Source organism: Myotis daubentonii, chromosome 2, assembly GCF_963259705.1.
Source record: "Myotis daubentonii chromosome 2, mMyoDau2.1, whole genome shotgun sequence".
Classification (NCBI taxonomy): Eukaryota; Metazoa; Chordata; class Mammalia; order Chiroptera; family Vespertilionidae; genus Myotis; species Myotis daubentonii.
Genome location: NC_081841.1, coordinates 52,710,590 through 52,779,868, shown reverse-complemented (window position 1 = coordinate 52,779,868; position 69,279 = coordinate 52,710,590). Strand labels below are relative to the sequence as shown.

General features: G+C 49.7%; 4 protein-coding genes across 4 annotated transcripts; all 4 read left to right on the top strand.

Moving 5' to 3' along the window:
* The first annotated feature begins 6,547 nt into the window (after positions 1–6,547).
* Positions 6,548–17,218, top strand: LOC132227652 (keratin, type II cytoskeletal 75). Its single transcript, XM_059682991.1, has 9 exons — positions 6,548–7,071; positions 7,646–7,860; positions 9,250–9,310; positions 9,660–9,755; positions 10,426–10,590; positions 12,500–12,625; positions 12,767–12,987; positions 14,356–14,390; positions 16,520–17,218. Exons 1-9 carry the CDS (start codon positions 6,586–6,588, stop codon positions 16,756–16,758), a joined length of 1,644 nt encoding a protein of 547 aa, XP_059538974.1. The 5' UTR covers positions 6,548–6,585; the 3' UTR covers positions 16,759–17,218.
* A 1,205-nt stretch (positions 17,219–18,423) lies between these two features.
* Positions 18,424–30,465, top strand: LOC132227640 (keratin, type II cytoskeletal 5-like). The gene is made up of 9 exons (XM_059682978.1): positions 18,424–19,152; positions 20,998–21,206; positions 23,423–23,483; positions 24,264–24,359; positions 26,584–26,748; positions 27,533–27,658; positions 28,141–28,361; positions 28,961–28,995; positions 30,229–30,465. Exons 1-9 carry the CDS (start codon positions 18,682–18,684, stop codon positions 30,429–30,431), a joined length of 1,587 nt encoding a protein of 528 aa, XP_059538961.1. The 5' UTR covers positions 18,424–18,681; the 3' UTR covers positions 30,432–30,465.
* Positions 30,466–34,052: 3,587 nt separating this feature from the next.
* Positions 34,053–44,737, top strand: KRT82 (keratin 82). Its single transcript, XM_059682989.1, has 9 exons — positions 34,053–34,457; positions 36,237–36,445; positions 39,141–39,201; positions 39,879–39,974; positions 40,308–40,472; positions 42,589–42,714; positions 43,510–43,730; positions 43,958–43,989; positions 44,423–44,737. The coding sequence occupies exons 1-9, from the start codon at positions 34,053–34,055 to the stop codon at positions 44,638–44,640; spliced, it is 1,533 nt and encodes a 510-aa protein (XP_059538972.1). The 3' UTR covers positions 44,641–44,737.
* Positions 44,738–53,896: 9,159 nt separating this feature from the next.
* KRT84 (keratin 84) lies at positions 53,897–61,756 on the top strand. The gene is made up of 9 exons (XM_059682976.1): positions 53,897–54,460; positions 55,002–55,210; positions 55,827–55,887; positions 56,664–56,759; positions 57,707–57,871; positions 58,039–58,164; positions 58,668–58,888; positions 59,352–59,383; positions 60,642–61,756. The coding sequence occupies exons 1-9, from the start codon at positions 53,978–53,980 to the stop codon at positions 60,992–60,994; spliced, it is 1,746 nt and encodes a 581-aa protein (XP_059538959.1). The 5' UTR covers positions 53,897–53,977; the 3' UTR covers positions 60,995–61,756.
* The last annotated feature ends 7,523 nt before the right edge of the window (positions 61,757–69,279 follow it).

Sequence of the window (69,279 nt, the reverse complement as noted above, 5' to 3'; positions counted from 1 at the left end):
CTGAGGGCAAACACCAAGCCATGCTGCCCTTGAGCTTGAGAATTCCAGCCCACACTGGGCGGAAGAGGGATGATGCTTTTGCCCCAGCTGGCACAGTTACTGCTCTCTCCTCCTCCAGCTCTGGACTCGATCCAAGCTTTATTTTGTCTTTTCTCTTTCCGAGAGCCCTTTCTGGTCTCTGAAGCCCTATTTTCCCTACTCTGACTTGTTATTTATTCTTTGGAGTGGTGAGTAGAATGTGATTATCTTTAGCCTGTGTTATCCTTGTCTCAAAAACTGTCTTCCAAACTTCATTATTTGCTCATGTATACCCAATGTCACTCAGAAATCCAGCAAAGTCATTCAGCAATACAGTGTAAGATTACCTGTGGCATAGCTGGGTTCTGGACCTTACAGATAATTTACAGGAAGGTAGGTACATATTAGGTACATGTTGGATTCAACTGAATCATGTGCCTACCCCAGAAAAAAATCCCTCTCTCCTGGCAGAGCCAGAACTACACACACACATGCAAACACACACCATATAAACCAAAAGGCAAGGGAAATGTGTGAAAAGTATGAAAGCATGTGATCAATGGCAGGTCCAACTTCAGAGAGGTTAAGTGGATGTCAGTTCTTTCAAAGGGAAATTTTTAAAGAAATAGGAAAATCATATTTCAAAATCCACAAAATACCATGATGCCTAAACAACCTTATCAAAATAGAAAGTACAGGTTGCCTATCTCAGAGAGACATTAAATGCTCCAAGAAAATAAAACAAACAAATAAAAAATAATTCCATTCATTGCAGAATCACACCCTCTACATCATTCCAGAAAAAAAAATAGAAATGTCACAACTTCTCTGGAGAGAGGGTATCCCTGTTTACAATTAGACCACAGAAGCCCTTTGATACTGAATTGAATTTTTCGTGCCAAAGTTCAAGTGTATTCCCTGGTCACTACAACAACAATGAAGAAACAGGTTGGTCTCCTAACATAATGCCTTTCCCCTTTCCTCACACCTCCTATTTCCCAATTCACTCGTCATTTTCATTAGTCTCTGGGCTCACTCCAGGTTGACAAACTCTTGCCTAATAAACCAGTGCTTGAGGCAAATGAAAAGCACTTTGAAGTATTCCTTTAAAAGGACTGGTGTCTCTCATTGGCCTGATGGGAGCACATCCAGAATTTCCCCTGGGAGGGAGTCACGCAGAGGGTGCTGGGGCATCTCTGTCCATGGGGTCATATAGCACTTTATCCTCTTTCCAGAGAGGGAGTGAGAGCAGTGTTCTGGTCGCTCAGATGTAACCTGCATCACAGACATGGTGCTGGTCTGTTCAGTGGAAACTATTTCATCCCATCAGACTCCAGAAATGTGTCTGATTTTGCACCCGAGGAGCCTTCTGCAAAGTTGCACATCAATTGCATGTTGAGTGCAAACAAAAAGAGCAGCTCATGGAGTCCTCTGCTGAGTCCTTCAAAGAGACAAATTCTTTTGTAATAATGAGTCGTGGGTTGTAATTTTTCATCCCTCTGTGTCTGGACTTTTGATTGTTTACCCCTCTTAAATCGGGCAATTGAGAGGTACGCTTCTCCAGCGACCTTAAGTCAATCTCTCCCAGCTTAATGATTTGTGGTTTCTCAGCACCATTGTCACTTTCACCATCCTCATTATCAGTGTGTGCTCACTCGGTGCCTGCAGGTCAGCTGAGCATCAGACTGCCCAGAATGAGCAAGGGTTCCTAGGCCAAGGCTGGTTGTCCCGCGGGCCCAACCCTCTGGGAGATGGTGGAGAACACGACCCCATGTCCAGAAGCTTATGCCTGTGGAGACACCCAGGTGAATGATGCATCACCAAGATATCTCAGACAGCAACACAGCTTTACAGACAAGGTAGGTGTACGTCCAGCAGATAAACACAATCCCATCGTAAGTGTTCTTGGATGGCTTCGCTCTGTGATTTATCCATGAGAAATGTTAGACCAAGCCAGCTCCCCAGCCTCTCCTCCCATGCTCAGGAGGCTACGTCTTCTTGTGTGTGCCCGAAATGTGACCCTTGGAGCCAACAGGGAGAACAAGACTCATCTGAAGCCCTCAACTTCCATCCTATGATTGATCATGCCACTCCCTTTCAGAAAGAGCTGCAGGGGCACCCCATTTCACCCCCACTTTCCTCTCCAGCAGTGTCCCTAGATGGCAGCCCCTGGGCACCAACCAGAGAGACTTAGTGAAATGCTCCAGCCCTGGGAACAAATGAGGCCATTAGAGTGGTCAGAGGGGAATGGCCAAGATGCACCTGGAATCCTCTTGTCTAAATCCCTTCAGGTGTTTTCTGTGAGGTTACAATGTGAGGCCCTTGAGATGCTACCATTGCACCAATCTTCTCACTATAGGAGAGTCTCCAAGTGTGCTTCCAGGCTATGGGGAGCTTTTCTCCCCGAGCTCTATGATGTGAGGGAAGCTTGGGGTGAATATGGGCATCAGGAAGAATCAGGAGCCCTGCCTCGGCCACCAAATGGCTGTATGTTCTTATCCTTGGTGTCCCCATCTCTAAGGTCTCCTTCAGGTTCTAAAAGACTGACTCTGCACCTTCGCTTTACTTCTTTGTCCTATGCACCCAGTCGACAACATGTTCATGTGTGGATTATTGTTTTGTGCATGTTCCTAAGACACGTGAGTCCATGCTTTGCACGTGCACACCTGTTGGATGTGTCTGAAGGATTTGACCATGGAGGGAAGGGTTTGCTCCATCTTGTTTCTCCTCAACACATGTTTGAATGGAAAAAGCACCCAATTTTGCTGCTAAAATTGACTGAAGGGAACTTGAGGGTTGCCTGCTCACCTGCATGAAGCTCTGCACCCACCTGCCCATCAAATTTGTGCCCAAGTGAAATGCCTGGCTATATGGGTGGTAAAGGGAGAAGATCAGGTGAGGTCTGGCCATGTGCAAGTATATGTCCCAAGTCCTGAATCTTGGTGGTTTCTTGAGGTCAACTGGCACATTTAGTCCCTTTGGGGAACAATATTGCCACTGAATGCAGGAACAAAGGGGTCCATGAGGTGGAGGGTGTGACCCCCATAGAGAGGCTGGGTGCACCTTACAGATTCCAAATATTGAGGAAGTCTGCTGCCCTGACATGAATAGTCAAGGTGAAAAGTGTTTCTGATTGGGAGTCTCAAGTGTCACCACAATGGAACTATCTTCTCTACACTCTAGGAGCTGTAAACTGGGAGACCCCGGTTATGACTGCACCTCCAAATGGCCTCCGCTGCCCTTTCATTGTGAGCTCCGGGGGGGGCGCTTTGTCTGCCTTTTCACGGCTCTGTTGCCTGTGCTTAGAACATCAAACACCTGGCACTTCGTAGTTGCTAATAAACATTTATTAACTGCAGGCAGGACTCCCCAAGATAGTAGGAGAGTGCCGTCTGGGAGGGATCTAGCTTTTGAGGGACTGGGGGAGGGAGGTGGAAGGGGCCTGAGTCGTCAGCCTCCTCTAGGGGTTTACCTAATACCTGCTGTCCTTGTCCAGCCTACCCTCCTCTGGCCCTCCTCTTGGTGCACCCTCCACTCCCTCACCTGGACAGGCATACCTCCACTGACCTCCACAGCCCTAGTTGCCACCTGGCCCAGTCTCCTTGAAATCCACCACAATCAATGGCCTCAGGGTCCCTCTGAGGATGGGAGAGACAACCCTGAGAAGGACGGGCAGGGAACAAGGACATCAAAGAATTTGGCACTCCCAGCCTTGGGCACCAGAGCACATACCATCACTCTTGAATCCACCACTCCCCAAAACCTCAAGGAAACTCCTCCAAGAAAGACCCAATAATACAAAGTTAGAGACTCAGGAGACCTGGAGAACAGACAGGAATGCAAACCTGTGTCAACTGAACTTCTGCCACAATTCTATCTGTGAAACACCCTAAACCTCAGAGGTAAATTCACACCCAGACCACCAGAAAACTAATGCAGGTGGAAAAATACACTGATGTGCAAGCCACACACAGGTGTTCTCAGGGAGCAATGTAAAGGGGTTAGTGCCTGTGCACAGTTTATCTGAGAAAGCTTCTTGGAGGTGAAAATAAAACTGGAGGTTAAAATAAAAACAAAGAAACCTTCCTTGGCAGGAAGAAAAGAAGGTGTTCCTAGTCTCTAAGTTTTGAGGTTTTAAAGGAGGTAGTGACACTGGCTATAAGGTCTAGATGTTCAGGTAGACATTGTCTACCAGGGTAAAGGTGACAATGAAGGTCAAAGGTCACAGAAGAGGGAGTGAGGAAGAAAGGGAAGTAAAAGACCTATCTATTTCCATCTATATTACAGAAGTCAGTGAGTAAGACAATCCAGCTTTGGAAACACCAATCCAGGTGAAAAAATTAGAGAGAGGGGTCAAAGAAGGAAGGAAGTGGGCCACTCCAGACAAGAACTGATGACTGAGAGAAACAAGAATGGAAAGGGATGAGTGGCAGGCTGGGTGGACCTGGTACGGGGGGATTTCAGGAAATGAATGACCCAGGAAGAAAGGCAGATGGAGCCGGCTTCCGCTCAGGAGGCTTGATGGGAGAAAGCTGTGGCAGTTCCCACTCCCATAGGCATGCCCACTAAGGCACTCCCAGACCTTGACCCTTTGTTTCACAGGAAGCTCTGAAGGGTTTAGTCAGCACAGCTCAGAAAACAAGCATCCTTCCTCTGGGAGAAAGATGATCGTGCAAGGAGTACAGAAAACAAAGACAATTATTCTTTCCACCCTAGACGCATGCACCACCCCAGCTAGGACCTGGGAGCACTGGCCACCAGGTGAGAACTCCTGTGCTCCTCTTGGCCTATATCAACAAAAGCTATGATTCATAGGTTCCGGTGGAAACTGAGACTCTTAAACAATCTCTTGATGGAGGAGAGGCCCACCTCCTGGCCTCGGCTCCAAGGAGGAAATAACTCAGACAACAGAGATCCGCACCTCTAAGTGCCAAGCTGCCATTCCAGGTGCCAAGCGTCTGCCAGCCCATCAGTTACCGTGTGCTTTAAGAAGAGCACCTGTGTGGCAAGACCATGGGATCTTGCTCTACTTCTAGCTAGGCAATGTCCATCTTTTTAATTTTCCATTCAAGGATGCAGCTTCCTCATCCACAAAAAGGAGACTAAATCATTTCAGGTCCTCTCTCACTCTGCCACCCTCCAAAACCACTGCAAGGAGCATGAAGTCAGCAAGATGAAAGGGATCTAACAATGTCTCTGTCTGACTCCCCCAGGGTAGAGACAGGAGGATGAGAGGCAGATAAAAGGGGAACAAGGAGCCTTGTAGACTTTTCAGTTTTAGCCAACAGAGGAGAGCGGGAATAGTCAATAAGGAAAAAGGGGAAAAGGAAAAATCCTCTACTTGGTGCAACCACTGGAACTCTTTGAGGAAGGATTAAAGGGGGAGGACCCTGGCTTTCAGTAGGAGGAGTGGCCAATCTGGGAGACTTCTGGAATTAAGCAGCCTCAAACAGCAGGGAGGCAGTGCTTTGCTGTCTACCACCTTTTCATAAATTACCTAGTGGGCTTCACAGTCATCTTCCCAACAGGACCACGAGATTCCTATAAAAGAAAAAGAACATGTATTGTGTTTCTTTCGAACTCGCCATAGAATGGACTGGCACTTCATTTATACTCGCTTGATAGTGTCAGGAGAGAAGACTGAACATTTACTCACATGGTCAAGGCATTGCAAAAGTTGTTTTCACACATGAATACTCATCAGAAACCCGTCTTTAGAGACATCCAGACTGAGGCTCAGAGACATTTGTGATTGGCCAAAGGTCTCACAACGAGTACAGGGCAGACCTGGGATTCAACCCTGTCTGTCTACTCTCATGGCTTCTCTCCAGGGCAGACAGAGGGCCTGGTCTTTGGTCACGTTGCATTGGAATAGACAGGACATACATGCACGTGCACATTCGTGCTCCAGAATTTCCTGTGACCTGAACAATAGAGATGGAAGCTTGAGAGTAAAATAAAGGGGCAATCAAAACTCAGTGGATTCCTGAGAAAGATGAGGTTAGAGCAGGATTTTCAAGATCTGGAGAGACAGCTTGGTGGGAGGCGGGACACTGGGCAATAATAGCTGAGAAAATGCTCAGGGGTGGGAAGCACAGCTAAGGGATAAGAAGGAACAGGAAACAATAAATCGCAGTCACTTGTAATGACACAAGATGTTTGGACAGGAGAGAGTCGGTCCCAGGCCTAAGAAAGCGGTTTAGAAATGAGGCAGTGTTTTTTGAGTCCATTATCAGATGCATGATTAGGACATGACTGAAAGCAATTAATGTGCTTCTTATTCACTTGCTGATCAAGTTGCGACTGGAAAGGATTTTGCACATGGGGGAGGAGTGCCAGGGAACCAACCAGTGGCTCCTACACCATTTCCAGAGGGGAGCTGAGTGTGAGCTCAGGGCTGGAAATGCCTAAGAGATGCCATCAGAGGCCTTGATCAGCACTGCCCCGCCCCTCCCAGAGGCCCATAAAAGCCATGGGGCCTGGGGCTCCCCAGATACCCTGTCTTCTCTATCCCCCTTCATACACATCTGCGCCAGGAGCTCCTCTTGCCCCCCTTTCTCAGCAGCCATGTCCAGGCAGTCCACCATCACTTTTCAGACCGGCAGCCGCAGGGGCTTCAGCACCACCTCAGCCTCCGGGCGCCCTCGCTTCAGCTCAGCCTCTCTGGCCCGCACCACAGGGGGCAGTGGAGGGCTGGGAAGAATCAGTGGTCCAGGGGCCAGCTTTGGAAGCCGCAGCCTCTACAACCTAGGGGGGGCCAAGCGGGTCTCCATCAGTGGGAGTGGCAACAACTTCAGAAGTGGCTTTGGTGGTAGGGCAAGCAGTGGGTTTGGGGTCAGCAGTGGCTTTGGCTATGGGGGTGGAGTGGGCGGGGGCTATGGGAGTTCTGGCTTCCCTGTCTGCCCCCCTGGAGGCATCCAAGAAGTCACCGTCAACCACAGTCTCCTGACTCCCCTCAACCTGCAAATCGACCCCACCATCCAGCGAGTGCGGAAAGAGGAGCGCGAGCAGATCAAGACCCTCAACAACAAGTTTGCCTCCTTCATCGACAAGGTGAGCCAGGAGCTGCTTCTGCTCCATTGGGTTGGGCTGGCAGGACCTCTTGGAGTGGCCCCTGGATCAGAGGAGAAGCAGCAACGCAACAACCTCCCTGCTAAGCACATCTGATTAGCAGGTGCCTTCCAGTGGGGTGAGATATTTACAAGTGGGACCAGCTTGCTCCCAGGGACCTTGTGAAAATTTCTCTGTATCCTGCTTGGGAGCCATGTGGGCTGGTTCAGTCAACACCAGGAAAGTTAAGTTGTTCTTTGCAGGAGGAGTTTCCACTAAGCCAACTAACCTAACCCAGAGCAGGCTTTGTCGAGACTGTCAACCCAAGAATAGAGGCTCCCCATAGAGGCCTCCAAGCCCCACTATGCTAGTTCTATGGAAGCCCCTGAGCACTGTGGGGTAGCTTCAAGGGCTTTCTCATCTTGACTTGGAGTTGTCAATTAAATAGTTGGTGTATGGGTGTCTTGTGAGAGGTATACTTTTCTTCTTTCCCTCATTAATTGGAGTATCTGGCTCCAACTAATTTCTCAAGTCTCCCCAGTTTCTCAGGATTTCATTCTCTTCTTTCCCACTCTAGGTGCGCTTCCTGGAGCAGCAGAACAAGGTCCTGGAAACCAAGTGGAGCCTCCTGCAAGAGCAGGGCACTAAGACAGTGAGGCAGAACCTGGAGCCCTTCTTTGATGCCTACCTCAATGACCTCCGCCGGCAGCTGGACAGCGTCACCAGTGAGAGGGGCAGGCTGGACGCTGAGCTAAGGAACATGCAGGACGTCGTAGAAGATTTCAAAGTCAGGTAGGTGGGAGATGGGCTTCTGGTCACACGCAGTCATCTCTGGGTGCAAAAGAGCAAATGCTAGTATCAGCTGGGAGGTTTGGAACTTGCAGTCACTATCCCATAAGATGAAGACAGCATGGTGGGAGGTGGCAGAGGTACCCCCATCCCATGTATCACTATTTATAAGAAGCCTATTCTTCCCTGTCTACACAACTACAAAGGGGTATCTATATCACCTAACAGAATATTGTTACTCTGGAAAGCATAATATTATTTCAAGGTGAGCATGTGATTTAACTCCACTGGGCACGGGCTCTATTATTAAGATGGCTTGCATTTCCCAGGATGCACACTAGAGTAAAATGAAGTAATCTGGTCCACCTCGGGCAGCGGTTCTCAACCTGTGGGTCGCGACCCCTTTGGTGGTCGAATGACCCTTTCACAGGGCTCGCCTAAGACCACCCTGCATATCAGATATTTACATTACGATTCATAACAGTAGGAACATTACAGTTATGAAGTAGCAACGAAAATAATTTTATGATTGGGTCACAACATGAGGAACTGTATGTATTTAAAGGGCCAGAAAGTTGAGAACCACTGTCCTCAGAAGGCTAAATTTGACTGGCAATCACCCAGGCCACAGTTGGTGAGGTATCCAGGGGGAAGGGGTAGTCCTCACTGACCCTTTAGCTGCCTTACCCTTGGTTTCTGAGTTAGAGCTACACTTCTTGCTAAAAGCATACTGCTCAAACAGCTGCCCTGAGGCTCAGTGAAAATATACCCAAATGTACCAGGAACGCTGTCCTGAACAAAGTTTACAGCAGGCGCTTGGGGCAGCAAAAAATTTTTCTTAATATATTTTTATTGATTTCAGAGAGGACAGGAGAGGGAGAGAGAGATAGAAACATCAATGATGAGAGAGAATCACTGATTGGCTGACTCCTGCACACCCCACACTGAGGATCAAGTCCACAACCCAGGCATGTGCCCTGACCGGGAATCAAACTGTAACCTCTTCGTTCATAGGTTGATGCTCAACCACTGAGCCATGCCAGCCTGGCAGAGGCAACAAAATTTTTAAATTTCGAATTGTACATCTCTAAGAAGATAGAGTTGCATAAATACATATTTCTATTTCTGTAAGTTCCATGCTCACCTTCTAGTCTTAGAAAAGAAAGAAGAATGGGGGGGGGGGCAGGTAACCTTCTAGCAGAAGAAATTATTCTCCTTTTATAGGAGAAGTAGAGGTTAAGTAAATCACCCAAAGTCATGCACAGGCGAGCAGAAGAGCTGGAGGGGATTTGAGGTCTCTTAACTCTTGTTGCACCAGCACCCTCCTCCTCAGCCTGGGAAGAACTCCATCAAAGCCTTGCTCAATAACACACCCCCTTCCTCTACTCACAGGTATGAGGACGAAATTAACAAGCGCACTGCTGCTGAGAATGAGTTTGTGGCCCTGAAGAAGGTGGGTGGAAATGTCTTTCAAAGGAGAAGATTCAAAATTGAATCTTGGAGTGTGGGGCGACCCAACCCTTGGGCCACTCAAGAAATGTCACATGACCTGGAGAATATTTGGAGAGTTCAAACCTGCCAAAATGCCTCCTCTGTATTTATGCCCCACTGCCCCTGCTTAGGGTTTTGTTAGCCCAGGGAACTCAAACCTCTAGTTCTCGCCCCACCGCCACCCCCCAACCCCAGATGCAGAGTTTGCTAAAATCCAACCTAGAAGGGCCAGCGAGAAGTCTGCTCAGCTTCTCTGGGACTTGCTGCTTGTGGCGGGGGTCTCAGAGGAGCAACCTGTGCTGCTGTTCCAGGATGTGGATGCTGCCTACATGAACAAGGTGGAGCTGGAGGCCAAGGTCAGCTGTCTGACCGACGAGATCAACTTCTTACGGATGCTCTATGAGGAAGTAAGAGCCTGCAAATGTGTCCATCCCCCCTAGGTCTGGCCCCTGGAAAGAAAGGGATGCCTCAGAGAGCATCATACCCATAGTGGCCCCACCCGCCATTGTGCCCCAGGTGCTCCAAACTAGGGTTTGGAAGGTCGGGGGACCCAGGAGAACTGCTTGAAATCTTGCCACACTAAAGCCTACTCCAGCTGTGAGGCTTATGCCCCCGCCCCATAGCATATTGAGGAAAGAGTACTGATTCTTGAATCCCAGGTTACTGGGTAGCATTCCCAAGGGATCAAGACTTACATTTCCATTCCCGCTCCCAGAAAAGTTCAGAAAGGCAAGCTGTGCCTCAGCTCCCTGGACAACTTCTTGACCTCTGGGGACACTTCATTCTGGGCACTGTACTTGGAAAGCAGAGACCTGGGCCCGTGGGAGGGAGAGAGAAGCAGGGAGGGATAAAAACACACTGTGCAGGGGGCAGAGGTCCCTAAAAATCATCTGATCCTAAAGAAACCCTCTGTTGTCAAGGAACCCGGTAAATGCTGGGAGTGCCCAGGGAAGAGCAGAAGACTCCCTGCCAGGAATGCCAAAGGAGGGCTTCCTGACCTTGATAGGTGGTCAACTGCATGATTTCAAGATCCCTTCTTTTTATGCCTTGATGACCCTGAGTTTACTGACCCTGCAGGAGCTGTCCCAGATGCAGACCCAGGTCAGCGACACCTCCGTGGTCCTGTCCATGGACAACAACCGCAGCCTAGACCTGGACAGCATCATCGCTGAGGTCAAGGCCCAGTACGAAGACATTGCCAACCGCAGCCGGGCTGAGGCTGAGTCTTGGTACCAGACCAAGGTGAGTGTGGGCACCTCTGTGATAGGGGTCAGGACTAGTGTTTTCTGAAGCCCCAAATCATCATTTAACTTATTAGCCACAAGCTTCCAGAAACATGTGAGCATTTCCATCTCTTTCAACTTGGCAGAAGCATCTCTGATCCTATGAAAACTTGGCTTAAAATGTGTATGGAAACCCACTCATGCACACTATTATGGGGTCAGGCGATGCTAGGCGCTCAGGACAGCCACCACCCCCACATCACTTATGATCTGGTTAAGGGTTGGGTGAGACTCTAAAACATCCCAGAAACAGTCATAAAGCTGTTTCTAAATGGCTTACTTATTCGGAACTTGTTTATAGAGATCCTACAATATGCCAAGGAGATTACAGAGTTGTAAATTAATAAACTGCAAACAGAACCCAAGATCTGGGAGACCATGAACTGAATAGACAATCTTGGAGGGAAAAGACAACATTAACAAAAAGCTTCCAAGAAGAGGTGCATTTTCAATCCACTTTGGAAGCAGCAAGGTACAAAAGAGTGCTGAGCAAGGTGTTCAGGGCTGAGCAAGCAGTTCTGTGGGGCTGGAAGGCAGAAATTAGCACTTTGCTAAGCAGGAGAATTTGTATCTGGAAGAGAGAGGTTGGGACAACCAGAGAGAGCTACTGTCCAGAAGTGCAGATGGCAAGAAGGCCTGGCTTTGGAGGTTATAGTAAGCAGGATAGTCCAGTGGAGGAGATGAGCGCCCTGACAAATTCAGACGCTTTTCAGGGGGCAGCTGCTCACCTACAGGCTGCCTCCTATCCCTTGCCCTGCTCTGTGCACTCATACCTTAGTCCCTACCCCTGCAAGGTGGTGGGAAGGAAGAGGTAATCAGCTGACAGGGGTGCACAGTGCAAAGGCAGCCCTTTGATGGTGAGTGGAGGTGAAATGCACTTAACCCCCAAGTGGAGTGGTTGAAATTTACAGCAATTTCTTTTGTTGGTGATGCTGTTGTTCCCTTTAACTGTGTGTATCCAAAATCAGGAGCTGAGCTATTCAGCATTTTCAAAATCCAACAGATAATTGCTCAGGCAGGGACCCTTCTTTCATTGGAAAAGGTGTGGGTTTCACTCCAGTCCACTCAACATGGGGTGCATTTATTTCTCCTAAATGAGTATGTCCTGGATGCGCACCTAGATGAGATGGGGAGCTACCTGAGATGGAGATTCTGTTACAAAGTCTTCAGAACTGGGTCCTCTACAGCCTCGGCTCCACCCAACACCATTTCCTTGCAATGACATCCCATTTCCCCAGCAGCGGTGTCTGGAGGGCTACCAAAATTCATGATCACAATCAGTCTGGATCACAATCAGTCTGGATGTATGTTCTGTGACCATGAGCTCCCCAAGGACAGTGACCAAGTCTCTCTCATTCCCAGAGCTCACCATGCCTCTTCGGGCCCCAGGGTCCTCACATAGGCTGTTTCCGGTCTGGAGTGGTCTCTCCCCAGCCAGTCGCTTAGCTCCCTCCCTCCCATCCTTCTGAGCACAGCTCAAGCATCTCCATCCCTGGAAAGACTGCCCTGATAGCTTCTCTCACTTCCATAGCTGGGTCAGACTCCTTTATTACACTCTGGTAAGACTTTGTTAAGTTCCTAAGAGGCACTTTTCTCAGTTTGGAACTATATATTCAATAATATGCTGCTTTGATTAATGTCTATCTCCCCCAGTAAACTGTAAACAGGGGGTCTATGTTCTTCACGATATTCCCAAAGCCTAGTACATGCCCATCAAGTAGATGTGCTCAAGAAATACCACCTGAATAAATGTGTGAATGATCAGTGAATGGATGGGCCTGCTGTGGTGCTGATGGCCAGGCTGTGCATACAGGGAGTCCTAGCCCTGGCATTTGACCAGATGACTGACTCTGCTCTGGTTCCTTCAGTATGAGGAGCTGCAGGTCACAGCAGGCAGACACGGCGATGATCTTCGAAATACCAAACAAGAGATCTCTGAGATGAACCGGATGATCCAGAGACTGAGAACCGAGATTGACAACGTGAAGAAGCAGGTAAAGTTTAGGCAGGGCCAAGAATTCCCTGCATACTCATTCCTCCTGGGTCATTCTGCCATGTGCATAGGATTCCAATCAAGAAGCACCACGTGTCCAGGGGCTACCAGGAAGGCTCTCAGCTTCTTCCTTTCCTCACAGTGCTCCAGCCTGCAAACAGCCATCGCTGACGCAGAACAGCGCGGAGAACTGGCCCTCAAGGATGCACGAGCCAAGCTGGTGGACCTGGAGGAAGCCCTGCAGAAGGCCAAGCAGGACATGGCTCGGCTGCTGCGCGAGTACCAGGAGCTGATGAATGTCAAGCTGGCCCTGGACGTGGAGATCGCCACCTACCGCAAGCTGCTGGAGGGCGAGGAGTGCAGGTGAGGGCAGAGGCAGTAACTCCATCCCAGCTGCCTGGCTATTCCTAGGGCCTCAGGTTGCTGCAGCCCTCTCCTCACCTGGAAAGGAGAGCAAAATGCAGGTGGGATTGAATTATGACAAAGAATACAGGTGCAATTTTTTTCATGTTAGTGAGTCGTTATCAAATTCCCATGTTTGAGGTACAACTACCTATAGCACCCCATCGAAATCTAGGACCTGATCAGGTCTAAGTCATCAAGTTCTATCAAAGGAGAAATCTGGTTACGTGGCAGGGCTGGATGTGTGGTATGAAAGGCTCTAGACTGAGAATAAATTTGTCCTAGGAGTAGGCTAACTAATAGGCTATGCAACCTTAGCAAAGTCAGTATCCCCTCTCTGACCCTCAGTTTCTTCAAAGATAGAGTAGAGAGCAGGTCACATGACCTGGCTCAGTGGAAGCTTTGTGCTCTGCCAATTACCAGCTGTGTGACCCAGAGCAAATTACTTAACTTCTCCATTCCTCAGTGTCCTCACCTGTACAATGGGGATAAGCATAGTTCCTAGCTCATATGTTTTGAAGAGTGTTAATACAGGGGCTATACATGAAGCTCTTAAAATAATGCAGGGTATACAAAAAGTGTACATTAAATAATCGTTATCATTCAATTTAGTGGCCAAAGTTATAGGCTTGGGAGTCAAATGAATCTGGCTTCAAATTGTGATGCTGGACAAATTAATTAACCTCTCTGAGCTTGAATTTCTCCATCTGTAAAACTGAGATAATAACACCTACTTAATGGAGTTGTTGAGAGAATTAAGTGGCAGAATGTAGGTAACAGGTACCCAATAATTGTTCGCTCTTTTAATGTTCTAAGTGTGTATTTATAAATGAATGCCAGTTCTGTCCTCAAGATGCTAAAACAAAATTACTCTATTTGCTACTACGATAATAGACTGATTATTGCAAGTGTTATGTTTATGACTCAGGCTCCTCTCCACACCTATAATAACCTTAGCACTGCCCAGTGCACGACAATGGTCCATTGTTCAGAGAGAATTCTTCTTGTTCTATGACAAGTCCTGCCTTTTCAATGACACCAGTGTATGATGGCTTTAATTTTCATAAGGTGCCTACTTAGTCTAAACCAAAAATGGGCTTCTGGGATTACAGGTTTTACTCTTATGAACCTCAAACTCCACATTATTTCATTCATTAAATTATTACTTTTTGATATTACTAGTATTTAAATAATTTCAACCTCCACTATTTCTGCAATAAAAATAAAGGGTTTGTAATGCATTTAAAACAATAACAAAAATGTCATTTTAAATACCCACAAACTTCTGGACACAATAGTAACCTCTTTCTCCCCCCTCCTTCCAATCAGGCTGAGTGGAGAGGGTGTTTCTCCGGTTAACATCTGTGAGTATGACATTCTTTGCATCATTTGGAGTGTTTGTGATTGGGGGATGGAGAGGTGGTGGGCGCGCATGAGGCATTGGAGAGGATCCCACCAAAAGGGTTCATTTTGAGAAGGTTTGACATTCTGAATTTGTTAAAAAGAGAGCCATCTTAGGAGAGAGTCTTCCATGTCACAATACTGACCTCTTTGTAAGTGTGTGAGTGCCACAAAGTGGCACTGGGAGGTTTGCTGAACTCCTTCTGCATAGAAGACCATAGGCCACACCTCCCCTCTCCCAGGACTTCACACTGTTCTCCATGGGGCTGCAAGTCTGGCTCAGAGATGAGTGTCCAATGCAGACAGACTTTATGAAAACTCTTGCCTTTGGAGGGAGCCTTCAGGCTGAGCACAAGGGCATTGTTATTCAGACAGCCTCTTCCCGGAACGATTTGGGAAGAAGCCCTTCTGCTTGTCTCGACTCGTGGATTATAACCACAGAGAGTAACCAGGAGTTTTCAGGGCAGTGAGAGCACCATACACATAGCAGGGGGTGCAGCGGCCGAGGAATGAGAAGCTTTCGCAAGCTGGCACGACCCCCAGCAGAAGTGTCACTCAGAGCTCAGTGCTGGCACCTTGAGGCCAACAGAAATGACTTCTACAACATACACTCTGCAAGTGAGTTTTGTTTCTCTAGGTGAGATTCACAAAAGCAATTGGTTATATTAGCCAATGGTTCTAGAAGGCAGAGCTCTCACCCACCCAGGTGTCCATCCTTGATGTCTTTGTCCACGGTTCTCAACCTGTGGGTCGCGAACAATGAAAATACATCCTGCATATCAGATATTTACATTACGATTCATAACAGTAGCAAAATTACAGTTATGAAGTAGCAACGAAAAGAATTTTATGGTTGGGGGTCACCACAACATGAGGAACTGTATCAAAGGGTCGCGGCATTAGGGAGATTGAGAACCTCTGGGTCTCCAGAGATCCTCAAAGCTAATTTGGGGAGTGGACGGCACCACCTCTAAAGTTTCCATTCTCTTGAAAGCACCTGAAAGTCTGTGTTGGTTTCTGAGGGCTGCCACAACAAAGTGCACAAACTGGGCAGCTTAAAACAACAGATGTTTATTGTCTCGCCGTCTGCAGGCTAGAAATCCCAAACCGAGGTGCCAGCGGGACCGTGCCCCCTCTGAAACCTATAGGGCAGAATGCCCCCTTGCCTCTTCTAGCTTCTGGGGGTTGCTGCCAATCCTTGGCTCACCACTCCAATCTCTGTCTTTGTGGTCAAATGGCCATGTCCTTGTGTGTCTGTCTTCACATTAGGATACCTTCCCTCTTCTTATAAGGACACTGGTCATACTGGGTTAGAGCCCACCCTAATGATTTTCCTCTTCACTTGGTTATATCTGCAAATATTCCAAATAAGGTCCCATTCTCAGGTACTGGGGGTGATGACTTCAACATATTTTTTGAAGGGCACAATTCATCCCATAACAGAATCTATTTATTTCAACTTTTCTTCTCAAGAACCCAAAGTAGAAGACTAGATGTTTAAGGTGGTGGTGCTGGTTATAAAAGTTAGGAAAAGAACAGGTTGGGACGAGAATAGTTGGCTGGCCAGTGGGTTGGCTGTCACTTGGTCTATCAAGAATATTCCAGCCACCCCCCCCCCTCTGGGATTCTGAGCACAGAGGCTGGGGGACACCAAGGAAAGCACATGTGTGCCTCCCTATGAGCTTCCAGAAGGCAGGGAGACACCAGAGCCGAGTCCGCAGGGGGAGATGGGACAGCGCAGCAGGGAGGAGTGGGCAGGATCAAAAGGGAAGGCAGGTGGACTGGAACAGCTTCCCAGAGGAGAGAAGTCTCCATTAAGTTCTGGAAGGAAGAGAGAGGCATGGAGTAGTGGCGGGGAGGCAGAAAGCCATTCCAGACTGGGAGGATGCGGAACTGCTGCACAGAGAGGACCCAGCTGAGGCACAGCACAGTGATCCCACTACACGGGCGGGAAAATTAGGAGGCTAACAGCTGCCTGAGGAGGACTACCCTGCCCCCCCCCGCCCGCAGGAACTTCAGGGCACAAGCCCTGACACCCCCAGTGTCTTCTCTCCTGCCTTTGAATCTGACCACATCTCCTCTCTTCCCACAGCTGTGGTCACCTCCACTGTTTCCAGTGGCTACGGCAGTGGCAGCGGCATTGGAGGTGGAGGCCTGGGTCACGGTGGGGGCAGTGGCTATTCCTTCACCACCAGTGGTGGGCACAGCTTGGGCATGGGGCTGGGAGGCTCCGGCTTCAGTGCCAGTAGCAGCCGGGGCCTTGGGGGCAATGGTTCCAGTGTCAAGTTTGTCTCCACCACATCCTCCAGCCGAAAGAGCTATAAACACTAAGTGCAGCCACCCACTCGCTCACCCCGGTCCTGAAACCAGGTTTACCCACTGACCTGGCCTGTGTGCACACGCCCTTGGACACCTGGGTCCTTCTCCTTCTTCTCCCCATCACAAGGCCCACCTGTGCTGCTAGGAAGCCTGGCATCCTGATAAACCCCAGTCTCCAACCTGAGCCAGCCTCTGCCCTCCTGACAGTCCCCCAGACAGCCCCTGGAGCCCTCTCTGTGCCAGAGCACAGACTTTCAAGATTCACATTCGGCTTGTCTTGTAGAGACTCCCCTTCACCTCCTCCTCCCTCCCTCCTTCAAGATGCAGAAATGCGGAGTCTGTGTCTCCCAGACCATCTTCATGCCAGGTTGTCAGGCCCCCTGTCTCACGGTGCTTATAAGCTGCCTGCTGGGAGTGAGGGCTCCCTCTCTCCCCTCTCTGGAATGTGTCAATTAAATGTACGTGTAATGTGTTTGGTGTCCAGCCCTCTGTTTGGAATGGTGACGGAACAATTCTCCTCGTCCTCTTCCTCCTCCCAGCACAAGGCCTCACACAAGGAGTACCCAGAGCACATCAGACTTTCCTTCCCCACTTCTCCCCAGAGCTCAGAAGGCTGGACTGGGGGGATATGGGAATGACAGGAGGGCAGACTCCGCACCCAAGCTTCTGCCCACTTCCTCCTACCCCTCGTTGGGATGTCTTCTTTGAAAAGCCCCAGCCCCTGGGCAGAAGCTCCGCCCAGCTTCCCCGCTATGTATGTCATGCAGGGTGATGCCATCCCTCCCAAAGCCAGACTGTTTCTCCAAAACACTGACGTAGGGTGGGGGGCCCAGCCCTCTGCCAGCAAAGGGACCATTGTTCCCTGACAGCTTCAAACTTGCAGACCTGAGCAGAGAAATCACAGGGGAGGAGCGGAGTTAAAAGCCAGCCCCGGGGCAGCACCTTCACTTAGCACAGGAGACATTTAGGCCCATAATTGCAGCAATGAGACATCCGGAAGCACCCACATTCCTGAGTTTACAGTCTCCTGGACCCCTCTCATCAGGGAAAATTGGGAAGGATTGAAAAGGAAAGGATGGCAAGAAGGAGAGAAATGGCACTGAGAACAATTGTTAAACATCCCTGGTGGAGGGGGAGGATCAAGTTAAGAGCTGGAACAAGAGGAGTAGAGGGGGCAGGAGTTTGCTTCTCTGTAACAAGCCACCTCTTTCTGTCGCTATGAGGTGCAGTCAGGCCACTGGACCCCCACATTGGCTCAGCAGTCACTGGCTATCTGAGGTCTGCCAAGTCTCTTAACTACTCCATGCCTCAATTGTTTCATGTGCAAAACAAGAACAGTAATAGCCACCACGTGGTGCTGTGTAAAGATTAAATGAAAAGGCAGGTGTAAAACAGCTACCCATGGCAGCCACTCAGGAAATATTAGCAATTTTTATTGCCCTCTACCCTCACAAAGTTATTATGAGAATCAAATGACACAATGATTGCAACTGACCTGCCACATGGTCTTGCACAGATTGAGTCCTCAACAAATGGGGTTTCTTTATAAGTGATAAGAAGTGCTTGGGTTCAAAGTCCAAGACCTGGAAATCAAGAAGAGAGGAGCCGATGAGACGCAGTGGGAGTGTCAACAGCATGTGGCAGAGAACCTGGGCAAGTGGGGGCCTCAGGACCCAGGCCTGCCCAGGGCTCGAATGCCCAGGCCCAGTCCTGCCCTAGGTAGGGAGTTCCCATGATTATTAGCGGGGCAGGAAGATGGGCCGTGGCCAGACATGCCATTGAGATGAACTCAACACAGTGGTCTGTGATCTTCTCCGGCCAAGCCCAGTTCTTCAGGGGATAAAAGCCAAGGAGACTTTGGGACAGTTAGACTCTGAAGCCTCCTCATCCCTGTGACATTTTTGCTCCTCTGACCCTCTGCCAACAACTCCCACCATGGCCCAACGATCCTCTATCACCATCAAGTCAGGGGGCACTCGGAACTTCAGTACTTCCTCAGCGAACTTCCTCCCGGGCTCCCGGACCAGCTTCAGCTCTGTCTCCATGACCCAAGGCGGGAAGAGATTTGGAGGTGGCTTTGGGGGTGGCTTTGGAAGCAGGAGTCTCCATGGCCTTGGGGGCAGCAAGAGAATCTCCGTCAGTGGGGGCTACCGCTCCAGCCGGGGCAGCTTCGGTGGCGCCGGCTATGGGATGGGTCTTGGCGGCATAGGGTACAGAGTAGGAGCCTGCAGCGGGTATGGAGGTGGGATGATGCCTGGATCTGGGGGCATCCAGGAGGTCACTGTCAACCAGAGCCTCCTGACGCCGCTGCATCTGGAGATCGACCCCTCCCTTCAGCGGGTGCGGAAGGAGGAGCGGGAGCAGATCAAGACCCTCAACAACAAGTTCGCCTCTTTCATCGACAAGGTGAGAGGCAAGTGGGATCCTCACTAGAAACGCTGGGGGATCTCTGCTCTCTGTGCTTTTCTGAGGTCAACTGTGTCTTGCCCAAGACCTGTGATCCTGGGGTGGGAAGACTGCTGACAGGGTGGAGGAGGGGTGGTTTCCCACTTTGTTGAGGTGGGAGCAGAAAAATGTCTACCTCCAGGCTCCTGAGCTTTCTGACCCACTGCAAAGACATTGCTCTTTTGATGGATTGTGATTGTGTACTGGGCTTACAATTAGATAGTGAAAGGGCATCCGTTTGGAGGGAAGGCAATAAAGGAAAGAAAGATTACAAGGTCAGTCCACAGAAGTGGGCTGAGGTCACTTTTTCCTGCCGAGTGTAATAGGGGCAAGCCCTCTTGTGGCAACCCCCCTGGTGATTTGGGCATGTCTGAGAAGCTGGGTGGTTGGCCAGGGGCTGCTCAAAGTGTTTCACTCTTTTCTTTTAGAGAGAGGAAAGCTGTGACTTCAGCCCTGGGTCCCCCCCTTGCTATGTGGCCTGGAATCCTAGGGATTTCTCCAGTTTGGGGAAAGATATAATTCTATTTTGGATTCTATTTTGCCTCATCACCCCTGCTTCACACCTGAGCTGGTTGTTTTTGCCTGGGAAGAACCAATTCAAGAATGTGGATCTTTTAGACTCCACACCTGGGATATAGAAGAAAGTGCTAAAGAGGCAACCAGCCCAGGTCTCATTTTTGGCTCTACTGCTAGGAGAATCCCTAAGTTCTTGGGCCTCAGTTGGGTTGGATAGATGGACTCTGAGGTGCCTTTGCAGGTCTAACAGTCTATAAATGCCTCATCATATGGACCCAGATCTTTAAATGTGTAAAACCTAACCACTGAGGCAATGGTTCTTCTTTAAACCCATGTGTTTAAAATTGGCCTGGTGTTTGTATCAACAGCTGTGAGATTTCCAGGAGCCTGGCTCTGAGGGGAAAAAATGCTATTTTAGATTCATCAGGAAGGCACATAGGAACCAAAGGGTGGTTACTAAGGAGGAACTTAGAGCCAGGACTGCCCTCATCCCTCTGCAATGGAAGAGAAAGCTGGTGGGGTGGGTGCATTTGTCAAAGACCCTCAGCAGGCAAATTGCCATCTCCAAAGTCTTGGAGGCTCTGTTCCTTCATTCTCTGAGGTTGTGTGTCATTCCAGCTGCTCCCAATGAAAGGACTTTGCTTAGGGAGAAAGGTTTTGCATGTTTTTCCAGGCTGAGGGGCAGATGAGTGCAATTCAAGGAAACCAAATTTGTAGCACAGGAGCACAGAGGACCTGAGAGAGCAGAGGGAGGAAGGGCTTACCAAGGCCACACAGCTAGAGAGACACGGCTGGGATTGTGTCCAAATTCCTTCAATACAACTCCAGAGTGACCCATTCCAGCATTCCTGGAGGGTGTGGGCAACTGAGTCCAGAGTCTAGATCTTGAGAAATCATGTTGGAAAGAAAATAGACAGGTTGAATGTTCTCCTAAGAACTTCCTGTCCATTTAATGGGAATCAAAATTTCACCCAGTAATGTGATGGGAGAGTGTTCTTTTCTTCATCTACAACACATCAGCATGGTTTGGTGTGGTCAGACAGTTTCCAGTCCCTCTGGCCCTCCTTGCTTCTCCCACCTCCAAATCAAACCACCGCCTCTCTCCCATCGCACTGATCTTTGCTTGACTCTCTACCTTCCGGGCTGAGAATGATGAGAAGGAGCCTGCTACCTGGACTCTGAGGTCTTACAGCCCCACCCCTTGCACTGCTGGAGGGTCCTAGATCCCAGCGCTCTCTGAGAGGTTGCTGTAAGGAAACCCTCACAGTCTCTCACCTCTGACTGGGGCAGGTGCGGTTCCTGGAGCAGCAGAACAAGGTCCTAGAGACCAAATGGAGCCTCCTGCAAGAGCATAAAACCACCAGGGCCAACATTGAGCCCATGTTCGAAGCCTACATCAACAACCTGAGGCGGCAGCTGGACAGCCTGGGCGGGGAGCGGGCAAGGCTGGAGACGGAGCTGAAGAACATGCAGGATGTGGTGGAGGACTTCAAGAACAAGTGAGTGGACACTCAGTCAGCTCCTCCAGAAGTGCCCAGTGCAGTGGGGAAATGGGACACACTTTGGGCACCGAGGTTACTCGGAAAATGAACTGGGACCCTAGGGCTTTGGGGAAGGGCTGGGGTTATACAGGATGATAACTGACATGGGCACAGAGCGCATGATATACACAACCTGAAAGATTCTGCAGTTGAGGAAAATAAGGCTCTGAGAGTGACTGACTCATTCATGTTGGACACGAGTGGCAACTTGTGGGTTAAGAATTAAGCCTATATAATCTGACCCTTACATTTGTTTCACTCAGTCCCATTGCTAATTTACATAATGTCCATGCATTTGCCCCAGTGCTGGCCAAGGGGCAGGGAAAGACCCATACATGCTGCCTTCGCCCTGGAACCACACACACACACACACACACCATTAAACATATAGTATCTTGTGCCTATAGACATAAGTAATTTCTTCTTTTTATTGTTCTAATTTATTTCTAATTGTCTTGGTCCAAACAAAATAAGTCATTTTTTTAGTTACTGTGTGTGTAACATAGTAAGAGTTAAGGCTTTAGAGTTGCACTAATATGGTAGCCACTTGCCACATGTGCCTATTTAAATTTAAATTCATTGAAATGGAATAAAATTTAAAATTCAGCTCCTCGATCTCACTAGCCACATTTCTGGTGCTCAATTCACACATGGCTAATGGATGTGGATACCGAGTATTTCGATGATCACAGAATGTTCTATTGGACAGCAGTATAGAATCTAGTCAGTGGCATTAGGATCCTGGCTCAACCACTTACTTGCTAAAAGACCTAAAGAAAACTAACTTCTGTAAGCTCCAGCCCCTTTGCCTGTTAAAGGGCATATTAATAGTATGAGCATATTAAATCAAAACTTGCATGTAAACTACTTGGTAGGGTGCCCACTGCTTGGCACATAGTAAATTGTTAATAAGTGTCAGTTATTTTATTGTATTGATGTTTAGGTATATGTGTGTAGTGACAAGAAAAGCGAATACAAATGGATAATTTATAGTATGTGTGCAAATGTGGAGTAACAGGTTTTCAATCCAAGAGGGCTTCCTGGAGGAAGAGATGAAAGCTTAATGTTGAGAAGGAAAGAGGCACAGAGGAGTAATTGGGGGAGTATTGGAGCATGTGGCTCTGGTGATGTTCCTGTGGCAAGTGACTAAGAGGCCTGTGCAGGACCACCTGGTGCTCACCCTCTGGCAGAGGGCCTGTGAGCTGGGAAGCACAGGAGACCAAGGGCAGTATGGAATTAGGTGAAGAACAGATGTTCATATTTAGTGAAAAGGCTATGCAAGGAAATAATAAGGAAAAATAAATCAACAGGCAGTAAAGGCTTGTCTCAGGTCCTACTGGACTGCAGAGGCAATAAAAAAGCAGGGGAGATCTGGTTATATACATCGTGTGGGACTGTGCTTTGTGGTTTAAAAAAAAAAATAACGACATGCCATTTCATAGATGGGAGGGGCATCTATAGAGGTTGAGTGACCTGCCTGGGGTTACTGGGCTGGAAGGTCAAGGAGACAAAGCCCAACCACAGCCTTCAGAGCCGCTGAGCAGGTGGGACTCCCCGCTACTTAGACAGGTTGGGTAGAAAATGGGTCACCCCAGAGATCAGTGAGCAAGGAGGACGCTGCCTAGGGGAAGAGAGGAAACTGGAGAGGGGGGTGGGTCGCTCCTTTTAGCCTGAAGATTCAGCTTCCTAGGCCAGGGTCAATGTGGCTGAGAACGGAACAGAGAGGCAGGAGGGCATCATTGGGTGCAGAAGCCGCTGAGGCCTAGGACTGCACGCCTCCTACAGTTCGCTCTGTTCCTCCCCTCATGGCCTCTGTTTGGGTTGGGACAAGACCGCAGGGTATAAAAGGAAACATGCATGCCCCTTCATGGGGCCTAAGCTCTCTAAGGAGCAAAGCTGTGTGAAAAGCTCAGGAAGAATGAGGGCTGGGTTTTGTTGTTGTTGTTGTTGTTGTTGTTATTTGGGGTTTGGGCGTTGTGTAGAAGGGGTAGGTGGGTGTTGGTTGATATGGGATTTGGGGGGCACATGTGTGGCAGGAGAGCTCTGCTATAGCAGCACATTTTCTAGGTCTGCTCTGCAGACCCGCCATCTCCTACCCACCTACAGCCCTCCGGTTAACCTCACTCCCAGAGCCCCTGTGCCTAACATCAGTCCACGTCTGACCCTTCCCACAGGTATGAAGATGAAATCAACAAGCGCACCGTGGCGGAGAATGAGTTTGTGGTGCTCAAGAAGGTGAGGGGACAGGGATGCTCCCTTCTAAACCTCAGGCAGCCCCTTCCAGGAGTGACAGCTGCAACTTAAGCTAGTGGCCTTGCATACAAGGCTATTTAATTTGTGCAACCAATCTTGGGAACAGGTTTTACTTTAGAAGTGAGAAAACTCAGGATCAGGGAGGTTAAGCACATTGCCCCAGGTTATCCAGATATTCAGGATCCAGGGCTTCAAAGTCCAAGTCATGAGTCCCGACACCAGCCCCCTCCCCATGTGGAGTCATGTGCAGTGAGAGGTGAAGCAAATGAGCCTTATGCTGAGCTGAGTCTCCAGGATGTCAAGGCAGGCTCGGGAGACAGGCACAAGACAGGGATCAGTTTCATAGAGTTGTGGACCTTCCTGCTTAGTGGGGCTGGGGAGGGTGACAGAGGGAGGGGAGAATCAGCCAGGAGCTGAGCTGAAGGAGGGAGAATGGAGCAGTGGTGTATGGAGGGGAGGAAGAGGCGGAGAGTATGAGGAGGGGGAGAAGTCACCAAGAGCCTCAGGGAGAGGCTGGGAGAGCTCAGGGGCTCAGGATGGGGTTGTCCTCACCACATGCAGATGGCATAGCTGACGACCTAGTGGGCATTCCCTGAGAGCCCTGGTCCTCAGGGAATGGACCCCCTCCCATGCCAGTCCCACTCCATAGCCTGGAATAAAGCACTGCTTTCATTCCTGGGAGCTGAAGTTCTCCCGCCCGACAGAGGAGCTGGTTAATCTCGACTGGGTAAGACTCAGAGTGATGGCCTGTTCTGTGCCCAGGACGTGGATGCCGCCTACATGAACAAGGTAGAGCTGGAGGCCAAGGTGGACGCCTTAATGGACGAGATCAACTTCCTGAAAGCTTTCTACGAAGCGGTAAGCAGGGCCCACTGCGCCCCCTCAGAGGGGCTGGAGTCTGGGGCCCTCAGCAGGTCACAGAGACTACAAGCTGCTGCTCTGATCTCTTCTCTGCTCCCCACCCCATCCCTGGGTTGGAATTCATGGAACAGATGCTACTTGCCCTATCTAGAGAGAAAATGAGTTTCCATCTGGTAGTTGTGAGTCAGGTGAGGTGAGAAATTTAACCTTGACCACCTGTGCCAAGCATGTTCTGTCAGCCAGACAAAAGAACTTCCCATCATTGAATTATGCATGATTTCCATAGAACTATCTGAGCAACTGGCTCACCCATTTCAGCTTAAATTTACCTGTTATTCTTGGCTGCAGGATGATGCAATTATGCAAATCAAGTGACAGTTAGTGAGCCTTTAGATGCTTCTGGAAGCACACAACACATTGCCTGGTTCTCCTGAAGACACATTTTGTTAAGAGTCAGACGTTGTTCTTGGGGGCTGCAGGCAAAGCGCTGAGCAAACACAGTCAAGCCGCTGAGTTCTTGGAACTTCACTGCAGTGGGGGAGACAGGCAGCACAGACACAATACCATTTCAGGCACAGTAGGGATGATAAAAACATGACAATAAGGAGCAGTGGCAAGGCAGATGGTGGGTGATATCTGAAGAGAAATCTGGAGGAACTGAGGACCCAGAAATACAAAGAAGAGGCCAAGTTGGATGGAGTAGAGGGAGTGACAGGGAGAGTGTAGAGATGGGATCAGTGATGTCAGAGAGAGAGTGTAGCAGATATTGTGTGCCTCCAGGTAGGCCTGGTAAGGACAGGCGATATGTCCAGGGGGTTACATATGTTTGTGCCCAACAGAAGTTGGTCATGTTGTTCTAAGGACAGGATCATTAGCTCTGTGTCTTTGGATGGGTTCAATGTCCATCCAACAAACCACATGGGGCAAAAGGCACCATTTTCTCTGCTTATTCACCTTAATGCTAATGACCAGTGTGCTGCTGGCTTCTAATTCTGAACCAGCCCACAGCCCAGCAAGCCCACGGGTAGAGACCCCTTGAGCTACATCAGCTACCAGGAAAAAAACATTTGGGAAAGACAAATTGCAGGACACAGCAACAAAGCAATAATTTCTTGAAGCAGGAAATGTATGTACCAATTGTTGATAAAGAAAGGATGGGTTATTTTTTAAGATTTATGTTTTGGGCCAGTTATTCTCAAATTTCACAATGCCTTCTAGAGGTCTTAATAAAACATCAATTCTGATTCAGCGAATCTAGGGTGGGGCCCAGTCTTCCCAGGTGACAGTGATGCTGCTGGTCTGAGAATCATATTTTTTTAAACTAATGCTCTAGAGCAGTGGTTCTCAACCTTGGCTGCACATTAGAATCACCTGGGAATCTTTTTAAAATCCTGATTTCTGGGCCTCATCCTCCGGAAATTCTGTTTCTTTGTTACTAATGTTGTGGCCCCACCCCATAACAAAGAAACAGAATTTCCAGAGGATGAAGCCCAGAAATCAGGATTTTAAAAAGATTCCCAGGTGATTCTAATGTGCAGCCAAGGTTGAGAACCATTGCTCTAGAGGAATCTGAGGAGTGATCATTAACAAATTAATTGTGTGTTTATTGTTTCAAAAATCATCCTACATCGAAATGAACTATTTAATGCTCCTCCCTGGGACAGAGATGCTATCTAACCTGCTTTGAAGATCCAAGACTTGAATTTTTCAGTCTGGTGCCCTTTCTGCTGTGTCCATTTCCCGCCCACAAGGAGCGGGGAGGAGCACAGCTGGGAAACAAAACTGAGATGTAGCAAAGCTTTCTGGCTCCTTCTGACTCAGTTTTATTTCACAAGATGATTTCTTTATTTAGTGTGAAAGGCTCTTTTCCTCAGAACATGAGACATCATGGCACTGGCAGGTTGCAACAAGGTGCATTCCCTCGGCAATAGGAGTGACGGAGCAGCTAAAGTTATCTGTGATGAGTGGATGATAAAGCATGGGAGTAAACCCAGTGACCTCCCTAATATCCTTCCCAGCCCTTTTAGACCTTAGCAGGGTGCTACACCCTAACAGTGCAAGTTGCCCTTGATACCAAGACCTGTTCCAGGGGCCTGATCACAGTGCCCCAACACACATGCACACACACACACACACACACACACACACACATGCTTTCACAAGTACATGCACACACACACCTGCACCCTGCTTCAGCTCTCCCACTTGGACCCCATCACAGGAGCTGGCTCAGCTTCAGGACCAGATCTCTGAGACCTCCGTGATCCTGTCCATGGACAACAACCGCAATCTGGACCTGGACAGCATCATCGCCGAGGTCAAGGCCCAATATGAGGACATCGCCAACCGCAGCAGGGCCGAGGCTGAGTCCTGGTATCAGACCAAGGTGAGGTGTCAACATCAAGTCCATGAAATAATTGTGGAGAACTGGGATTCCAAAGGCAATTTAGATAAGAGCCTTGTCCTCTCATATGCCCCAATCTGATGGGGTTGAAGACATCTGAGTTCAGCTTGGGGCTTACCCTCTGTACTATTCTTGGGCTACACTGAGGGAATAGCCATATGAAGGCAGGAGGTAGTTAGTTCTTCTGCCCCAAGGAGTATGGACACACCTTCAACACCCTGTAGAAGACAGGCAAGGGACAGCTGGACAGTACCAACTACCAGTGTCAGGAGGAATGAGAGAGGGAGGGTGGGAACGAAAGGCAGGCTGAGCCTCCTGGAACCACCGGAGAAAGGTGGAACTGTTTGGAGCTGAGGGCCTTGAGGGGAGGTGGGGACAAAGGTTGGATTTGGGCCACACAATGAAATTTTCCAGTTTAGAGCAAACACTGAGCTGGGGAATCACTGGGGATATGAGATGTGGTGCAAGAAAAACAAACACAAAGGAGCTTTAAAAGCAGAGAGTTACAGGTTGAGAATGAGCTACCTGGTGTCAAGGGAGAGGGACAAAAGATGGGATCCAAGAAGAAAGGTCCAACTGTGGTGCGGAGCTGTAGACACAGAGTGAGAGCAGAGCCAGGGAAGATGGGGATGGATTTGATGGAGAATCAGGTGGAAGAGGGAGGGGCCTCCAAGTGGCGTATGGAAAGCCTTCTGGGCCCTGGGAAACCACCGCTTCCTTGTCTCTGGCCTGAATCTCCCTGCCTTCTGCCTCTCCTTCTCCCCAGTACGAGGAGCTGCAGCGGTCTGCTGGCCGGCACGGGGATGACCTCCGCACCACCAAGATGGAGATCTCTGAGCTGAACCGGCTGATGCACAGGCTGCGCTCTGAGATTGATAACCTGAAGAAGCAGGTAGGACTGACCTCCCAGAGGTCATCCTATCTAAGTCCCTGCACCCAGGCAGACTTGGGCCTGGTCTTAACTCAGCCCATGCAGAGTGAAGCCTCGTCAGATGAATGACCACCCAGGAAGGTGGTCTCCTGCCTCTCTAGGGGTGTTATAACCTTCTTCCTGAATTCTGTCCAACATCAATTCTTCCAGGAAGGGCTCTGTCCTCTGGAGGCATCCAAGACAAAACTTTGAACAGCTTTACTTCCCCACTATCCAGAGACATTCAGTGTGGAAAAGGACCTCCCAAATCATTGTCTCTATCCTGGCTAAGTCCCAAATTATCCAAGGGGGACAGAGATTAATCTTATTTTTAAATATGATGAAGCTCCAGCCTCCTTTGCATGAAGTCCATTTAAAAAAAATGTCCTCCATCTTTTTAACCTGAAGCCCACATCTTTCTGCATTCTCTGTGGATTTCACCAACTCCTGTGTCCTCCTGGTAGTGTGCCGCGCTCCAGGCCGCCATCGCTGATGCTGAGCAGCGTGGGGAGCTGGCCCTCAAGGACGCCAAGCACAAGCTGGCCGAGCTGGAGGAGGCCCTGCAGAAGGCCAAGCAGGACATGGCCAAGCAGCTGCGCGAGTACCAGGAGCTGATGAATGTCAAGCTGGCCCTGGACATTGAGATCGCCACCTACAGGAAGCTGCTGGAGGGCGAGGAGTGCAGGTGGGCTACCTTTTCCTCCCACCATAGCTCAAACAGACTCCACCAGAGCACTAGAGTATTGCCACAGAGGCCAAGAGCCCCACAGTGTCAAGCCCCAGGGAGAAATTCCAAGGGTAGACACAGGGTTAAAACACAGGTGCTCCCTGGAGGCCTCCTGAGATCACAGCCCCTCCCACAGCTCCTATTGGACCCAGGGCAGGAGACCAAGGGGCAAGGTGTCAGGGAAAAGTAGCCCATGACTACCTGGAAGACCATAAGCAGGGCCATGTCTGCCCAGACCCTAAGACAAATGAGGCCACACCTGGGACAAGCCTCAGGGGCTCTGTGTTGCCCAAAGATGCCTACAATCTAACTGCCCCTCTCTATCTATGAGCACGGGTCCCTCTCCCCATTCCTCTACATATTTTGACTGGGTTTATCTCCTAGATGCCCCCTGACAGATTCGCATTAACTTCCTTAGGCTAATGAGATGAATGGAAAGCTTGTAGCACAGTGCCTGGCACCCAGTAAGTGCTCTGTACTGATGACTCTAAACAAAAAGAACCCAGGGCTCTTTAAAGTCTCAGCAAATGTCTCTCTTTCTCTCCCACCTGCAACAGACTCACTGGAGAAGGTGTCGGACCCGTGAACATCTGTGAGTAAATGCCTTGAGATGATTGGAAAGTGGGAGACAAAGTGGGAGCTAAGAGCATCACTAACAAGGACTTGATGACTAGAAAATGAACAGGGTGGGTTAGGGACGTCATTAAGACCCTCTTAGGGGCTCTGTGGCGACCCCTTTTTTCTTTGGCCCTTCCTCCCAGTGGGTCAGGAGAGACTTGTGATGACTTCTCATCCCTAGGGCCCATTCCAGTGGGGTCATATGTCCACAGGAATGACTCCACCCAGGCCCAGGGGACCCCAGTTACAGGACAGGTCTACTAGCAGAGCAATGGGTCCCTGATTTTTCAGCTAGTTCTGGCAGGGATTCAAACTCACACAACTGACAAGAGGTTCTCAGATAGGTTAAATGTAAAAAGTCAAGCAAATTAATGGAACAAGCAGAGCAGCGACTGGCCTGGCTTGGCCTCAGGCAATGGCAGGGAGATGGGGAGGAATCATCTCGCATAATGTCCCAGCAGGTGGCATTCATGGAGTCCTGTGTCTGGGAAGTTGAATCCCTTGGGCCCCATGTGGGTCGGACCGAATTAGAGAGGCTGGAGAACCAGGATGGGGGAGAGCTTAATAGAATGAACTAGAATAATTCCCCTGAAGAAACATACACTGAGAAGGAGGTCACATGTTTGACAGGCTGTGGGAGCTGCTTTTAAAGATAGTGAGCTCCCTGTTGCTGAAAGCATCTGAGCAGAGCTAGACTCAGGATGCTGTAGAAGGGACTCAACTCCTGGGGAGGGTCATCTGAATGGCCTCCGGCCTCTTCCAGCTTGGGAGTCTATGACCCCCTCACAGTGTGGGGCCTTCACTCAATGAGAGCCCCTGGTGTAGATGAGGAGTGAACACAGCCTAGGAGCCTAAGGCCTTGGTTTCTGGCAGGGGTGACTTTGGGCTTGCCACTGGATCTCTTTGTGCCTCTAGTTTCTCCTTTGTAAAATAGGGGTGCTTAAAGTAATAGTGTCCTCTCAGGCCTATTGAGACAGTGTGGTCGCAGCTGTGAAGGCCTTTGAAAAGTGTGATGTCCTGTGCAGATGCTCACGTTGAGCAGCATGCGATGGGGATGGGGAGCTCATGCCCACCCTTAGACTCTGCTCCTGGGGGACTGAGGAGATTCCTGTGCCCTGAGGAAGTGCCATGGGCACCAGACCCGGGGAGGGTGGGTCTTAGGAAACAGGAGGAGCCTGCCAGTGTGACCCATGTCTTCTCTCTACAGCCGTGGTCTCCTCCTCTGGAGGCACAGGCTACAGCGGGGGCAGCGGCCTCTGTGTGGGCGGGAGCGGCTACAGCAGCGGCCTCTGCTATGGCGGTGGCAGCGGGGGCTTCAGTTCCACCAGCGGCCGCAACATGGGTGGCAGCACCTCCAGCATGCGCATCATCTCCAAGACGTCGTCCACCAAGAAGAGTTATAGGAGCTAAAGAGCCCCACCTGCCTCTGCTGCCTCCCCCACCCCACCCCACCCCACCAGACCCCCAGTTCCCAGCCCCAAGGCCTGCCGCTTTGCTGACACCCCCTGCACAAAGTCAATCCTGGCAGCAGTTCACACAGGGAGTGGGAAAGTGACCTGTGCATTCCAGGGTCACCTTGTCCATCCCTCTGCTTCCAGACAGGTCCCCACAGTGGGACCCCATTCACTCCCCATCCCAGGGCCTTCCAGGGGCTAGGGGCATCCATTCTAGCTAACGCTGATTCAACTGCTCTGAGCCAAGACCTGGGCTGGGTGGGACTTTGCCCTTCAGTAGCTTCCAGAGTGGGCATGCAATTGGGTCTTCCTCCTCCTGTCTGAGCCAGGTCCACTGTAACCACAGTCCTTCATGGGAAGCTTAAAATTGACCTTGGTGCTCCAAGAAATTGAGTGCAGTCTAGGCCATAGTTCTCACGTGAGCTTTCTCACACAGACAGACACTTCTCCTGCAGGCCGCTGAGACCAGGAAGTAATGCCAGCCCTGCCCACATATGGCCTCCTCACCTCCTTCCTTCTTGTCCTCACCCAGGACGCCAGCCACTTCCCCTGACAACCACCACCAGCAGAATATTTGAGAGAGAAATCAACACCCATTAAAACATTGCCAACTCTTGATTATTCATAGGAGAATGAAATACTTGTATCAAGAATCCAAACGTTCTCCATGGCCAGGGCTGCATTTGATAATATTTTATAGCCACATTCTTCCCAAATCTGCTTCATTTAAGCCAACATTAGAATTATGGGCCTGAACAGAAATGTCCTGATGCTGAGGGCGAGGAGGCAGGCTCACATGAAGGTGTGGGAGGCAGCTCAGCACCAGGTGCCTACGACAGACACACATGGGAAAGAACCCAATCAGCCTGTCCTAGAACTGCCCAAGGAGAGCCCTCCTGCAATGACCTGCAGGCACAGGACTTCTCCTCCTCTGTGCTGCCACATCACCTCTTTTCTGGAAAGTTTTCTTCCCTTTGTTACCCTGCTCTTTTCACCTTCTCTTTACCCCCTCAGACCTTTTCTACTCATCCTCTGACACCCAGTGTGTCTCCTCTCTCCCCCGCCCCCCTCCTCATCTCTCCTTATTTCTCTTTTCTTCCTTTCACTTCCCCTCTTTTCTGTTTGGCAATACAGTCCCTGCTCTTTCTCTCTCCTGGCCATTCTTCTATATTCCTGTCTCTGAAATGTCTAGCTGTGGCGTTGCCCATCCCCAGCTTTAGCCACTGAAACTCTTGAAAGCAGTCAGTCTGTCAAACACCCTGCCCTACAGGGAAGGCCCAAGAGAGCAGACTCAGAAGCAAGGCAGCTCTTCCTTAGGTATTCCCTGAGGATGCCTTGCTCAGCCCCTTAAAGGAAGCAGAAATAGGGTGTCGGTGGAATAGGGGAGCAGGGGAGGCACAGAAATATTGAGGTGGCCATCACAGGTGGTTTCCTATTTAGCTAGAAGACTTGTAAACCCTCAAAACACCTGCCATGTGTTCAAGACCAAAATGCACTCACAAGGCGAGGAGAGACGGGCTGCGTGTTGCCGGCATGAAGACAGGAGCGTCCACTGCTTCTGAGAACAGTCACTCCCATGCTAATCCTTTCAAACCTTTCTCTACTACTGGCTCCCTGTACCTGCCTGTTCCCTGAAATAGCTTCAATAAAATATCACCGAGCTCTCTGGGTGTTGACAGAGTCTGTCTTATCTCACATTCAAAGGGCAATGTTGGATCTGGTGTTCTCCAGAAGCAGGTGCCTTCCAATGAACTACCCTACTCTCTGCCCCAGAGCTCTGGTCCTGGTTCCAGGGAGTCCAACATGGTCATTGAGACCATGCTCTGGCCTGGATGTGTCCGGAGGATGCTCTCCAGTGTCTGCACTGCCCCAATGAACCTAGTCTCGCAGGTCAGCCCACTATCTCATTCATTCCCTCTGACAGGAGTCTGGAGGGGGTCTACTCCCTCGTCTGGCTTCTCAGCACCACCATCCCCACTAACACCACCTCCAGGGACCAGTTCTGTGACACTTCCTCCAGGGCACAGTGAGATCCCCTTCCGCTGCACCATGCACAGGACCAACACCATCATCACCCATCGTCTCATGACAAACCTCACCTGCCTCAGCCCCCATCTTCCCTCCTCAGCGTGCTGGGACCAAAGTCAAGACTCCGCAAAAGGGGACACTGTGAAATGTCACAGTTAGACTGAGAATTTCTGATTGAGTTCCAGTCTCCTAATCTAGAGGCGTGGAAGCCAAGGAACAGAGCACATATAATACACAGAAGCCGATTCCTAACCCAGCTTCTCTCCACGGGAGCAGCAGAGCACAGTGACATCAGAAAGAATGGGATTGATGCAGCCTTGGAAGAGTTTAACCACTCTGCTCCTCACTTTCCTTATTTGTAAACTAGAAACTCCATCGTGGTGACATTACTAGTATATGAATTAAATGAGATAATAAATGTAGAAGTCAGGGTGGTCCCGCACAGAGTAAACACCCAATAAATGTTCTTACTGTTGTTATTATTATTGAGTTGATTCTGACCTAGAAAAAGTCACATGTAAAAGGGAAAGACCCATTGGCCACAGCTGCAGTTTCACTGAAGGGACTGATGGAAAGAGGGAGGGAACAGAATGGGGGTAGTAGTTGGCGCATCTTCAAAGAGCTGTGACCTGGATGCTAGGGAGAAGGCCTCTATCCCAAATACACCTAAACAATTTCTGCAGGCAGCGACTGTCCCCAGAGATGTCCTCGGGCCAGAGCAGGCTTTGTCTACCTCAGGGAGGCTCAGGATGAGGTGGGAAGAAGGGAAAGAAACAGCCACATGGACCCCAACGTAATGAATGGCTGACATCAATGCATGTTTGGGGGAAAGCATTCCTTCCTCTCCTCTCCTCTCCTCAAGCACAAGGCAGCTCCTCTTGAGTCCCCTATGGCCTTTCTGGACTAAACAGGCCCTGGAGACAAGACTCAGTGTCTGGAGTCTTTTATCTCAGGAGCCCTTGGGGAGACAGGAGGTTAAGGGAGCCAGAGACAGGACCCCGGTTGGCCTGAGGGCTTCTCCCACCTAAAACTCTTCTGCCCTGGGAACTCACAGGATCCCCTAGAAGTCCTTAGGGGACTTGGGTCTGAAGCATCTGCAGAAACATAAAAACATCCTTCAGGAAAGAGAGCATCCTCAAGCATATCCAACTTGGCCTCTGAGCCAGGGCAGCCAGGGAATGTAATTCATGCCCCTCCCCTTGGACTGGCATAAAGTCCCAACTCTCCCTTTCCTTGAGACTGACCCTCTGAATATGCCCCTTTCATCACCCCTGTTAACAAGGAAGGAGGACACATGGGACTTTTATAGGGCCGCCAGCACTGACCACTGGCTCCTTTTTTCAACTCTTTGCTACCCTAATTATCCACCTGGGTACTTAGAGCTGCCAATCTCCCAAGCTCATAAACCTGATTTAATGGTGATTGGGGGTCTGACCCAGCTCAGACCTCCAGCCCCTGCCAGATAAAAGGGTGGGAGCTGAGCTGACTTGACAGCTCTTCCTTCCCGTTCTCCCCACCAGGGCCTGCCTCTCTGCCTCTCTCTCCTGCCATGTCGTGCCTATCCTACCAGCAGGGCTCCAGATGTGGCAGTCGGAGCTTCAGCTCATGCTCAGCTGTCTTCCCCCAGAGGGTCACCCACTATGCAGTGAGCTCAGGGCCATGCCAGCCTGGGGGTGGCGGGGGCCTCCGGGTCCTGGGCTGCCTTCGCTCACGGAGCCTGTGCAACGTGGGCTTTGGGAGGCCCCGGGTTGCCTCCAGGTGTGGCCTTCCTGGCTTCGGATACCGAGTGGGGGCCCCCTGTGGGGCTCCTGCCTGCATCACTCCCGTCACCATCAATGAGAGCCTACTAGTCCCACTTCAGCTGGAAATTGACCCAACTGTGCAGAATGTGAAGAGGGATGAGAAGGAGCAGATCAAGTGCCTCAATAACCGTTTTGCATCCTTCATCAACAAGGTAAGAGGTCCAGGACCATGGGATGCAGAGAACACTTTGTGTCTGGTCCAGGAGACAGGAAAAGACTGGCCATAGAGAAGCCAGTTCATCTATGGGCCTCTCCTGTACTCATGAGCACTAATCATTGAAAGCTGGTTAGATCAGGCTCAGCACTCAATATTTCTATTTGTGGATCCTTTGTTTTTAATGTCATCTCTCTCTGGATATTATCTGATAAAATTACCAAGGCTTCCTGAGGTCAGACTACAAGAGGAACTTCCAAAGCGATGATAGATACTGAAAGGAACGACCTAAGAGGCCTTGATGAGGCTTTAACAATAGAACTGCTTTCTAAGTGCCTGAGCTGGGGCAAGAACCTTGGGCCTAGTGGTGAGCAAAGACCCTTGGGCCTGGAGGTGGGCCTTTGACTTCAGAATTTGCCATCAGCTTAGGCCTGTGGTGAGGAGAAGGTGGAGCAGTGAGAGCTAGGGATAAAGGTGGTCGTGAGCAAAGTCTTATACCTGCCAACCCCAGAGCCACACCTCTGAAAACCTTCGGGGATGGTCGTGTTCTGTCTTTGCGAGGCACTAAACTGGCCTGTCACCTTCAGCTGCCTCTGGGCCTGTCCTCGCACCCAAGAAAGTCTCTTGAGGGTCAGGACACCTGCCAAGGCCTGAACAGGCATTTCTGGTGACCCCAAGGTTTAGTGCAAAGAGTCTTGGGCCAGAAATCAGGAGACCTGGACTCTGGTGTTGGCTTCACTCCTGAGTGTGACTCTGAAGCCCCGTGCAAACCAGCCTCGGGAAGGGTGGTGGGGGGAAGAAGGGGAATGATGGTGGGAAAATTAAAGGAGGTAATACATGCAAAAGCCTTCCAAAAGGGAACTTGTTTTAGTAAATGGGAACTGTCACACAGTTTAATTTTCAAAACCCGTAAGTTCTAGAACACGCGCCCTGGCTGTCAGCAACATCACACCACCCTCTGTGGGGCTGGAAGCCTCCTGGTGACATGGCGTTGACCAAAAGTAGGGCCACGTTACTTTCCCTACAGTTCTCCTGGGAAATAATGCACCATATGCAAAGTCCCAGGGCGAGGACTGGAGACTGTTTTCCTCTGCCAACGACTATCTGGGTGGCCATGGTCAACTCGCTCAGCTTCTCCTCATCTAGGTTTCCAAGCACAGAAATGGAGGAGGGGGCCAGCAGCTCACCACGTTACTGCAACAGGGACTTGTTTGGGATGCAGCCATGCAGGATGGGGCAGCATGTGAAAGAGCTTGAAACTTGAAGTCTTGGGACAGAGCCTTTGATAGAACCTTTTCCCCCAAGTGTCCCTGGGCTGTAACTGAAGAGAGCCCAACTACTCCCAGCTGGAATGTCATCTGCTTACATTAGTATGAAGATCTTTAAAGTGCTTCCTATGCATAACCCCCAGTAGGAGCTTTAGGAAAGAAAACAAGGCTTAAGGGATGGGGTGGCCTGGACAAGTTTACAAGGCTGGTGGAGGTAGGCAGGGCTGGAAGGAGGACCTGCCCAAGGCCTCCTGGTGCAGTGTTCTTTCCACTACAATGTGCAACCCCTGGGTGGAAGGTGGGTCCTATAAGCTCCCCCAGGCGGGGGAGACACAGAGACATAACCTCAGGTGCCAGTCTATGCAGAGACTGTCAGTTTAGCATATCGGCAGCGGTGTGTCAGAAGAGAGCAGAAACTGATTCACTGCCACGCCATCATTGATTTATTCTCTCTGAGCCATAGTCCCCAGGGAACCCGCTTCCCGGTGACATCCTGTTCTTGGCTGCAGGTCCGGTTCCTGGAGCAGAAGAATAAGCTGCTGGAGACCAAGTGGCAGTTCATGCAGCAGCAGAGGTGCTGCCAGAAGAGCATGGAGCCCATCTTCGAAGCCTACATCTGCACCCTCCGCAAGCAGCTGGACTGCGTGGCCAGGGACCGGGCCGGGCTAGAGTCGGAGCTCTGCAGCCTCCAGGACACGCTGGAGGGCTACAAGAAAAAGTGAGTCTGCTCTGACTTCACCCCGCCAGGGATCCTAGGGTGAGCTATGTAAACAACCTGGGCCTTGGTCTCCCCATCCACCAAAAGTTTCAGGGGAACCTAAAACTTGGTTCACAGCTGGTAGAACACTAAGGCAGGATAACGTAGGCAGAGCCTCTAGGATATTGCCCATGTGGCACCTGGTAGAAAGTCTGAGGTTGTGCATTTGTCTTCATCCCCCTTCCCACCACCCTGCCAAAGGAAGGCCCGTCCTCCCACTCAGTAGAACATGATCTTTTCTCCTGCCATTTCTGGCATTCCAGGGCTCTGCTCCAATCCACCTGTTCCACTTAATCTTCCACCAATCCCCTGGCATTTCCTGAACTACTTCTTATTCCCCAAACAGATCCCCAAACCCTCTTCCTTCCAAGCTTTTGTTCCCTCTGTTCTTTCTTCTCATAAGCCTCCTCTCATCATCTCTTTGAACCACATTCAGACTAATCTATCTCACTTTTCCTCTCACCCCCTGACTCTGGTTTCTCCCCCTCCCTCCCCCAACCCCTTCTCAGTCACAGCTGGAAGTCCTCACCCCTCCTGTCACTAGCAGATCCTCTGTCTCCCTTGTCTCCTGGCCCAGTTCTTCCTGGTGAAGGTCTTTAACCTGCTAGACTTGCAGCTCTGTCCTGACTCACTGCAGGAGAAGGTGACTGATAAGCATATGTTAATGAAGAGCTTGAAGGCTTGTAGATCCAGTGCTTAGAAAGCTGAGGCCCAAGTAAATTGCTTAATAGTCCTAAGTGGGTCTCTCCCAGGATCAGAATCCTATGGAGCACATGTTGCTGGGGGAAGGTTGAGAGAGACACATTTCCATTAACAAGAAACGGTGTGAGTATTCTAAGAGCAACAGTTCAGAAGGGACGTGGGTCAATGGAGTAGAGCCACATAGGGGACACTCTTGCTGCAGGTGTCAACCACATGCCTACTCATGGTTGATGGAAAAGGCTGGCTCCTTCCCTCAAGATGCCCCAGCCCAGTAAGCACGGACCTTTGTGTAAACACACCAATAGCTACAAGGTGGTGCAGGCCAGAATGGTGGAGGAATCCCAAGAGAGTGAGAAAGCAGAAGAGGCCTAGGAATGCATCCTGGGGAAGGTGCCATTTGCTCAGGGCCTTGAAGAATGTGTTTCATTGCAGTTACTTCTTTTTAAAAAATATATATATATATATATATATATATATATATATATATATATATATATATATATATAATTGATTTTTTTACAGAGAGGAAGGGAGAGAGATAGAGAGTTAGAAACATCAATGAGAGAGAAACATCGATCAGCTGCCTCCTGCACATCTCCCACTGGGGATGTGCCCGCAACCCAGGTACATGCCCTTGACCGGAATCGAACCTGGGACCCTTCAGTCCGCAAGCCGACGCTCCATCCACTGAGCCAAACCGGTTTCGGCTGCAGTTACTTCTTATAGAAGAAGAGTCCAGACTAGACCTTGGAAAAGGAGAAAGGACAGGAGCAGATAACAAGGAAGGGCCAGAGTGAGACAAGTTAGAGGAGACAACTCCAGCAGACTGTTACAGGCAACGTGTGGCAAGGCCCGGGGAGGGTGAAGGCCAGCCCTCTCAGCAGGAGCAATGCCTTTCCAAGGGGTAAGACACACAGTGGCCAGAGACTTGGCTTGCAGCTGAAGACGAGGACTCTGGATTTTAAAAGTGGGACAGCAGAAGGATGAGATTGGATGGTATTTTAACAATAATAACCAACGCTGACATAGCACGTACCCCATGTCAGGCTTAGTGCTTTGCAGATATTAACTCATGTGATATGTTAACTCACAACAGCCCTGTGAGGCAGGACCAGTGTTATCCTCATTCTACAGAAGATGAAACTGAGACACAGAGAAGCCAGGTCACTTACTGAAAGTCACAGGACTCGCACTTGACACCAGGGGATTCACACCAGGGCATAAGCTCCAGTAGCCAGCGCCCAGCTGCAGCAAAGCTCTGTGGGGAAGAGGAAGCCTGGGCGTCAGGAAGCTCAGTGGAGCTTTTAATGGATCAAAGTTGCTCTTCAAACTGAGTCATTCTGGCCAGACTGTACCTCTTGACCCTGATTCCGTTGCCTTAGGGGGCAGTGAGTGGGCGAGGACCTATAGCAAATAGCTGGGCTGTGCCTATGGGTCTGGTAACCTGGTAATTGCTACCTCTGCAACAGAGCTACAGGTAGGGGCCAGGCTCAGGACTCTCCAGTGAGGAGGGCACGGGGGCAGCTGGGATTTCAGTGACTACAACCAGCTCTCAGAACAACCCCGCACAGACAGCTATGCCAGCAACAGGCTGCCAGCTTCCACCACCTCCCAGAAGAAATGGTCAGATAAAGTGGGCTTCCTCAGCACCAAGACAGAATGAAGTTGGCCTGAGGAAGGACTTCCCAGATGATGATTCATCACAGGAGCAGGCTACTGGGGAGTGGGGTAAACTGGCAATGTGGCTAATGACAGGTTATGGTATTAATCACCAGTCTGGAATGGCTGGAGCAGCTAGAAGTGTCCAGAGACAGGGCTGCACCTGGCAACTCCTGGGGGCATGCGGTCAGTGCAAGGCAGATGTGCCCAAAGGCCCCTTCCCTCAGGTCTGATTCCAAGGCCCCTTCCAAAGCCCACGGTTGACTCAAACATTGTTTCTTGCCCATTCCACCAGATATGAGGAGGAGCTGGCCTTGCGGCCCTGTGCGGAAAATGAGTTCGTGGCCTTAAAGAAGGTGAGGAGCTGGCTCAGAGAGGGAGAAAGCCCCCGGAGCTGGCCCAGCGGGCCTCAGCACACTCAGCCCCTGGGCTGTGTCCAAATGAGTCCACCCACCTCAGAAGGGTCTCTCCCCCTCCTGCCCCAGTGCCAGCCTGAGTGACCCTGAGAAAGAGGGGGCCAGCATTTCCTCTCCCACCCTTTGCTCATAGGGGTGATGGTTGACCGGGCTTCTGCCTCCTAATTCACGGGGCCAAAGTTGGTCAGGGTGTGTCCACACCTGCCCAAGAAGCTGGACATGTAGCTGATGCCAAATCCAAACAAAAACTCTCAACTCAAGCCCCAAAAGATGAAAACCACTGCCCGAGTTCTCAGACAGATAGCTAGGTACTTTCTGGCCTGAGCCCCACACAGTGAGCCCAGAGACACTGCATTCAAGGCTCCTTTAAACTCCACACCCTCCAGGCCCTTCCCCAATAGGGGGCCAGGCCCAGGCATGTGGTCTTCGTGCTGTGGACCCCTCCCTCCATTCTCAGTTTTGTGACCTCTCCACTTTCACATGAGCTTCCGTGAGGAAAGGTGGGTCCCACACCTGTCACCTGCCACCAGCTTGCAAGGAATGGCCCCCCTGGTGGAGGGGTGGCCCTCCCACATTCCTCCAGCCCCTGGTTACAGTTGTCAATGCTCCAATCACAGGATGTGGATACGGCTTTCCTGATGAAGGCTGACCTGGAGACCAACGTGGAGGCTCTGGTCCAGGAGATCGACTTCCTGAAAGGCCTGTACGAGGAGGTACCTGCAGCCACGCTGCCCACAGGTGGTAGATCAGGGCCAGTTCGTGAGGACAATGGTGGGAAAGCTCCAGCCCAGCAGGTACATTTCAGGGCAAGCAGACTGAGAAGTCGGCTTGGGACAGCTGGCTCTCAGCAGTGAGACCCCGGAAGTCCGATGCCCAGGCCTCGGCTCTCGGGTCTCTGTGTAACTGGAGTGGGACCTGGAGCAGGTTGGTGATTGAAGGCCCATCACAGCCACCACAAAATCTGTGCAAAGCTGCTATGGGAAGGTCAGGGCAGGTTCTCCCCCTTTATCCTCAAAGAGCTCACTGGTCCTCCCCCCACCCCCCAGGAGATCTGCCTGCTCCAGTCTCAGATCTCAGAGACCTCGGTCATCGTGAAGATGGACAACAGCCGGGTGCTGGACGTGGACAGCATCATCGCTGATATCAAGGCCCAGTATGACGAAATCGCCAGCCGCAGCAAAGCTGAAGCAGAGGCCTGGTACCAGTGCCGGGTGAGGCCCGGGGGAGGAGGGCGCCCTAGACTTCCCCCGAAAGTGGGTGAGAAGATAATGAGAGAGTCATGCCATGTCACAGAGACAGGGAACCCCATAAATCCCAGCCCCTGTTGTTTCTGCCGGGCCCCAGGCCAGGTGCCTGTGGAACGTGTGGGAGTGGACCCCACAGGCCGCCCAGGCCTGTCATCAGGGTGCCAGGGGCCCCAGCTTTATTTACTCACAGACTCCCTCGACATGAATTCAAGGAGAACTAATTGGCAATAATGGCAAAGAGGGCTCTGGGCTTCAAGGAGTCAGGGGAGGCTAATGGCATGGAGTGGTTACTAATGGTGGAGCAGGAAGGTGATTAAGGTGGCCCCAGACTTAGGTAATTAGGGGCTTGCTATAAGGATAGTTGATGTCCCCAAGGTTAATTTGATTGAACAAATATTATCACCTCAGTCTCACCTGCCCTGTCTGTGAAAGGCACCATTAATTCATTCGTTCGTTCACTCGTCCACTTACTCATTCAACAACTGCTTCCTGAGCATCCATCATGTGCTAAGCGCTGTTCTAGATGCTGGATTCTAAACCGGGACAAAACAGACAGCAATCCCTGCCTTCGTGTCACTTTCATTCTAGAGGCAGGGCCAGGGAGTGACAGACAACGAGCAAGACAAATAAGTACATGTATGTTAGAAGGTGATGCATGCTACGGAGAAAATAAACCAGGGTGAAGCATGGGGAGTGCTGTGGGAATATGATTTCCAGTAAGGTGGTCAGGGAAGGATGGCCTTACCGAGGGTGTGGCACCATGAGGATACTAGGAGTCAGACCATCCCTGTGCACAGGAGATGACAGTCCATGGGAGAGAAACGTGTAACCAACCAAACAGAAAAGCAAGGTTGCAGGAAGTGTCTGGAAAGGCAGAGGCAGCGGTGTTGATCTGGGCCTTGAAGGCCAAGCACGAGTGCAGTAAGCGAGCATGAGGGGAGGGGGCGTCCAGCTGAGGGGCAGCCGAGCAGGATGCAGAAGCGTGACAGTGAGGTTCCAGTATGAAGCACCACAAGGAGATGGGGCTGGATGGGGTAGCATGGGGCCAGATGGCGGCAACTCTTCAGAGTTGTGCTAAGTGCGTTGGACTTCTTTTCTGAAGGCAATGGGCCCAGAGAGTGCCTCCAGCAAGGTTCTGCCCTGGAACAAAGGTATCAAACGCTGGCCTAAAGTCAGCTCCCAGTGACTCTGTGGCCCATCCATACCAGGTGGCTGGCCCCTCCTCCCGCTGTTCTCCTGGGCTGCTCATCAGTCAAGTGGCTCAGAGAAAACAATCTGTTTCCCATCTTCCTAAGTCAATTCTATTATTTTTAAATTATAATTAACTGTGAGAATTCAAATTTTTTTAAATAGTTAAATTCAGTTTTCACTTTTTTCTCAAATAACTTGAAGTACAGAAATAGACTACCCACAGTGACCCAGGGGGTCTATGTCACCTTCAGGGACACCGGCTCCTTATAGCTTTCTGTTCTGCCACCCTTCACATTGCTTTGATTTTCATGGTTGCCTCCTGTCTCAAGATGACTGTCATACCACATGCTCATTCCAGGCAGAAAGAATAGCAAAGGGCAAAAGAAACATGGCAACTGAGTCACCCCTATGTCAAAGGAACATTTCATTTTGTTTCCCATTGCTTGGAGGAGAATATACAATCGTGCTCACCCTGGGGGTGACAGTCTCTCCTCAGCCCTCTGTCTCTTAGGCATCCCAGACGGAGCACAGAAACCCTTTCTAAAGTCCAGAAGGACATCTAAAAGGGAGGGAGACCTTTGGGCTCCGGTGCAGAGAGAAAGCGACAAGCCGCAGAACAGCTAAACAGAGAGGAGGGGAGCTTGGAGGTTGGAGGACATTTTAATAAGCCTGACTGCAGGGCTGTGCGGTGAGAAGGAACTAAGGAGCAGCCCAGAAAAGGACCTCAGAGACTGACCAGAAATGGAGAAGGGATGGGGAACAGAGCAAGTGTGAGAATCCGGGGAGCGCCTGAGCCAGGAAGTCATTGGAGGAGAGACTCAGGCAGTGAGCAAGGGGTCTGGGAGGGACCACAGCAAGGCCCCAGGGTTCTGACCTCTCAGTCCCGCAGTATGAGGAGCTGCGGCTGATCTCCGGGACCCACTGTGACAACCTCCGCAACCGCAAGAATGAGATCCAGGAAATGAACAAGCTGATCCAGCGGCTGCAGCAAGAAATCGAGAATGTCAAAGCCCAGGTGAGGCCAGCTGGGGTCCTACAATGTAACTCCGTTCTGACACTGCCTGGGAAGAGTGTCAGGTCCCACCGGGTAAGGCTCTCCCACAAGTCCCTCAAGGTTGCCCCAAAGTCCAGGTTGTCACCTGAGCTTCTGACCAATCTGCTGTAAAGCAGAACCCCCTCCCCGGGTTTGCTTCATCTGCCGGAGCAGCTCACAGAGCTCAGGAAAACAGTGTACTTGCTGTTTGCCAGTTTGTTATAAAAGGAGCTGATAAAGGATACAAATGAACGTGCAAATGGGAGGGATGCATAGGGGAGGTATGTAGGAAGGGGCGCGTGCCCTGAGGGCACCACTGTTCCAACCCCTCCCCGTGCTTCCCAACCTGGAAGCCTCAGAAGCCCACATGTGGAATTTCCGTGGAGGCTTCCTCGTGTGGGCGTGATATTATTTCCAGCCCCTCTCCCCAGTCTGGGGGATGGAGGGTGAGACTGAAAATTCCAGGCTTCTAATCATGGCTTGGTCTCTCTGACCCACCCTCACCAAGGCACCACCCAGAGGCCCACCCAGAGTCACTCACTAGGACAAAAGACACTGCTGTCATTCAGGAAATTCCAAAGAATTTAGGAGCTCTGGGTCCAAAACCAAATATTAGAACAAAAGGTATTTCCAATGCTCTTATCACTTAGGAAATCACAAGGGTTTTAGGAGTTCTGTGTATATATACTCTATTATCTCACACTAGCCATGTTCTCTCTGAGAGTCAGCCCAGGGCCCCTAACCCCCCAATAATGCCCTCTGTGCCCTCTCCCGCAGCGTTGCAATCTGGAAGCTGCTGTGACTCAGGCAGAGCAGCAGGGAGAGGCAGCCCTCAACGACGCCAAGTGCAAGCTGGCCGGGCTGGAGGCCGCCCTGCAGAAGGCCAAGCAGGACATGGCCTGCCTGCTCAAGGAGTACCAGGAGGTGATGAACTCCAAGCTGGGCCTGGACATCGAGATCGCCACCTACAGGCGCCTGCTGGAGGGCGAGGAGCACAGGTTAGTCAACGGTGGGCCCCAGGTGTGGATACTCTCTGTCCTCGGGTTGCTGTTGCAATAGCCCATCCCGCAGTCATAGAAAACCCAGAACAGCTCACAGTCTGAGGGTCCTTCTCGTGGATGTGATCTGTGGTTTGGACAGAAGACGTGGGGGAGGGGGAGCACTAGAGTTATTGGTCTTGTTTACTTCTATACAGTGATTTTGTGTCTTTTTCCTCTCACCCCAGGCTGTGTGAAGGCACTGGGCCTGTGAATATCTGTGAGTAGATGCATCTCTGGGGCTCTGGGGTCTTGGGGGCTAATCAACCTCCTGACCAGACCTCGGCTTGCCTCCTGCTGGGAGCTCTGGTCAGAGGGAGAAGCTCTCCTGCAGGGCAACTAAGTCTTTGGGAGTCAGAATGAGGAGCAGGTCTGACAACGGGATGCTTTTCTGGAGAAAGAGGATTTGAAGCAGCTCAGACAAGTGGAAACAGAGAGGGTGAAACAGAAGCCAGGGCTCTGGGAATAGAGAATGGTTGGGGACCTTATAGGCACTTGTAGCTGGAGTGGGAATTGGGGGTGGGGGTGGGGAGAGGAGAGGGTTCCTTACAGGTGGTGGCAGCAAGAGGGGGGCATGGCCTGACTGAAGGGATCGGGGCAATGCCCTTAGTCATGCAGCGCGGGGCCCTGAGCATCCTTTTCTATTCCCGCAGCTGTGAGCAGCTCAAAAGGTGCGGTCTTGTACGAGCCATGTGTGGTCAGCACGCCCATGCTGAGGACCGAATTCTGCACCAACAGCCTCAAGAGCAGTGGGGGCTGCAGCGCCATGAGCACCGGTGAACTCTACATCCCCTGTGAGCCCCAGGGGCGCCCGGGCTGCTCCAGCATGAAGCTAGGGACTGGGGGCAGCTCCTCCTGCCACAAGTGTTAGCACTGCCTCAGAGGCTGGGAGTCCAGGATGCAGAGCACTAGCCCTCAGCCTGGATGTCACCCATGCTTACCAGGGCAGCACACCAGGACATTCCAAACCTCACCTTCCTGTATCAGGTTTTCCCCGGGAGCCATTCCTCAGGTCCATCACATCAGTCATTTTTACTTATCTGTGTGCAGACTTGAAGTAGGCCCTGGGGGCGGCGGTGGGATGTAAGGAAAGAGAATGCATCGCCATGCCCCCTAGACTGCTGACAGTCAGGCCCTAGTGTGGCCAAGAGAATGGCAACAGCCACTGATCACTTCTCTTCCGGATAAGAAGGCCAACTGCGCACACCACAGTTCTGCTTTGCGGATTAAATCATGGAAGTTTCCCCACAAAGCCAGCCTCCCCTGACCCCTGGAGGTTCCCACCTCCCTTACCTCTGATACTCATGCACCTAAGAAAAGTGAACTTCTTTTAACACCCACCTAAAAAATGCACTATTGCAAATGTCAAAAGGAGATATTCCAAAATCCCATTCTGAGTTCCAAAGCCAGGATTTGGGGATCACTCAGGACCTATCCAGGCCCTCTCAGTTAACACAGAATCCATAGGTGGCCTTTAGCCATAGGTTTACCTGCTCAAATGTGTTGAGCTCACGCTATGAAAATGCGTCTGTTCCCTGAGCTCCCATTGGCCGTTGATGATGGAGATACGCCTAGAACAAAGGCAAGGGGACATGGAATTTTTACTTGACGTAGGGACAATCGAGAGCTGACATTATTTGCTCAAAGAAGTCAAGCCCCGCCCCCACCTCTGTAGACAGCCACCTGGTTCCTACCCCCTCTCCCTTTACTCCCTCTTGCTTTGGGTCTGATATGAATGCGTTTTCCTGGCTGCAGCGATGTGGGGCTGACCAGCCACCTGGAGGCCCTGGCTCAGGGGCTGTGAGGGAGGAGGAGGGGCTGGGCTGACCCCATCCCTCCAGAGGCCCCGCCCCTAGGGCTGCTTCCACAGGAGCCTCACGCTCCCAGGGATCCAAGTCTCTGCCAAAGAGCCTCTGGGCTTGTCTGTTCCCAATAAACTAACTGGTCACAGGTTACAGCAATCAGGATGATTCAGCCTGCTCTGTGGGTCTGAGAGGAGGAACCTCCTCTGAGGGAGAACAAATAAGCCGCCTTTGGGGCTGGAAGCTGGGGAACTTGGGAACTCGGGGTGAAAAGGAAGGTGGCTATATAAATGGGAAAACTACATATGAACAATTTGCTAGTGGCCTGTGGAATAAACGTGGGCCCATACAAATTAGACTTAAAAACTGCACATCACACCCCAATAGTGTACAAGTCGCTTGCCACATTAAAAAACCACGTGTCTGTTGTACATAGGCCTCCTCACCGCATGGCCCTCTGCACGTGTCCTAGAGAAAGTTCATGGGGCCCCTATAATGTCTGTTCTCGTCAGGCTCCCAGCCTGGGTTCTGCCTCTCCATCGTGGACCAGTCTCCGTGCAGGACATTCCTGGTCCGGGGAAAGCACAGAAGATGAGTGGCAGCCCAGCCAGGGAGGAGAGCCCTCCAACTCTTCTTCCTCTCTAGGGAGCCTCAAGTACTGCAAATGAGACTTGGTAGCAACAGTTTCACCCTCTGTGGGGCCAGATACCCTCCCTGTTGCTTCACTGATTACCCAAAACAACCCCCACCACAAAGTCCCCCTGTGGCTCCCCTCTCCTGAGTGTTGAGGCACAGGTCCCCTTCCCCCACAGCCCCACACAGAGCAGCTATTCTGCGCCAAGCCCTGCATGAGGAGCTGGTGGTACAGGGGTGACTAAGACCCTCTGAACCCTGGAGGGACTCTGCGTCACACAGGAGGAGAGCCAGGGAGTGTGAGGCTAGGAGAAAGAGCAACTCAAGATTGTGCCCAGCAAGAGGATCAGAGAGAGATCCACAGAGAAGATTGTAAGGGCAGAGTCTGAAGGGAAGTCTCAGGTTCATTATCCATGGGCAGCAGATTCAAAAGAACCCATCCACTCACTTCTTTCACTCAATATGCATTTACAAAGCACCTGCTGAGTCAGGTCACCGAGGGGCTGGTGACACAGTGGTGAACAAGACAGTCATAGTCAGGCCAACTCACCTGGTAGACATAGCACCTAGAGCCCATTATAGGGGCTGTAAACTGGTGCAGCCACTTTGGAAAACAGTCTGGTGGTTCCTCAAATGTTAAACACAGAGTTACCATATGTCCCAGCAATTCCACTCCTAGGTATGTATATACCCAGGAGAAAGGAAAACACATTTCCACACCAAAACTTGCACGTGGATGTTTATACCAGTACCATTCACAATGGCCAAAAGGTGGAAACAACCCAAATATCCATTAATGGGCAAATGGATAATCAAAATGTGGTATATTCATACAATGGAATATTGTTCAGTCATAAAAGGAATGGAGCGACACGTGCTACAACATGGATGAACCTTGGAAATATTATGGAAGGTAAAAGAAGCAAGTCACAAAGACCATGTGGTATATGATTCCTTCCATATGAAAGTCCAGAATATAGAGATCTAAGAGACAGGAAGTAGATTAATGGTTGCTTAGGGCTGGAGGAAGGAGAAGGTGGGAGATGAGGGGAAAGTATGGGGGTGATAACTAAAGGATTTTTTTTGAGGTTCTAAAATTGACAGTGATGATAATTGCACATATCTAGGAATATACTAAAATCAGTGAATTGTGCATTTAAAATGAGTGAGTTGCTGTAACTGGTTTGGCTCAATGGATAGAGCGTCGGCCTGTGGACTGAAAGGTCCCAGGTTCGATTCCAGTCAAGGGAATGTACTTTGGTTGCAGGCACATCCCCAGTGGGAGGTGTGCAGGAGGCAGCTGATCGATGTTTCTCTCTCATCGATGTTTCTAACTCTCTATCCCTCTCCCTTCCTCTCTGTAAAAAGTCAATAAAATATATTTTAAAAAATAAAATAAAATAAAATGAGTGAGTTATGTGCTATGTGAAATATATCTCAGTGATAAATAGCAGGAAATTCAGACCTGGAGCAGGAAATTACAGATGTGAGAATTGTGAAGGCGAACATATATGAGGGTCCCACCCTAGTCAGGGGCCTTGGGAAGGTGCCCAGGAGGAGGGGCAGGTGAGCTGGATCCTGAAGGACAGCAGGGCTTAGGGGAAGCCGGGGCCCACAGCACCCACCGTGAGGTCTGAGATTCAGGGACACATGAAAGGAGGGGATAGAACAATGGGGCCACACAGCCTCAGTTGCCACTTGAATTCCCATCACTCTGGACCTGGCCTGAGAGCCAGCTAAACTTCTTGCTGATTAATCACTCAAAGCTCTAGTCTAGGAGATCCCAATAGACCACCCACCTCTATCCCATAGATGACTACATATGGAACCAGGAAACACCCACTGGAATAAAGGAGGAGAGGGAGGGCATTCCCCCACCATCACTGAGAGATGGGCTTGGGCCTGAGGACCATCCATGTGGAACTTCCCATTTCTGAGTGCCCAGGACCCTGGGAAGGGGAGGCACGACTCCACCCAATAGTGAAGGTGCCCTCGCTCAGTCCTGGATGTGAGCTCTGAGCCTGGGCAGACCCCCTCCAGCACTTCCACTAGGGGAACCCCTTAGTGATGTGCAGCAGTGACCCCCTTCTTCCTGCTTCCCCAGGGGATGAATCAAGGCAGGTGGGGAAAAGTGCCTCCTGGTGGTGGCCCAGTGATTCACACTCCAATCACCTGGGCAAACACCTGGGCTTCTTTCTCCCTGGGCCAGACTCCCAGGTGCTGGGATTCAGGGAGGATCAGGTCCCTCCTCGTCCCCCGGGGTGGAAAGGAGACCCAGATGAGTAAAGCTAAAGCCTCACTATATTCTCTACACCCCTGGGACCCCAAATGCAGGCCCTCCCAGAGCGCCCCTGCGAGGAATGGTGGGGAACCACCCAATGAGGCCTGGGGAGGGCGGGAGAATCCAGGTAGAGCTCCTTGTGTCTGTGTCTGTCTCCCAGAAGGTCTCCCGTTTCCTTGTTCCTCTTCTTACCTTCTCACGGGGCCTCTCTCCCCCCGACAAGGCCCTTCCTTCCCCCCACTGCCCCTCCCTCAGGTGTTCTCTGCTTGGCGCCCAGAAGCACTTCTCCAGGATCCCTTCCTCATCGCAGCCCCATCAGTGGCCTCAGGTGCACCCTTTACTGCCACTCTCCACCCAGAGCTTGGATTGGTTTCAGGAATGGGACTGCGAGCAGAGGAGGGAAACATAGGACCACCGAGCCTGACAGAGGAAGAGGGCTGGGCGCCAGCCATCCAAGCACTTAAACACAATGCCGGGCACACATCAGTGCCCAGTAAAGGTCTGTTAAAGCAAACTGACCTTATGCCTATGAGACGCAATATTTTTACCCTGGACAGGTGAAGCTCTGTGAATGAGAGGAATTTGGATTAAACCTAAAACAATCATCCCGCCTGGAGGATGGGGATGGGCCCGAACCAGAGGGGTGCTTCATCTCTCCTGGGAGGCGTTTAGATTCCATCTCAGGGTCATCAGCCTGAGAGGGCAGAGGGGTAGAGAGGGCCGGGGTGGGCTCAACCTGTCTTACGGCCCCTCCTCCTGCTAGGGGACTCCGGAGCTTCCCTGCGCACAGGGCAGGTCTCAGCATGAACACCTTCCTGGGAGGGCCTCTCTCCAGCACAAACTTGTCTCTGGGCAAAATGGAAACACTCTGAAGAAGGTGGCTTTTAGCAAAGCCTTCTTAGCATCTGGGATTTCCCTGTCACTCTCCTTCCCACGCGAGTGCGTACGTGTGTGTACACACACACACACACACACACACAACCACAGGGAGCCCAGGGTCCCCAGACCCGGCTTAGCCCCCTCCCTCCACCTCCTCTCTTCTCTTCCCTCCCAGCAGTTTCCCTCCTCCCCACTGCACAGACAGCTTGGCGATGAGCCAGCAACCACACCACAGCAGCAAAGTGAGGTGCTGTGGCTGGGCCCGGCCAGCAGATCTCAGGATTCCATTACAGGCCGACTGACAGCAGTAAGAAGAAACTGTGGGAGCAGCAACACCTTCAGCCTGGGGTTTGCAGGGTGACTCCTCGGCCTCTCCCCACCTGCCACCCCCTAAAAATGACTGAGGCTTGTGTTATGCACGATCTGGCGAAATAATGCCTCAGAACTATAAACTGCTGATGGTGTCAGCTCATCCCAGAACAGGGGTTATGCTTGACTGATCCCAATTACCCACCACCCTGCCCGGCTGGTCAGGGCTGAAGGAAGCTGAGCCCACACTGGGACAGCCCCAGAATGGCTGATGGGGTAATGAGCACCTGCTGGAGCGGGAAGGGGGTGGGGTGCTGGGCTGGAACAGGATGACTGCTTCAAAGAGAAGGGAGGATTGTGCAAGAGAGAGGAGAAGGGCCAGAAGAAAAAGAGGGAAGGAGGAAGGAAAGACAGCAGGGGGTGAATGGATGACAAGAACCACACAGTGTACACTCAAAGGCTTTCAGATTTAATCCTCAAAATCCTGGGAAGTAGGGATCATTCCATTTTACAGACAAGAAAACTGAGGCTTAGAGAAGTAAAATAATTCCCCCCCCCCCCAAGTAACTAGTATACCATTGAGGGAGAGTGTTTGCTGACTAGCAGTGCACAGTGGCAATAAAAAGTGAATCAACTTTTAGTTGGTTATATTATTGATTTTAAGTTCTCTACAGTCAGGTACTCCTTATTGCCTACTCCCCAGAGCAGAACCCTGCCACCACCCTGCCCTCAGTGCACCCTGTCCAAGGTCATACTGCTGGTAGGTGGCCACACTGGGACTGTGTCTCAGTCCATCTAGCTCCAAGGGCTGGGTCAAGTCTTCTGTCCTGGGCCTGGCACGCTAGCTGGTGTTCTCTATGCCATCCCTCCAGCTCCCCTCTCCCTTTCTCCTCCACAGGGGTCCCCTCCCCAGTCTCCTGGATCCCCAGAGGAGTGGGATGCCCTTTCCTCCAAGCACCAGATTTAAGCCCCAAGAGGCAGGAGCTGGAGGGCAAACTGGGTTGGTTCCCTTGTGAACGCTTGAGTTTCTGCACCACCAAATGCCTAAATCCCTCTTCCTTTTACACCCCGCTCCTGTCCCCCCTTTCCTCTGCTTTTAATCTTTGGGTAATCCATTCATTCAATCATGTGCCCCACGCTACTAAGCACTGGAAACACGGTGCCTGCCTCCTGGAGCTTTAGTCCAGCAAGGGTGATAGACTCTGAGCCAGCAAATCCACCAGGAGAGGACCTCAGAGGTGAGGGCTGCTGAGGAGAGAAGGGGGTGGGGAGGGGAGACAGGCAGTACATGGGGGATTTAGGGGCTTAAATAGGGGGTGACCTATGATCCTAGGCCCGGAGGAATTGAGGGACCTGGCCATGTAGCCATTTGAGGAAAAAGAGTTCCCAGCAGAGAAAAGAGAAAAGAGCAAGTGGGTCGGCATCGGTTGGGGGCGGGGGGGGGTTGCGGGGGGGGGGGGCGTGTATGAGGCAGGAGTTTTCCTGCCAGTTTGATGGACAACCAGGAGGCCAGAGTGGCTGCGGACAGCAAGGTCAATGAAAGGGGAGGGCAGATTTTATATCGCATTTACTCTGAGTCGGATGGGAAACCCTTAGAAGGGTTTGAGCATAGAAATGACATGATCTAACATGTTTTTATGGATGATTGACTGTGATGTTAAGAAAAGACTGGATGGGGCAAAGGAGGACACAGGGAGGCAGACTGGTGATTATGTCAAACACCCCGTGAGAAGCGATAAGCCTGGCGCACATGGCGGCAGTGGGGAGAGTGAGAGGTGGTAGGAGTCCAGATACGTTATGAAGGTGGGATTTGCCACTGGATTGAATGTAGAATATGGAGAAAACAGAGGAATAAAGGATCGCTCTCGGATTTTGTGGCCTGAGCTACCGCAGGGGATGGGGGGGTGAGCCTAGCAAGTTGGAACATATTAGCATGAACATTTGGGAGAACAGTTTTGGAGATACTAAGGTTGAGATGCTTATTTGCTATCCAAAGAGAGACATTGATCAGAGTATACATGCAGAGTGCAGAGAGGAAGTCCAGGATAAAGATATGCCCTTGGCAGTCATCAGTGGATAGATAGTATTTAAAGTCATGAGGCTGAATGATCTCACCAAGGGAATGAGCATGGATAAATATGAGAAAAGGTACAAGGGCTGAGTCCAAGAGTGCTGTGTGTCTACAGGTTGAAGACGTGAAAAGGAACTGGCTAAGGAGACCAAAAAGAAGCAGCCAGTAATATGGCAAGAAAATCAGAGACTGTGCTATCTGGAAACCAAAAGAAGAAAGTATTTCAAGGAAAAGGAATGATCCACTATATCAAATACTTGCTAATAAATCAGGTTAAATGAGATCTGAGAACAGAGCACTGAATTTAGCAACATGGAGGTCATTAATCATCTTCACAAGAAATATTCTCGTTACTATTTTTCTGCTTCTTCTCCCATTAGACATACACCTGGTGACTGGGCCTATGGAAAATGTGGTAGACTAGGAATAGAGGAGCACTTCCTCACCTTGATAAAGAATATGTGCCCCCAAACCTACAGCTAATAGCATGCTTCATGATGGGAAGCTTGACACTTTCCTACTAAAATTAGGAATAAAAAAGGACACATATGTAATACCCTTTGTAATACTTTAAGCAATAAATAAATAAATAAATAAATAAAATTAGGAATAAAGCAAGATGTCCCCTCACCACTACTTTTCAACATCGTACTGGAACCATAGCTAATGCAATAAGGCAAGAAAAGGGAAGAAAAGGTATAAATATTAGGAAGGAAGAAAGGAGCTCCAGTCAAAAGCTCACATCCTCTTCCAAGTAGAATCCCAAGCATCCCCCAAAATTCCAGTGTCCAGTTAAGCACAAGTTCCTCCAGGCACAGGTAAGACAGGTGATACCAACCATGTCACCTGCTAGAATTAAAAAGGTAAAAACCTGCCTCTGGGTCCTGAAATATATGCAATATTGATAACAATATCCAGTTGCTTAGAACTTTTCATTTTCTATATTGATATTTATTGCTTGTGTCTCACTATCCTAACCAAAAATTCATCAATAATTAAAAGAACCTGAATAAACAGAGCTATTAATAAGCCCTCATGTGTATTGGGGATGGAGGGGCTCAAAATCATGTGGCTGACTTTCCACACAGATAAATGGCCAAATTATTGGTGTGCTTTGGCATCAAATTATGCAACAGAAGTCCTCAAGATTAATCTTCCACCACCAAGAGGGCAAAGACCATCTTTCTTATCTCTTTACCTTCAGTACCAAGCACACTGACTGGGACAGAGTAGGCACCTGATAATTGTTAAGTGAGTGAGTAAGTGAATGAATGAATGAATGAATGAATCTCCTCTGAGTGTCTCAAATTAGGCATGTATCTACACTAACAGCTTTACTGAAGATTGAACTCCTATGTAAACAGCCAAACCAAATCATAGAAGATAGATAAAGCACCGCTAAAGGTTTTTGGACTATTTAATTCATCTACAGAAATGCAATAAAGTGTATTCTTGCCATATTATTTCTTTTTTTCTCTTTATTAAAAAAAAATAGTATTATTGCTTTTTAGAGTGAGGGAGAGAGAAACATCAATGTGAGAGGGAAACATCAATTGGCTGCCTCTTGCATGGCCCCTTTGGGAACTCAAGCATGAAACCTGAGCATGTGCCCTGACCGAGAATCAAACTGGCAACCCTCTGGTGCACAGGACAACACCCAAACAACTGAGCCACACCGGCCAGGGCGCCGTATTATTTCTTAGTTGGAGCTCTGCAGATCCTGACTCTTTTCTGCATATCCCACCTCTTTAAAGGGATATGTCTATATAGATGCATCCCTGTGAGCCTCTTAACTTTAGAGCTACCACCATCCTAACTTTCTGGTGGTTAGCCACATTTGCAATGCAAAAGTCTATTGGATTTATGACCAAAGCAAATTAATATCCCCATAATGGCAATTGTGGTGGACTTGTGGGAAAAAATAGGACCATAATGTTTATGTGTTTATGCGTTTTTAATATTTATAGGTTTGATGTTATAGCCCTAATCCTAAAAAGAATAGGTGTGCCTGAGATTAGCTCATTGTTAAGGAGGTTATAGGCATGAAGAATTTCTGCTAACTACCCAAGCTCATAAATGCTTCCAAATGGCTTTTTCCATTTTATGGGGCCAATCTTCAGATCCCCACACACATAAAAGGGGTGAGAGGAATCCACTAGCCTCAGAGGGACTCCCAGCTCCAGCTCACCCCACACTCTGCAATTGCTGCTTTGCTCTCATCCAGGAAGCCATCATGTCTTGCCGCTCCTACCGAGTCAGCTCTGGTCGCCGTGTGGGCAACTTCAGCTCTTGCTCAGCAATGGCCCCGCAGAACCTGAACAGGTTCCGAGCCAGCTCCGTCTCCTGCAGGAGTGGGTCCAGCTTCCGAGGCCTTGGCAGTTTTGGTAGTCGGAGTGTCATCACCTATGGATCATGCTCACCCCGGATAGCAGCTATAGGCTCTCGTCCCATCCACTGTGGAGTTGGCATTGGTGCTGGTGGCGGGTGTGGTGCTGGTCTAGGGTTTGGAGCCAGCAGTTGCCTTGGCTATGGCTTTGGCTACAGAGTTGGAGGAATTGGAGTCCCAGCAGCCCCGTCTATCACAGCAGTGACTGTTAACCAGAGCCTGCTGACCCCTCTCAACCTGGAGATTGACCCTAATGCTCAGAGGGTGAAGCGAGATGAGAAGGAGCAAATCAAGACGCTCAACAACAAATTTGCTTCCTTCATTGACAAGGTACAGTTCAATCCCTGGGTCTGGGATGGTAAGAGCTAGAATGCATTGGGTGTTCTTTCCCTTAAGAAGAAATAGCCCAGGCCTAGGGCATTGACCTTGACCCCAAGATCCTTTAGGTGTCAACCAAAGGCATTGCAGTATGATTTCCGCATCACTCTGCTGTAGAGCAAGGATGGGCCTGAGGAGCGCAGCATGGAGGGCTGGCTAACACAGAGGTTGCATCTTTTGGAGGAAAGAGGGACCTCCAGCCAAGTCTGAGGGCATCTGGACAAACTAAGACCTACTACCTAGTGACTAGACCTACTACCTAGTCACTTAGAACAGTGCCTGTTTGTCGCTGAGCCTGGCTGAGCCCGAAGAGGGGGTCACAGGCCTGCTCTTCCATATTCTACTGAATTAGAGCAGGAATTAATGTCAACAGAGGAGCGAACAATGTCACCACAGTGTTGAGAGTCATTTCTGACCACCTGAAGAACTGGTGGGCATGCAAGTGACTCTGTCAAACACTTCAATTGCCCTTTCTGTGCCCTTGTGGGTTTAGGTGCGGTTCTTGGAACAGCAGAACAAGCTTCTAGAGACCAAGTGGAACTTCCTCCAAGAGCAGAAGTGTGCCAAGAGCAACCTGGAGCCCCTCTTTGAGAGCTACATCACTAACCTGCGGAGGCAGCTGGATGCAGCCAGCAGCGACCGGGCCCGTCTGGAGGCTGAGAGGAACAACATGCAGGATGTCCTTGAAGGTTTCAAGAAGAAGTGAGTGGCATCTGGACCGCACTGACCAAGGACAGGCATGGGCTGGTCCCTAAAGCAGTGACCAAGCTCAGATGAGAGCAGCTGGAAGGGTCAAGGTTGAATGCTGGTTTCTATACCCAGTCTGTAGACAGATGTGGGGGCAGTGATATGTAAGGGAGCAGGAGGAGGCCCTCCATAGGTTCTGAGGAAAAAGGAGTCTTGGAATTGGGCATGTTTTTTTCCTAATCCTCACTGTGGAAATGGGTGAGTTAGCCGCAGAAATAGAGCCCTCTGATTGTGAGAACCATGCCCACATTCAGCATCAAGTTGGGTCCTACTTCCTCTCTGGTCATGTGCAATGACTCTAAATCTTTTCTAGCAGAGGAGCAAAGAAATGGACCACGTTTTCAGGCCCCACATCCTATGTGAGAATGTTAAAGGGATTTGGAGAAACTGAGGGCTACTGGTACATGTAAGGTCTTACAGAAAGGACAGAATGGCTGAGAACCTGTAGGTAACAACAGGAAGCTATGCTCCTGGGTGGAGCAGAGAGGTCTTAAGAGGCTCACTAGGAAATTGGAAGTCATTGGCTCTCAGTTCAGAATGAGAACTCACTCTCCTAATTCTAATCATCCAGGTACGAAGAAGAGGTGGAATTCCGGGCCAATGCTGAGAATGAGTTTGTGACTCTGAAGAAGGTAAGGGAAAGCAATAGGTAAACTTCTCCAGACAGGCAAATGTCCTTGAGACCCCTCAGGAAACTGCCCAGGCATCCCTGTGCTGTCTCAGACCACTCACACAGAGGGGAACCCTTAAGGTCACACAAGGTCTCTTCGAAGTTCTAATTTGGTCTCAGAATATTTAAGATTGGTTAGATTATTTATTTATTTTTTAATCCATTGATATTTAGACAGAGTGGAAGAGAGAGAAGAGGAAGGGAGGGAGGGAGGGAGGGAGAGAGAGGGAGGGAGACAGAGAGAGAGAGAGAGAGAGAGAGAGAGAGAGAGAGAGAGAGAGAGAAATCAACGTGAGAGAGACACAATCAGCTGCCTCCTGCCCTCATCCCAACCAGGGCCAGACTACAACTGAGGTACACACCCTTGACCAGGAATTGAACCCATGACCCTTCTGTCCGTGGGCCGACACTCTAACCATTGAGCAAACCAGCCAGGGCAGGTTAAATTGTTTAGATGTCCTTTTATTATTTAGATGCCTGGGATTATCCAGATTCTCCTTGCCTCTAAATAAGCATCAGGAGAGATCCAGCAGCCCCGGGGGAGTGTTTATGCTGCAGCAGGAGAAGAGCCACAGTCACTGAACTGCAGTTCCACCCAGTGACTTTACCACCCATCCCCAGACTGGCCTGGCCCTGTGGGACTGGTCTGATCTTCCCACCCATCCCCAGACTCCGCCAAGGTGCGGGGGTTAAACAGTGCAACGTAATATGCATCTTATCCTTCTCTCTTTTATGCAGGATGTGGACTCAAATTTCTTACATAAATCTGATCTAGAGGCCAACGTGGAAACCCTAGCTCAGGAAATTGACTTCCTGAAAACCCTATACATGGAGGTAAGGGCTCATCCCCTCTCAGCCATATGAGATCAGTGCTTAGCCTAGACTCCCTGGGGGCTTCCCCTGCACTGGTACATTTTCTAACATTTGGTATCATACATCTTTCCTCCCACTCAAATCTATATCTTCTATATGTCAATAGATCTACCAGTGGAAAAGGTTAGGTAAGCAGGCTTCTCAGCAGCCTGACTCAGATCTACGTATAAACTTCTTGGATCCATGGTACAACCCCTTGTTGACCAATCCAAAGATCTGGGTCTAGGAATATCACTTTCAATCTATTGATCAGAAGACTCTGGAAAACTGATTTGCTCGGAGAGGTAAAAAAAAAAAAAAAAAAAAAAAAAAAATCATGTTTGACCTAATTGGCCAAATGAACTAGCTTTCTTTTGCTTCATAAATGGTCTGTTTGGTCTGATACAGACCCAGCCAGAGCTGAATGTCTGGCTCTGAATGGAAACCCTAAAGAAAGCTCCCTCTGGAGCCATCACCTCGCAGGCCAGTTCCATGTCCCCTGGTTCTGTTAAGGACTTGAGGTGTATAATTCCTAGACCATCATGTTCTAAAATATTGTCAGCTCTCAATAATCCATGAATGGCACAGCCACTTTGAGGATAATCCAAAGAAAAGTGTATCCCTAGTATAGCTCTCACTCTTCTTCACTTAAAGCCTAGGCCCCCATGGTTTTAATATTCACCTAAGCAAAAGTTAGGGTGGTAAAGGGATGTCTCTGAGTACATAACAAGACTTTAAAGTCAAACAGAAGTGGTTCTTGGACATGCCTTTTTCTTCACCTTTGGTTTGGACGGCCTGCCCCATAGCTTTGCTCTGAACAAACAAGCAATACTCTCTGCTCTTGACACTACATCCTGGGGACCCTGTGGCAGCATCCTGGTCACTGATGGGACTCTGAGTCCCTCTCTCTTACTGATCCTCCAACACAGGAAATCCAGCTGCTACAGTCACACATCTCAGAGACCTCGGTCATTGTGAAGATGGACAACAGCCGGGACCTGGACTTGGATGGAATCATCACCGAAATCAAGGCCCAATATGAAGAGGTTGCCAGGCGCAGTCGGGCTGATGCTGAGGCCTGGTACCAGACCAAGGTGGGCAAAGGCAGGCTGGGAAGGGGTGTAGGTAGCCTTGGGGTGAGACTCAGGTACAACAAAGTGGGCCCCATGGAGGTGCGAGACCCCCAATTCAGTTGAAGCTGTGGTCTTGATCCAACCTTTGAGCCCTCAGAACATCCCCCTCTCCCCACCGCACCCCACAGTATGAGGAGATGCGAGTGACAGCTGGCCAACACTGTGACAACCTGCGCAACACACGGAATGAGATCAATGAGCTGACCCGCATGATCCAGAGGCTGAAGGCAGAGATCGAGCACGCCAAGACTCAGGTGGGCAAAATAAAATAGAGAAAGCCCCAGAGGAAGGAGAAGCAGGGCTCTGAATTTGGGGAGCTCCAAGTCTGATGATATAGGGGAGACCATCAGGACCCAGAAATGGAGGAATGGAGGGATTAGTACAAAAAGACTTCCCAGGAGAGGAAAATGTGGAAGGAAAGGAGGGTCTCCCATATAGAAGAAAAGGCTTAGGGTCAACTTGAAGGAGCAGGTAGAGGGCAAAGAATAGTTTTACTCTGGAGCCCATGGCTCTTGGAGCAGCAGATATAAGGAAGTGCAACGTCAATGGATTAGAAACTGAAAAAAAGCAATGCTTCGCCTCTGGTGACATCAAACTGCAGGTTCACGGTCCCCAAGAAAGCAGCCACATGGGCTCCATCCCTGGCTTGGCACCAGGCTGTGTCCCCACTAACAGGGGCAGTGTTTCCAGCCCCACCTGGGGATCCGGGATCCCCTAGTCTCTGCCAAAACCCACCAGCAAACCTCCCTCCCTGCAGCGGGCCAAGCTGGAGGCCGCAGTGGCTGAGGCGGAGCAGCGGGGTGAGGCAGCCCTCAAGGATGCCAAATGCAAGCTGGCAGATCTGGAGGGCGCCCTGCAGCAGGCCAAGCAGGACATGGCCAGGCAGCTGCGCGAGTACCAGGAACTGATGAACGTCAAGCTGGGCCTGGACATTGAGATCGCCACCTACAGGCGCCTGCTGGAGGGCGAGGAGATCCGGTGAGTGCTCACAGGGCACCAAGAGGGAATGAGGTCGGACTTGGGCATCTGGACTAATTAGCGGGGGAGGAGGGGACAGCGACCAGGTGAAGAAATGCTGAAATATCCATCTCCAGAAGTAAGAGAGCCTTTTCTGCAAATGTTAGTTGGGTTGACCCTGGCGAGGGATTAGAAGACGACTCTAAGTCTGTGCCTCCAAAATGCAAGTTTGCAAGCAGGCTGCATCAGAAACGGAGTTTTGCTTGATGGGGTTAGCTTGTTTAAAAGATTTGGTTAGCTTGTTAAATCATTTTGGGGTAAGGTCTAGGAATATGTCACTTTTCAAAGCTCTCTGGATGCTTGTGCAGCTGGGTGAAAACCACTGGCCCACTGGTCTACTCGGCCAGGAAAGCCCTTCTGAGAGCAAGCGGGTTTCCAGAGAACAACGCTACTTGTGAACTGACTTATTTCTTTCTCTCTCCAGGATCTGCGAAGGTGTTGGACCAGTAAACATATGTAAGAAACTGAAGTCTTTTCCTCTACACATTTCTCTCCTGGTGCCCTTCAAATTTCCTTTAAACTCAGGCCCACATTGGGGTCAGTAGCCCATGGCTGGGCTGACCAGGACAGTCGGGGGAGCAGGGACCATCTGGCCCCTGGACTAGAGCATCCCCTTAGCAGAGGTCTGAGATCTCCCCTGAGCCTACCCTCCCCAGGGTATGCAATCACCAAGGTTTTCAGCGCCTCCTGGGTGGGAGAGGGTTCCAGAAGAGCAGCAGCCCTTTCATTTTTAGTGGCCTTGTCCTTTAAGGACAAAAGCCAGGGGAGGAATGAAAGACATTTGCCAGGGAGTTCCCTACACCCCTGATGGCAGGAGATGGGACAAAGCTGAATGGAAGTCCCCCTACTGCTGCTGCTGCTGCTGCCAGACAAAGTATAGGTTGTACCCAAAGCATGCAGGGCACCATACGTGGCACTGCAGGGCACTATGCTTGGCACTGCAGGGTGGAGGCACAAAGAAGGTGAGCTCTAGCCCCTGCCTCTAGAATTATAATCTTCTTGAGAAGATGAGTCCTATCCACTGTCAGCCTACCCCTCAAAGAAGCCCTGGGGGGAGGAACAGGCACTGGCAACCCCCTTTCACTCACTCAGAGAAAATACGTGGTTTGCCAGAAGTCATTTAGTCAGTGGGACAACCAGAATTCAAAACCAGATCTCTGACTCCAAAAGCACAAATATACACAGATGTGAGGTTGAACTGAGTGTAACCTGGGTAGGTCAGAGCTGCAAGTGCTTGGATGACAGTGCCTGCCAAGAGGGGTGGGCAGCCAGGATAGCTTTCTGCAGGAGTCAGGCTTGAGCGGAGGTCAGAACAGAACTGACAAGGGACTCTTATTGGAGGGGCCATGTGAGAACCACTGAGGGGCAGGGAGTAATTGGAAGACAGAAGCCTAGTGATTTATAAAGGCTACTACTCCCACTGTCTGGATCATGCAGGTCACTATACTCTCAACAAAATCAGCGTGACTGGCCAGATATAAATGACAACCAACCTATGGCTCTACGCAAACATCTGGGGTATTGATTCAATCCTTCCATTTACTCTGAATGTTGACTAGCAGAGTCACAGCCTTTGAGTCACCCAGACAAGAGAAGAAGTGGGTATTGACTGTGTAGACAATAGGGACCACCTCCACCCAGGACCCTGGCCTCCCACCCCACAGAGGGAGCATGAAGGCCCTGCAGCCTCACTGATGATCTCTCCCTCCTGCAGCAGTGAGCAGCTCCCGCGGTGGCCTGGTGTGTGGGCCTGAGCCCCTGGTCTCCAGCTCTACCCTCTCCCGCGGCAGAGTCGCCTTCTCTGGCAGCAGCATCCGTTCTGGTGGCGTCTGTGGCTCCAGTCTGGGTGGGGCCCAGGTCATCATGGGCAGCGGGGACCTGCTCAGCACAGGCTCCCGGGGAGGCTCGGTGCTGATGAGAGAGTCCTGCACCCCCTGCGCCCCCAGCACCCCCTGCCCGCTGCCCACCGAGGGCGGCTTCAGCAGCTGCAGTGGGGGCCGCAGCAGCCGAGGTTCCAGCGTCCGCTTCGTGTCCACCACCACCACCTCCCGCCGGACCAAGTACTGAGAGCCTATGCCCAGCTACTGCCCTGGGAAGAACCATCTCAGTGTCCCCTGCTTCTGTCCCCAAGGCGCCTGGGCCCTGGGCTGGGGGGGGCTTCCCCTCCTACCAGGAAGGGACAGGGCTCTGTCCGGCCTGTGTCCTCTCGGGGATACTCTTCTCTGCCTGGATGCTCCATCCGCAGCCCCATCCAGATGGGTTTCTCCCTGACTCCCAATGTCCTTCCTTTGGATCACTCCTCACCATCCATCTGAACAGCTTCAAGAATTCAGATTTGATACAATTACAAAAATCTGTGCCTGGGGAGAATAGGCACAGTCCAAAGCCAAAAGGAATGTCTTCGGGCACCATGGCCATCCCAGCTTTGGACTAGTTTGGAGAATGGGAAGTTGACTGTCCTTACTGCAGCTGGGCCAGCATCCTTGGCCTCCTTCCTCTTCCTTTTCCCGGCAGGAGAAGATGTGTTTTCCTAGTTTCCTGACTCAGAAGGATCCACAGTCCTTGATGGCCCAGGGGACCCCTTAGTACCCTGAGATGGTTCTTCTTCCAGGGACATACGTCCTGGCTACTTCTTTTCCTGGGTTGTTGGTTTAACTCTGCAGCATGTGAGCTCATGAGGTGGGTGAGCTCCGCTACACCCCACACAACTATTGGTGGTGTGAGGGAGGCCCAGCCCTGCCCGCTGCAAGCTCCAGGGAGGCCTGGGGTGGGTTGGGGGACCTATTTGTACTGCTCTTTGTGTTCCTGGGTTTTCAATAAACTTGCCAAGCTAACATCACTAGGACTCTGGCCTCTCCTTCTGGATCATGCTGGGCGTGGGGAGATTGCCTCCTAGACTCCATCCTGGGACTTGGGCAGAGGCTATCCTGGGGATAGAGTGGGTGCTGAGAAAAGAGGGCTCAGACCCTCCCCTGTAGGGGCTCACAGTTCAGCAAGGAAGAGAAGACCTATAGCAGAGGCTCTGAAAGCAAATGCCAAACATCCCACTTCTCTCCGGGCATTGCCCTGCAACCCAGAGGTGCCCTTCTCCTGGCCAAGGTGAACCTTTCCATCTGTTCTCTGGATCCAACCCCACACCCTGTTCCTCTGGCATCACTGCATCCTCATTTTTCTGTTCCAGCTCTTACCCTCATCCAACTCATTCACCATGAGGCTGCTATAGAGGTCTTTCTCACATAGAAAACTGACCCGGCTTACAGTCCTCAGTGGCTCCTCACTGCCTTCCAAAGAGCTCAAACTTCCTAACATTGCATCCACCCCCTGAATGATCTGCTCATACACCCCCTGCCATCCCATCTTCTCTTGTACCCCGCTTTCAACCTATCCACCTTTATTTGTTCATGCAACATATGATAGGGGCTTACTATTTGCCAGGCACAATGCTGGGGAAATAGCAATGAACAAGATTTGGCCCTCATCCTCAGAGAGCTTACAGTCCCACTTGATAGATGGACAGGCAAACAAGCACTTGTGGCTGGGTATGCTAAATGCTGTGTTAAGGGTAGAATCGATGATACAGAACACAGAGGAGAGGCCCAGCCCAGACTTGGCATCATTAAAAGCTTCCTGGAAGATGTGGTATCCCGGCAGAGATGCGAAGCATGATGAGTTAGCCACACCAAAGAAGAAGAAGTGTCCCAGGTAGGCAACAACATGTGTAAAAACCATGACTGGAGAGAGCATGCCGAGTTTGGAGATCTGTCTGTATTACAGGTCAGAGTCAGCCAAAGTGCAGTCATGACAGAGCCCCATTAGGGCACATATCTCACAGCAGGGACTGGGTGCCACTCTGTCTCACCTGGAGGCTCCTCCTTAGGTGCTGGGGTCCAACCCCAGCAGGTCCAGGGGTCCCCAAAGGTGTGGACGGAGTCGGCAAAGAAGGAATGACATGGAGACAGCGTTCAGTTGATCAGCAGCCTAGCCAGGATCTCTAGCCAAGTTCTGGTCAGGATCTCCAGCGAAGTTCTGGTTAGGATCTCCAGCCAGGTTCTGTGTCCATGTTCTCTTGCTAGGTTCTCCAGCTAGGTTCTCCAGGTTCTCCAGCCAGGTTCTGTAGCCATGTTCCCTCGCTAGGTTCTCCAACCAGGTTCTGTCCAGGTTCTCTTGCCATGTTCTATCCAGGTTCTGTAGCCAGTTTCTGTCCAAGATCTTTTGCCATGTTCTCTCGCTAGGTTCTGTCTCTAGGTTGTGTGGCCAGTTTCTGTCCAGGATCTTTTGCCATGTTCTCTCCAGTGAAGTTCTTCTGTCTCTAGGTTCTGTGTAGGTTCTGTGTCTAGGTTCTGTGTCTAGGTTCTGTGTCCTGTTGTCTTGTTACATCTGTATTTATACCAGTTGATGCCAATCCTATCAATCTCTATTCCAAAGGTTAGGGCGTTTCTTATCTCCATTCCAGGGAGTAAAGATTATGTAGCTTAAGCATGATGGTTCGTAGTTAAAGTGATTAATTACCCGACTGGCACTTAGTTAAGGGGTTTTATTCCCTCCCTAACTTCAGGGGAAAATCCCTACCTGGGGAAACAACCTTTCTCAGAGAGGTGACCTTGGTTAAAACACATAGTGCCAAGAAGGTGAGCAAACATATTAAGAACAGTATGCCAAATGGAAAGGAAAAGAAAGCTGGGGTAGCAATACTTATATCGGACAAAATAGACCTCAAAGTGAAGGCCTTAACAAGAGATAAGGAAGGCCACTTCATAATACTAAAGGGATCAATACAACAAGAAGATATAACCCTGGTAAAATATATGCACCCAATGTAGGAGCACCCAAATTCATAAAAAAACTCCTGGAAAATATCAAAGGAGAGATCGACAACAATACAATCATAGTAGGGGACTTTAATACACCATTGACAGCACTGGATAAGTCCTATAGACAAACAACCAGCAAAGATACAGCAATCCTAAATGACTCACTAGATCAGATGGACTTAATAGACATCTTCAGAACACTTCACCCCAAAGCCAGAGAATATACGTTCTTCTCAGGTGCTCATGGGACATATTCAAAAATAGACCACATATTGGGTCACAAGCAAAGTATCCCCAAATTCAAGAAGATTGAAATCATAAAAAGTGTCTTCGCAGACCACGATGGCATAATATTAGAAATAAACTACAATAAAAACAACCCAAAATACTCAAACACCTGGAAGCTGAATAGCATGCTATTAAATATTGATTGGGTTACCAATGAGATCAAAGAAGAAATTAAAAACATCCTGGAAACTAATGACAATGAAAACACAACAATCCAAAACCTATGGGACACATTGAAAGCAGTCCTGAGAGGGAAGTTTATAGCTCTACAGGCCTATCTCAAAAAACAAGAAAAAATGGTAGTAAATCATCTAACTCTACAACTCAAAGAATTAGAAAGAGAGCAACAAGAAAACCCCAGAGTGAGCAGAAGGAAGGAGATAATAAAGATTAGAGCAGAAATAAATGACATAGAGGCCAAAAAAACAATACAGAAAATCAATGAAACCAAGAGCTGGTTCTTTGAAAGGATAAACAAGATTGATAAACCTCTAGCCAGACTCACCAAGAAGCAGAGAGAGAGGACCCAAATAAATAAAATCAGAAACGATAGAGGCGAAATAACAACAGATCCCACAGAAATACAAATGATTGTTAAAAAATACTATGGACAGCTTTACTCCAACAAACTAGACAACCTGGAGGAAATGGACAAATTCCTAGAAAAATACAGCATTCCAAAACTCAATCAGGAAGAATCTAAAAATCTCAACAGGCCAATAACTATGGAAGAAATTGAAGCAGTCATCAAAAAGCTTCCATCAAACAAAAGCCCAGGACCAGACGGCTTCACAGGGGAGTTTTACCAAACATTCAAGGAAGAACTAAAACCTATCCTCCTCAGACTACTACAAAAAATTCAAGAGGAAGGAACACTTCCAAGCTCATTCTATGAAGCCAGCATCACCCTAATACCAAAACCAGGTAAAGACAACACAATGAAAGAGAATTACAGGCCAATATCCCTCATGAACATAGATGCCAAAATCCTCAACAAAATCTTAGCAAATCGGATCCAGCAGTACATCAGAAAGATCATACACCATGACCAAGTAGGATTTATCCCAGGGATGCAAGGATGGTACAATATCCGCAAATCAATAAACGTGATACATCACATAAGCAAATTGAAAGAAAAAAACCACATAGTCATATCAATTGATGCAGAAAAAGCATTTGACAAAATTCAACACCCATTTTTGATAAAAACTCTCAGCAAGGTGGGTGTAGAAGGATCATACCTCAACATAATAAAAGCCATATATGACAGGCCCACAGCCAACATCATACTCAACGGACAAAAACTAACACCATTTCCCCTAAGAACAGGAACAAGACAGGGATGCCCCCTCTCACCACTCCTGTTCAACATAGTACTGTAAGTGTTAGCCATTGCAATTCGGCAAGAAGAAGAAATAAAAGGCATCCAAATTGGAAAAGAGGAAGTAAAACTGTCCTTATTTGCAGACGACATGATATTATACATACAAAACCCTAGAGATTCCATCAAAAAGCTACTAGACTTAATACATGAATTTGGCAATGTAGCAGGATACAAAATTAACCCCAAGAAATCTGAGGCATTTCTATACACCAATAGTGAACTTTCAGAAAGAGAGATTATAAAAACAATCCCATTTACCATCGCACCAAAAAAATTAAGCTACCTAGGGATAAACTTAACTAAAGAGGTAAAAGACCTCTACTCAGAAAACTACAGGACGTTGAAAAAAGACATAGAGGAAGACATAAACAGATGGAAGAACATACCGTGTTCATGGATTGGTAGAATCAACATCATTAAAATGTCCATACTACCCAAAGCAATCTATAAATTCAACGCACTTCCCATTAAAGTACCAACAGCATACTTCAGAGATCTAGAACGAACTTTCCAAAAATTCATCTGGAATAAAAAAAGACCCTGAATAGCTGCAGCAATCCTGAAAAAGAACAAAGTAGGTGGGATCTCAATACCAGATATCAAGTTGTATTACAAAGCCACTGTTCTCAAAACTGCCTGGTACTGGCACAAGAATAGGCATATAGATCAATGGAATAGAATAGAGAGCCCAGAAATCGGCCCGAACCAATATGCTCAATTAATATTTGACAAAGGAGGCAAGAACATACAATGGAGCCAAGATAGTCTCTTCAATAAATGGTGTTGGGAAAATTGGACAGATATATGCAAGAAAATGAAACTAGACCACCAACTTACACCATACACAAAAATAAACTCAAAATGGATAAAGGACTTAAATGTACGACAGGATACCATAAAAATTCTAGAAGAATCCAAAGGCAAGAAAATCTCAGACATATGCCGAAGCAATTTCTTCACTGATACAGCTCCTAGGGCACTTGAAACTAAAGAAAAAATGAACAAATGGGACTACATCAAAATAAAAAGCTTCTGCACAGCAAAAGAAACCATCAACAAAACAACGAGAAAACCCACTGTGTGGGAAAACATATTTGCCAATGACATATCTGATAAGGGCCTAATCTCCAAAATTTATAGGGAACTCATACAACTTAACAAAAGGAAGATAAACAATCCAATCAAAAAATGGGCAAAGGACCTAAATAGACACCTTTCAAAAGAGGACATTCAGAAAGCCAAGAGACATATGAAAACATGCTCAAAGTCACTAATCATCCGAGAGATCCAAATCAAAACAGCAATGAGGTACCATCTCACACCTGTCAGACTGGCTATCATCAACAAATCAACAAACGACAAGTGCTGGAGAGGATGTGGAGAAAAAGGAACACTTGTGCACTGCTGGTGGGAATGCAGACTGGTGCAGCCACTATGGAAGACAGTATGGAGTTTCCTTAAAAAACTGAAAATGGAACTCCCATTTGACCCTGTGATCCCACTTCTAGGAATATATCCCAAGAAACCAGAAACACCAATCAGAAAGGATATATGCACCCCTATGTTCATAGCAGCACAATTCACCATAGCTAAGATCTGGAAACAGCCTAAGTGCCCATCAGTAGATGAATGGATTAGAAAACTGTGGTACATCTACACGATGGAATACTATGCTGCTGTAAAAAGGAAGGAACTCTTACCATTTGCAACGTCATGGATGGAACTGGAGAGCATTATGCTAAGTGAAATAAGCCAGTCAATAAAGGAAAAATACCACATGATCTCACTCATTCATGGACAATAGAGACCATTATAAACTTTTGAACAATAATAGATACAGAGGCAGAGCTGCCTCAAACAGATTGTCAAACTGCAGCGGGAAGGCCGGGGAGGGTTGGGGGGCAGGAGGTAGGGGGGTAAGAGATCAACTAAAGGACTTGTATGCATGCATATAAGCATAACCAATGGACATAAGACACTGGGTGATAGGGGAGGCTAGGGGACTGTCTAGGGCGGGGGGATAAAATGGATACATATGTAATACCCTTTGTAATACTTTAAGCAATAAAAAAAAAAAAAAAAAAAAGAACAGTATGCCATATATGCCAGGTCCCTTGAAACAGCAAGGATGGACCGGCTCCCGGCACTCAAGGAGCAGGAAGCACACCTTCCATCTTTATATGCTCAGACTTCATCGAGCAACCTGAGAACATACAGGTTGTTCTGCTCACAGCCTAAGGCCTACCTGACCCAGGACTCACCAACCACCTCCTGTCCTGCTTCCAGGGGCTCCTGACTTCCCATCCCGTCTCCCATGTAAAATCACATGCACCCCTCAGGTGACAGCAACATCAAGGTTGTCTCCATCTGGCCTTGGTGCCTCTCCTAGGCCAGACCCACATTCACCTGTGCCAGATATCAATATCTTGCCTCAGCTCCAGATTCACCTTTATTCCCTACTCTGTGCAAATGGAGCTTATCCCCTTAGATCCATTGGTATGAAGTTAAGCCTTGTCTGTAGGCATTTCCATAAACATTGGTGAGGCCTTGAGAAGTAGGGAACTTTGCCTCCACTGTGCTCTCTCGGCCGTTTCCCCAGTGCCGATTCCTGCAGCGCAGACACCGTCTATACTATCAGGCCCCCTGGCACAGCAGCCAGCAGCCAGGAGCTTCCTCAGCATCCGTCTTGGGCAATTACATATCAAAGTGCCTCCAGCAAGACACCTCCTTGTGAAAGCTCTCCCCAGCACCCTAAAGGGTGTACTAGTAGGTTCTGGATGGAAGGTTCCCAGCAAGTCCCATTGGTGGGGCACCACAGTGACTTCTCTGGAACCCAGCGAGCAGTGGCTGTGCCCTCTCCCCCGAGGTCTGGATCTCAGCCGTGGCTTTTCCTTGGGGCCTCTATCACAGCCCTAGTTGCTAGCCCTTACATCAGTCATTTCTATACTCTTTGAGTTCTTTTCCCTCATGACTCCCACCCCAACAGTGTCTATATTGAACTTCCTCTGTTCAAGTTACAGCGTGGTACTGTCCCTTGATTGGACCCTGACTAACACATGGCACTGGGACGGCGTTGCTTCCAACCTCCCGAGTCAAACAAGTCAACACTGGGGCTCCTCAGGCGCCAGCCACCAGGCCTCTTCTCTCTCTATCGCACCCCATAGGTGCCCTCACCCAGTCTCATGACTTGAAATGCCACCCATATGCCATTAACTCCTGAGTTTATGTCTCCGGCCAGACCTCCCGTTCACTACAGGCTGGTATATACAGGTTGCCCTGACATCTCCATTTGCATATCGAATGGGCATCTCAAACTAAACATGTCCCAAAACAAACGCCTCATCTTCCTTCTTCCCCTCCGTGCTGCTCCTTCCATATTAATGGCAAGTGCATTCAGTTGCTTAAGCAAAAATAAATTAAAAATAAATAAAATCTTGGAATCATTTTTAACCTATTTCTCTAGCATCCCCATATTTAGTCCATCACAAATTGTATCAGCTTAACCTTCAAATAATGTCCAGAATCCAACTGCTTCCCCCACCTCCATGATGACCACTGAGGCCTGAGTTTCCATGACTCTTGCCTGGACAACTGCAGTAGCCTCCTAACTGGCTCCCTACTCCTCTCTCTTTCTTCAGTCTATTCTCAAAAAAATCAGCCCAGGTGATCCTGTTTAAACTAAGTTGACTTCCAGTTCATCCATGATGGAGTAAGCCTATGATAGCCTGTCACTCCCACTAATAACAACAAAAAAACTCTGGATAAAATTGTTTAAAAATAAACTTTCAGAGGACTCAAAAAAGTGAACAAAAGCAGGTAGATTATGGCAGGAACACAAAGCTTGCAGAAGTGGCCTGTGTGTTTTCCCT

What these genes read in the sequence shown, in the direction of transcription:
- LOC132227652 (XM_059682991.1), top strand. Translation starts at nt 6,586, where the DNA reads ATGTCCAGGCAGTCCACCATCACTTTTCAGACCGGCAGCCGCAGGGGC. An exon ending in GTAGAAGATTTCAAAGTCAG is followed by an intron (nt 7,861 to 9,249) that starts GTAGGTGGGAGA and finishes CTCTACTCACAG; the next exon opens with GTATGAGGACGAAATTAACA. An exon ending in TGTTTCTCCGGTTAACATCT is followed by an intron (nt 14,391 to 16,519) that starts GTGAGTATGACA and finishes CTCTTCCCACAG; the next exon opens with CTGTGGTCACCTCCACTGTT.
- LOC132227640 (XM_059682978.1), top strand. Translation starts at nt 18,682, where the DNA reads ATGGCCCAACGATCCTCTATCACCATCAAGTCAGGGGGCACTCGGAAC. An exon ending in TGAAAGCTTTCTACGAAGCG is followed by an intron (nt 24,360 to 26,583) that starts GTAAGCAGGGCC and finishes ACCCCATCACAG; the next exon opens with GAGCTGGCTCAGCTTCAGGA. An exon ending in AGTCCTGGTATCAGACCAAG is followed by an intron (nt 26,749 to 27,532) that starts GTGAGGTGTCAA and finishes CCTTCTCCCCAG; the next exon opens with TACGAGGAGCTGCAGCGGTC.
- KRT82 (XM_059682989.1), top strand. Translation starts at nt 34,053, where the DNA reads ATGTCGTGCCTATCCTACCAGCAGGGCTCCAGATGTGGCAGTCGGAGC. An exon ending in AGTTCGTGGCCTTAAAGAAG is followed by an intron (nt 39,202 to 39,878) that starts GTGAGGAGCTGG and finishes CTCCAATCACAG; the next exon opens with GATGTGGATACGGCTTTCCT. An exon ending in TGAAAGGCCTGTACGAGGAG is followed by an intron (nt 39,975 to 40,307) that starts GTACCTGCAGCC and finishes CCCACCCCCCAG; the next exon opens with GAGATCTGCCTGCTCCAGTC.
- KRT84 (XM_059682976.1), top strand. Translation starts at nt 53,978, where the DNA reads ATGTCTTGCCGCTCCTACCGAGTCAGCTCTGGTCGCCGTGTGGGCAAC. An exon ending in CTTGAAGGTTTCAAGAAGAA is followed by an intron (nt 55,211 to 55,826) that starts GTGAGTGGCATC and finishes CTAATCATCCAG; the next exon opens with GTACGAAGAAGAGGTGGAAT. An exon ending in CTGGAGGGCGAGGAGATCCG is followed by an intron (nt 58,889 to 59,351) that starts GTGAGTGCTCAC and finishes TTCTCTCTCCAG; the next exon opens with GATCTGCGAAGGTGTTGGAC.